Source organism: Rosa rugosa, chromosome 4 (assembly GCF_958449725.1).
Source record: "Rosa rugosa chromosome 4, drRosRugo1.1, whole genome shotgun sequence".
NCBI lineage: Eukaryota > Viridiplantae > Streptophyta > Magnoliopsida > Rosales > Rosaceae > Rosa > Rosa rugosa.
The window spans coordinates 40924358-40995246 of NC_084823.1; the positions used below are offsets into that span (position 1 = coordinate 40924358).

The 70889-nt window shown below is 39.4% G+C and overlaps 7 protein-coding genes, 2 non-coding genes and 1 pseudogene across 12 annotated transcripts; 8 read left to right on the forward strand and 2 right to left on the reverse strand.

Annotated features, from left to right (window-relative positions):
- The first annotated feature begins 3556 nt into the window (after positions 1-3556).
- LOC133745426 (uncharacterized) lies at positions 3557-5210 on the forward strand. Its single transcript, XM_062173489.1, has 4 exons — positions 3557-3875; positions 4068-4236; positions 4471-4535; positions 4824-5210. The coding sequence occupies exons 1-4, from the start codon at positions 3741-3743 to the stop codon at positions 5001-5003; spliced, it is 549 nt and encodes a 182-aa protein (XP_062029473.1). The 5' UTR covers positions 3557-3740; the 3' UTR covers positions 5004-5210.
- Positions 5211-5732: 522 nt separating this feature from the next.
- Positions 5733-10018, reverse strand: LOC133745425 (uncharacterized). Of its 4 annotated transcripts, none has more exons than XR_009863608.1 (6): positions 9642-10018; positions 9482-9559; positions 9296-9380; positions 7064-7173; positions 6615-6775; positions 5927-6066 (listed from the first exon to the last, which is right to left on the reverse strand). XR_009863608.1 is itself a non-coding variant. In XM_062173486.1 (5 exons), exons 1-5 carry the CDS (start codon positions 9930-9932, stop codon positions 5920-5922), a joined length of 711 nt encoding a protein of 236 aa, XP_062029470.1. In that variant the 5' UTR covers positions 9933-10010; the 3' UTR covers positions 5733-5919. The 4 variants fall into 4 exon arrangements, 2 of the variants coding, with proteins under 2 accessions (XP_062029470.1, XP_062029471.1); XR_009863609.1 differs by having other exon boundaries at positions 7064-7152; positions 9642-10013; XM_062173486.1 differs by lacking the exon at positions 6615-6775 and having other exon boundaries at positions 5733-6066; positions 9642-10010.
- Positions 10019-10051: 33 nt separating this feature from the next.
- On the forward strand, positions 10052-10123 carry TRNAD-GUC (transfer RNA aspartic acid (anticodon GUC)). Its single transcript has one exon. It is a non-coding gene; the product is annotated as a tRNA-Asp (tRNA).
- A 6512-nt stretch (positions 10124-16635) lies between these two features.
- Positions 16636-18235, forward strand: LOC133745332 (L-lactate dehydrogenase A-like). The gene is made up of 2 exons (XM_062173389.1): positions 16636-17342; positions 17598-18235. Exons 1-2 carry the CDS (start codon positions 16734-16736, stop codon positions 18039-18041), a joined length of 1053 nt encoding a protein of 350 aa, XP_062029373.1. The 5' UTR covers positions 16636-16733; the 3' UTR covers positions 18042-18235.
- Positions 18236-22859: 4624 nt separating this feature from the next.
- LOC133745334 (14 kDa proline-rich protein DC2.15-like) lies at positions 22860-23642 on the forward strand. Its single transcript, XM_062173390.1, has one exon. The coding sequence runs from the start codon at positions 22969-22971 to the stop codon at positions 23383-23385; it is 417 nt and encodes a 138-aa protein (XP_062029374.1). The 5' UTR covers positions 22860-22968; the 3' UTR covers positions 23386-23642.
- Positions 23643-31752: 8110 nt separating this feature from the next.
- Positions 31753-32936, forward strand: LOC133744153 (36.4 kDa proline-rich protein). Its single transcript, XM_062172297.1, has one exon. The coding sequence runs from the start codon at positions 31944-31946 to the stop codon at positions 32685-32687; it is 744 nt and encodes a 247-aa protein (XP_062028281.1). The 5' UTR covers positions 31753-31943; the 3' UTR covers positions 32688-32936.
- A 325-nt stretch (positions 32937-33261) lies between these two features.
- TRNAT-AGU (transfer RNA threonine (anticodon AGU)) lies at positions 33262-33335 on the forward strand. The gene has a single exon. It is a non-coding gene; the product is annotated as a tRNA-Thr (tRNA).
- Positions 33336-36878: 3543 nt separating this feature from the next.
- On the reverse strand, positions 36879-37773 carry LOC133746040 (lipid transfer protein EARLI 1-like). Its single transcript, XM_062174196.1, has one exon. It carries the CDS (start codon positions 37625-37627, stop codon positions 37142-37144), a length of 486 nt encoding a protein of 161 aa, XP_062030180.1. The 5' UTR covers positions 37628-37773; the 3' UTR covers positions 36879-37141.
- Positions 37774-54298: 16525 nt separating this feature from the next.
- Positions 54299-55602, forward strand: LOC133744828 (aspartic proteinase 36-like; annotated as a pseudogene).
- Positions 55603-63707: 8105 nt separating this feature from the next.
- On the forward strand, positions 63708-64483 carry LOC133746104 (14 kDa proline-rich protein DC2.15-like). The gene has a single exon (XM_062174269.1). It carries the CDS (start codon positions 63772-63774, stop codon positions 64189-64191), a length of 420 nt encoding a protein of 139 aa, XP_062030253.1. The 5' UTR covers positions 63708-63771; the 3' UTR covers positions 64192-64483.
- The last annotated feature ends 6406 nt before the right edge of the window (positions 64484-70889 follow it).

Genomic DNA, 70889 nt, shown 5'->3' on the forward strand with positions numbered 1-70889 from the left:
ATGGTGTTGGTGGGAAATTGAACACCAATTTGAAGCAAATAAGGATTACTTAAGGATGATAGGAAGCAAATAAGGTTAATTGAAGAAAACTTACCAGCGTGCTGTGACATATCCTTCCTTGATCAAGCTCTTCCTCCTTCCTCTCGTCTTCTCCTCTTCAAATTAGGGTTTTCTCTTAGAACAAAATTAGACAAAAACTAAATGACTGTTGTAAAAAATGGACGAGTAATCTAGACCGGGGCAATATTCTTCCTCTAATCTTCTTCTTCTCCTTTTCAATTTAGGGTTTTCTAAATTTTATTTTTGATATGTAATTGGGAATCTTGAAAAAAAAAAAATTGATACAGGTTAACGGGTAAGCAGGTTACCACTATTGAATATTCTAGACCATCAGATATATTCAACTTTTAATTAAATCCAGCGGTCTAAATTATTCAAAAAACTTGATGTATGGCATACGTCAACATATACTAGAATTTACCTCAAGGTATAATATGAATTTATTTAGTCTGTATCCTTTTTGAGGCCATTCTTATGAAATTATAGATCATATTTTCATGCATTGCTCTTTTTTTTTTTGAAAGGGGGCTAGTGCGGCTGCCCTCAAGCCTTGATTAATGAAACTGTAGAATACAAGGGGGGGGGAACATAGAGCCTGAACCCCATATTACAATAAGCATCGAGAGAACATCCTGAAATAATACCAGGAGTCTCCATTAAATCTATGTATTCTAACAAGCACCAATTAGCAAAGAGTACACGATAGGCAACTCCATTTGCTTTGACATAGCGGTGACATACCGGAAAGATAACTCTACCACGGAGAAGCATCATTCAAATAGCACAGCTTTCTCAAATTGCCTTACTCTGATAAATTGGAACGAAAGCTTTGTTGAGTTGTTAGAAGCTTTACAAAAGAACTCTATCCAAAATCGTTTCTCTGAGTTTTTTTGTAAGATTTTATTGTTCGGTTGGAAAATTTGGCATGCTAGGAATAAATCGCACTTTCAACAACTTGACCCCTCTCCAGACCAAATTATTTATGGCGTTGTCTCTCTAAGGTTAAGCTATTGAAAGGTGATCCTATGCATGTTAAATCAAAGGCTTCTAAATCCGAGTTGTATGTAGTGGCCTCTTTTCTTTTGAGTTTGGTGGTGGGCATAATGCCCCAAATTGGTTGTCACAGAGGAGCTAATATTGCTTAATCCTCTAATTATTTAAAAGAAAAAAAAATCAAAAAGGGCTTCTAAATCTTGTCATATAAATTAATTTCAAAAAAAAAAAAAAAATCTTGTCATATAAAATGGAGTTTATGTCTTTAAGATAACTTTCTGAAGTTAATTTTGATGGTTCAAGTATTTTTTTTGGGATAAATTTGACTCTTCTGCTACTATTAGTTTTGTCATAAGGGACTCATTTTGGAAACCTGTATTTGCTGCTTCAAAAAGGCTCCTTCTGATGTTCTTACTGCTGAATCAACAAGTCTTCGAGATGGTTTGAACGCTACACTTCATTACGGACATTCCAAAGTTTTGGTTGAATGAGACTCTAAAATCCTCGTCGATGATGTGAATGGTCGTGGATCTATTCCTTGGTGTATCAAGATGTTGATTCAGGACATTAAAACTCTTGCTACTAGATTCTCCTCTATTAGTTTTCCTTATATTTATCGAGAGACAAATTTTGTTGTCAATAAAGTGTCCCTCACAGTCCCTTAAAAACTGTCTCTTAGATGAGCAGACTTTTATAAATCTAATAGTGTATATGTTTTGTTGCCAAGAAATCGTTACTATAAATTCAAGGTTCACTCAAGAAAAGTAAATAATCTATCTATACATAGTGGTGGCAGACTAATGGTGGATCGAATGAACACGCTATTTCTCTCATTTGGCCAAATTAGGTTGATGTGGCGAAAACCAAGTGTGTAGCACATGGAGGACATCCCAAGTAGGCTGCATACTGAATACCGACGACGGTGGGGAACGGGGGACCTCTCCATGTCCAGAAAGGAGCTGCAGGTGACGGTTTGGCCATGCTCCTTTGTCGACTGCTCATCCCATCCATGTCCCTACTTCCCATTCCACTCTAATTTAATTTCTTCCAAGTAATTCATTAACAGATTCAAACATCACAAAATCACTAATTTAATGTGATTAGTTCATTTTCTGATATTATTCGACTCAATTATTCACCCTCTTGGAGAATGGAGAAAAAGAGTGGGAATTAACATGTATATGCTGCTATATAGCAGGTAATGCAAGCCATACATGCAAAAGATTTTTTTTGCTCAAAGACATGGTATGGGGATTCACCAAGAACACATGGGCAGGACCAAATGCCTATATTCCTTGAGTTCTTATACCTTCCCAAGTTCCGATTTCCATTAAAGTCTACTCAATTGGCCCCAAACAAAAGAAAAATTCAGCAAAATACTTCATGTGATGCATCTACCCATAATCAATTGTGGGATTTACTTATCCAAATGCATGATTGAAGTACTAGCTACTAGGCTTGTTCATTTTTTCACCAACCAAAGTGATCTGATCACCAAATAATAAAGTGATTGACTATTGAAAAGAGGGACATTTTATATTTATTCGTTTTGCACTAAATTCCTTTTCTCAACAACTAGCTCTTTTTATGCATAAAGAGTGTTATCTCGGTCATTAAGTGACCCTGAAATTTTCGGTCATTCACCCGTTGATTATCAATACATGATGTTTTCATATAACAATTTGTGTTCTTGTCGTGTCAACATTGATTCATTATAATATAAATGACATGTCATATCAATGTGTTGAACGAATTGCTTCTGAAACTCAAATACAAACACAACCTGTTTAATTATACGGGTGACACAACTCGACCTTGACTGTTTATCTTTTTTAACTCTTAACTCGTATCGTAACAGCATTTACTGAAACTCAAGCATGAAATTAAGATATATATTAATACCAAACTACATCATAAGATACCAAATGACACGAAATGACAAACAAAGACATAAATTTACAACAGATAGTACAACTTGTCGTCTTAAACTAACCAACTTTAGTGTTTAGTTGGATCAAGGGAGTGAATCCGAACATGATGATGACATGCTATTAATTTAGCGAGTCAATTTTGAATTGACACGAATTGACATGCAGCGCAATTATCCCTAATCCAAGTCTGCTAACTTCTTATCATGTCGGGGCAATCAGAAATTGCCACCCCTAATTTCTTTGTTAAACTACTATATATGTTGAATAAAATGAATATTTGATTTTTATAGTTTATTTAGTTTTCTTCTCGTTGATGGCTACTTATTATGCTACATATATGATCATTTACACATAACTATGTGTCTCTATATATAATGGCTTTGTGCTTGTTAGGGACCCCAAAACATTGAATAAGAGGCTAGAGAGATAAAGAAAGGAAGGGGACAAGGGAGACCCTCAAAAAATTGATCGAGTTTGGTAAATTGATAAGCCAAACACCTGCATGTTCTCTTTAAGAACGTCTATCGTCCCATACACAACCCTGCATTTATTGCTCCTCCCTTCCCCCCTTACTACAAATACCACCTTGATCATCACCTACAAACCTAACACTCATCGCAAACAGAAATAGCTAGCAGAATATCAGTTATTTCCACTCTCAATATCGTCATACATTTGGCTTCAAAACACAAATATTGTAACCTCGATCAGTATCCTTTCGTATATATCGATCTTTCATACATAGATAGATATATCATGTCTTCCAAAATCGTTGTTCTCCTTGTTCTGGTATCATGTCTCTATATGCATATGTATGCATGCAATGCCGGCCGAGTTCTAGGCTTCTCTGTTAAGGAAAGTGGCAGTCAAATCCACGATTCTGTTAATGAGGTCTGCAAAATTTTCCACATGCAAAAAGATCTGAATTAAAATTATTTCTATCTAGGTAGTTGAGTGAAACTGAAACGTTGACGTACTCTTCATGAATATTTGATAGAACGTTGCATGTATGTAAATTTGAGCAACTAGTTAGTTGCGAATGCATTTTTAAGAGGGCTAATTAATTTTAGGGTTTTGGTGCAGGGCGTAGAGAAAGTATTGATCCAACTTTCGGAGACCACGTCAATGCCATCATCAACTCGGAGGCCTTCCATGTCAGTAGAAGTGAAAAACCCTGAAACAGTAGTCACCCACGAGAAGGCTGACTTTTCGAGGAAACAAGGAGAATCTGCCACTAAACCAACTTCATCAGGTACTTAATTCTTATATATCTTCGATCGAGTTAAGTAAGTAGATCTCTTTGAATTTCATAAGAAAATGAGAATATATCCATATAAATGACGATGCGCTTAACCGCCAGTTAGTTTTGTGCCTTCTAGCTATTTCAGATATTTTAATTATCACATTCTTATTGTGAGTATATATATAATGTATGTTAATATTCTTGACGATGATGATTGATGAATGGTGGTGGTGGGATGTGCAGGACATGATATTCTTACATTATCTACTTCTTCTCAGATTGACCTGCAATATCAAGTTGAACTGAAGGTACATAATCTACTCAATCATTATTCCATTAAGAAGTATTTTTAGGTTTTATGGAAATTTACACATGATGGATTGTTTTAGCTAGCTTATAGATTGATGGTGCAAGTGGCCATCTATATACTTGACAGTGTCCCCTGTGAGGAAATCAGAACACGTGATCCGCTCATGCATGCACAGCTGCACTGTTCTATCCATTAATTAGCGAAACTCAACCTTCATAATACATTGTTCTATATGATAATGATTTACAGTCTTAGATATCTGATAGTTATGATATGAATTTTTCAGGGATTGAAGAGGCAGGCACGATCGGTACTGGGATCTGCAATACAAGACGATGATATTGAGGAGGATCATAATACAGATTCTGAGGGAAGTTCAAATGAAGCAGCTATCGATGAGGATGTCGGTGTCATGGACTATGCAAACCCTCACAGGAAACCACCCATTCACAATCAAAAGCCCTAGAAATTCATGCACACTTTCATATCATACCAACCAGCTTCCTAGTTACTTGTGATGAGTTTGTATACTTTGTTCTATAGCTAGTTCTTGAAAAAATACAGTAATTTCCTTGGTGGGTTGGTATCACATTTGTAATTTATGAAAATTCTATGATAAAAATAATAAAATTGCTTAGAAAAGAACAAAAAAATAAAGATTCTGTCTTCTTCATTGATGGGTCAGAATCAGATCATCGAAGTAGTGTTTTTGTTTTTGGTAGCAGAGAGAGCAGAGACAAAATGGTGATTTGATGGATGATGGCTTCTCTTATTGTATTTGTTTGTATGTAGGGGATGAATGATTGTGATCATCATCATCTTCGCTGAGACATATTACATGGGATGTCTAGAGCACCCCTTGTAAATTGGTTTGGTTGGTATTCTTAAATAAAAACTAGGATGCTTTGTATCTGTTAACATGTTTCTTCCAAATTAATCGTATCCAGTCCAATTAGCAACTAAAACATATTGCTTTTGTCCAGTACCATTTAATTTGGTGATATTAGTTCATTCTTTGTAAGCAGAAGGTCGCCATATTTTTCCTGGTCATGCTATACATGACTACATTGCAGAAAGTAAACTTTTAGAAATTACTATCAACAATATGTCAATATCCAAGTTTTCACGAAGGAAGTAGAAGCACCTGAGTTGCTAACTAGATATTTGAATGCAGTTTAGCACAACCATTCTAATATTCATGAAAAGTGATCTGTCTACTATTCAAGAGTGGCTGCATCAGTCTTTCAACGGAAAATAAAAGAAAAATGGATCATCTCTTCATTGCAAGATCACTCTGATAATGACAGTTCTTCGGTCTCTGCTCTCTAACATGTGCTCTGATGTACTGTTCCTATAGAAATTTGGAATCTACTTTGTGTCAATCAAGTGCTACTACTACAGCTCACAATAAAAGGTTTAACAACATTTATGAACTCCGAGGTTTTGATGCCCAGCTTCAGATCAACCTCTCCGCCACCCAACCAGAAGAAATCGGGATTAAGTTTTTGAATTGCTTCATCCAAAATCACCTGAAATCAACTCGCATATCAAATCAAAAACACAAGACTATTACAATACATCTTCATACGCACAGATGTGCATTTGTCTTATCTTATGCTTACCAATAATTATGACGCGATAATGTGTTAGGTTGTGCTCAGTGATCACAGACAATCAGTACAAAGTCATTTCCCAATGTTCAGTCATTTCTATCTTTTCTAGTATACGACAACGTTATATGACACATGAAAGGAATGTGAAAATCCGTTGTTCCAAGCTTTTCTATGTAATTCAAACATTACATAACACTCCCTATATCAATGCATGTGCAAACACACACTAGAGGTTGTTTGATGTCTAGGAAACCCAGCTATAGATTTCTAACTCTCACTGTCAATCAGCTTTTTGTCAATGTGGCAAACTGGTGGAAAATCATTGATCAAGACAACTAATACAATGCAGGCCAAAGAAAAAAAAAGACAGCCAATATCATGGACCACCATATGGCAAACCAAAACTTGACACTCAGGGATATAATATCGACAGAGTTGATTTCAGGAGCAGTGGACCAGCTTACCAGCTCAATGGCTGGGTTGAAGGTTGGAAGGATTTCAAGTGGTAAAGAGGGTTCCCAAACCTCGGGGGCCTGTCTGCTAGAGCTTAGAGTAGCATGAAAGGACACTGAAGTAGTTTGTTTCCAAAACACAGGATGGTTGCAGATGTGTTGTAAAAATGTGTCTGTGCATAGTGCAGTAAAAGTGCAAAGTTAGAGGAAGTTTAAAAGAACAAAATCAATGGTTCAGTAGAACTTCTATCCTAGTATCACTCTCATAAATCAGATCTGATTTCTGAATCAGTCAGTACCAAGTGTTATAATTATCAAGACATAAAAGCCAATATAAAGCAGGGAATCTTCAATGTCATATCAAGCAAAAATGATTCTGGTTCGATGAGATTATCAAAAGTAATTCCAGGAGCAAAGCATATCAAATATAAAGTAAATAACAACAAGAAACAAGTCTTCACCGGAATTTCTGTTTTCATGCCAACACATGTAACTGCATTGTGCTCAAACCCAGTCAATTGTGTTGAAGTCTCCTCAGGTGCAAGCCTCACTGCATAATCAGACACAGCCACTATCATTCTTGAAACAACAAGTAAAAAAGTAAGTAAAAATTGAAGATCTCAACATATTAAGAAACCTGACAACAGAGAACAAAGAGAAAAGGTCAACAGTGCAGCAAACTATGGAACACTTGTACAGTAGTTGTTAGAAAAGAGTTCTAGAAATCATTCGGGATAAAAAAAAAAATAATAATAATAAAGATCAAAGTTGGACCAGTTATTATTATTATTTTTTTCTATCAGCAAGCAAAAAAGAATAAAAAAAAAGTTGCTATCAAGTAACATTAATACATTTGTTTGGGAGTCAGAAAAAGGTTCAAAGAGAGATTTTTCATTTCATGTCCCCACAGATAAAATCCTGGAAACCATTTTCTTGGATAATAGGATCCCAATAACAACTTTGCGCAAAGAGGTGAAACAACTTTTTTTGGGAGACTGAAGAAAGATGTGGGAGGCTACATATTGGATCTGAAAAGATTGTGCATAAAACTATCTCAAAAACACTTGGATCTGAAAGAAAATGTCCAACATATTTCAGAGTGCTTCTATAGTAAATAGAAAAGACAAGGAAAAAAAAAAAGATGGTCAAATTGACAAAACAAGACTTTAAAAAGACAAAAGATGGTGAAAAAAAAAAGTATGGCATCCATTAACATTGCAACACATTTCCATATGATTTTAAAATGAAAAGGTTCAAGCAGAAGCATTTTTTTTATGTCTGCACACATAAAATTCTGCAAGCATTTCTTGTACAATAGATACTGACTATGTACCAAGTGTTGGGCCAATTTATGAGGGAGTGAAGAAAGAAATGGGATGAGTCTGAGAAGATCATGCATATTGCAGGTAATTTGGAACACCACAGCAGTAGACATGGAAAAAGGGGATGGCTATAGAAATAACACAGGATTAATACACAACAAATATAGAATGGTGTTGGACCAATTTTCTTTGCTTTCTAATCAGCTGTCTAAGCGAGGCAAAAAAGGGTAAAGAAAAATGTCATCCAATAACATTTGAGCACATCTCCATGACTTTAAGAGAGGGCTCAAAAAGTACAGTTCCTTATTTTGAATCTTTGATGTACGCACAGATAAAATCCTGGGTACCATATTTTTTAGATGAAAGGTTCCCAAGAAGAACTATGTGCAAGGAGTTGGACCAACCTTTTTTGAGAGTGAACAAAGAAATAGGAGAATCCGAGAAGATCTTACATAAAGCCATCTAAAAAAAAAGAACTGTTGTGAAAAGTTCTACGATACGCATAGCAAAAAGGTGATCGTACACTTAAAGCAGGTGTGTATACAAAAAACATAACTGGAGTTGAACTGTCTTTTAAAAAAGAAAAATGTCCATATAGTTAAGAAAGGATTAAGAAAAAATGTTATCCTATAACATTGGAAGACATCTACATACTTGTTCAAGCAGAAAGGATTTTGATATATGCACAGATAAAATCGTTCAAACCATTTTCTTGGATGATAGGTCCGCAAGAAGATCTATGTGCAAAGAGTTGGACCAACTTCTACTGAGAAAGTGACCAAAGAAATGTGAACTATCTGAGAAAATCATGCATAAAAGTAATAACAAGTTTTGGAACATTAGATGTCTAAAGTCATCCCTACACCCAACCAAAAAATCAGACTGCTACCTATACCTTACATACCAGAATTGTCATAAAACCCCATATTTGCCGTATCTTTTAAAGAGCGTGTGTGAGTGCGCGCGCGTGTATATTAGTACATTTACCACAAAGACATAATATTGGCATCACTACCGTCTAAATCACACTGCATCCTATAACTTGCAAAATATTGCATTGCAAAATCCCATCTTTGCAGCATTTTTATAGTGCTTATTAATGCATTCACCATAAAGACATATTGTTACCACCACCAACTTCTAAATACAACACCCACTACAAACTCACACTCTGCACCTAAAGCGAACAGTAGTTAAGGGCATTCTCCAAAATAAAAAGTCGATCCTCTCCCCAGCATTTCAATTTCAAGCAAAGTGATGTAATCACCTCAAACTCACCGAACATTGAGAAAAACAAAGAAAGACATAAAATTTTGATACGCAAACAGCACTCATTAGTCATTGATCATTAAGATGGTGTAAAGAACTCACAGTTGAACTTCTTTTTGGCGATTTTGCCTTCGTTGAGGGTATACAAGAAGTTCTTAACAGCTTCGGCATTAAACCGAGCCGTATACTGCACCCGAAAACAATAAAGTTCCACAATTCAGGTAATTCATACACCAGCATTGTCAATACTCTTGCTTTAAAACACAATCCACTAGAAAAATGAAGTACCTGAACTACCACAAGATAATACTTTGAGTTGTTGCGGTCGCTACAATCAACCACACTAGGTGGAGCTTGAGTGTTGACCTAAGCAAAACTTCCAGAATCAGATAATCAAAAGCGAAAATGCGAGCGGAAATGAGGAGGGATTAGGGATTTGATTTGGTACCAGAACAATGGTTTTGCAGAGATGGTGGACGGAGGCGGCTCCGACGGCGTCGCGTCGGGCTTCGAGAGGCCAATCGTAGTAATCGGGGGCGACTGTCTTGAACGAGAAGCCGTTGACGCCTTTGGATTTGAGAATCGCGGAGAGGCGAGCTTCGGTGCCGGCGTCGTTTTGAGTTGGGGTGGGGGTGGGTTGGGGAAGAAGAGAGGCGGAGGAGATCTCGAGGCTTGAAATGCGTTGGAGGATTTGGGTTTGGATTCGCTCCAGCTCTGCTAGGGAGCGCGAGTCTCCCATTCTGTGCCTGCTCTCTCTTCGTCAACTGATTGTCTTCTGTGATATCCCTCTAACACAAGGCAACTCCAACAATTTACATGTTGAAATGAGGAGTGAATAATTGTCACCTGCATCAATGGGTCGTTGTAGTATAGTGGTAAGTATTCCCGCCTGTCACGCGGGTGACCCGGGTTCGATCCCCGGCAACGGCGCATGTTTTTTTTATCATTTAAAGAGAAGAGAAACCAAAGACAAAGGCATCGAATTCATTGATATGTTCAGTTGGTAGAAAAGAAAATAGAGAAAAATGGGTTTGATCTGTGGTAACTTCGGTTATATTTTTGGTTTAGTTACAAAGAAAACTACACTTGCAACAAAGACATTGATTTCATTGAGATATGTCACCAAAATATCTACAGTTGGTAGAAAAGACAATGGACAAAAATATAAAGAGAAGGTGATGGTGGCAGTTGGATCGTCAGAGCAAGAGGGATGGATTTGTCGATCATTATATTTGGATTTTGAGTTTTTTTTTTAAATTAAAAATATCAACTCATTTAGAGTTCAACCAAGATTACATAAAATGACCCACTCCTGTGGGGGCGGGGGCGAGGGCGGGGGCAGTGGGGCTGACAAAAGAGTCATCTCATAAGTAAAATCAACCTTTCTAGGGACAATGAAGCACTTCCAACACTATTTTGCATACACCCACGAGAATTAATGGAACAGATGCTGCAATTACTCCTGGCGAAATCTCAATCGTGAGAAACTTCTTACTCGTTACCCACAAGATAAAGAGTCGATCACAAGCATCTTAGTCTTTCAAGTTCCAAGTTTGAAAATCTACTAACTTCTCTCTAAAAGAAAAGAGATTCTAACAAATAAAAATAGAAATGAAAACCTAAACTTGTAGCCCTAGCCGAAAACAAGGAACCCAAGCCCAATAGACCCCAACCCATGAACTTGGACACCCCCAGCCCAAGTTGTTTATGTATAGTTCCACGGGATGAAGGGATCTCAAGAATCAACGTTATTCTGCTCCGATACTTGTCCAAAGAGAAAATGTCATGGGGGAGACCGGGGGTGCTGGTCTCAAACCTTTTGATGCGTAAGTCAATATTGGTGCTAAATAAGTAAATATAGACAAAGTAACGGTACAGAATGAAGAGTTTTTGAACTTACCTCATTGGAAGTATATGGTGCCTTTTATAGAAAGAAGTGAAAATTTCGTTCCCTTAATGTCTAATATGGGATAGCTCCAGTGGATCGATAATCAACTTATGGGAAGAACTTAGTGAGAATTCTAGAGAAAGAGGATCCCTCTTCTCTCTAGAGTTTTCAACACACCCATTCACATTGAGAGTCCATCGTCCACCTCCATCTTCATCCTCCCTCTTCACCTCTCCACAGTCACCCATCAATATCAACCCTTTAAACACCCTAGCTCTGTGGTGATTTACACCCTTTGTGGTGATTACACACCCTTTGTGGTGTTTTTGTACTGACTATGTTCAGATCTAAAGGATCTTATTCCTCCTTGCTTGTTTTCTCATCTTTTCTTAATCAATCTATCCCAAATTTTTCCAGATCTGACTTTATCCTCCATAAACTCTTCCACCCAGCACCTCATATCATCACTCCTCCCTTTACCCGTGAGTTCTTCCATGAAAGTTTTCATGGCTGCTGCTCAAAAGTGAAAATCACTTACCTAGGTGAGTATGGGTGCTCACGCACAAGTTTCATTACCACCATTCTCCATTGTTACAGTCCTTTGCTTTTCGATCTTGTCCTACTTCGGTGGCCTCGGCTCTTTCACGGATGGCGCATCACTAGTGGAGAAGAGGAAGGTGCGTCCAGGTGTGGTTTCAGACTATCCAACCCATGTCTCAGATCTGCTCTTTGGGGTTTTTTTATTATGGAGTTACTCGGCTGCTTTGGGCAGCTTAGTGCGGCTTGTATCTGCTTCGTGCGGCTTCTGTCAGTTACGAACGGCTTCGTGCGACTTCTGTCGGTTACGTGCGATTTTGTTTTTTTATAGGTGTTATCTTCAGGTTTAATTCCCTCTTACTAGCTCTATGTAGCTCAGTTTGGAAATTAAATTTCCTATGTTATTTTTGTTTTGTATGGCTGTGTCCATCAGAATCAGTTTCCTGTTAGTTTTTATCATGCCTACTGGGCTAGCCTTAGGGTGGCTAATTAATCCCTTATGTTATAAAAAAATATGGGATAGCTCCAAGACCTTCTTTTGCAAGGAGGTAGCTATATGTTCATGCCATGCTGACCATTGTGAGTGGTTTCGGATGCCATAGCCGCCGGGCTCTGCCTCCCACGATGACTCTAGTAAGCCGTGTGAGAGCCCTTGACTGGTCGGGTAGTCTTATTTCTCTGGTGACGGTGCTCATGATATGTTAGGTATAAACAAAAGCCAAGCTCTAATCTGTTACAACCACCATCCAAGCCCTCCAACAGGCCACTGTCGTTGGAGCCATAACACCTCCACCAGTTTTGCCGCCCCGATCCATGGTCCACCAAACATTCTGATTAGAAGTTGTGCGTTGTCGGACCACCTCCAGCCTCCACTATCATCAACAGACCTGACACCATCATGATCGGACTGTGCGCCCCAGCCTCCAAGGCCATGCCACCAAATCCCCAGATGAGCAACCGGTTCCGCAGCCAAGTCAATCATCGCGCCACCCGTCAGCATCGCCACTGAACGATTTGGTCCATCACCACGAACCCTAGCACCTAGAATCTGACAACCGACCTTTGAATCTCGCAGAACACCACCACGGTTGAAGTACTCTAAAGGCGCGCTGCCAGATTGAAAGCCAAAACTTAGACAACCTCTCCTGCCTAGATTCATTGTCTCATTAAGAACCAAAACTCATTTCCTCCGCCATTAGACCTGGCAAGGCCAAGGAAAAGTAGGCCGAAGCCCAAAAATATTAAAATATCTCTATTAACAAGGAGAAGGTGCAGGCAGTGCCGACCCCACGTGGGGTGGTGGTTCCCAACTCTAGTAGAACGCTAGGTATTTTCATCTTTGAATTATCTATTACTTGAATTTTGAGTTTGTTTTTCTTTTAAATTTTTAATTCTTTTTATTTGTGAGTAATTTTAAAATTTCAAGTCACAAAATGTTATGTTTGGGTAAAATAAGCATCAAATAGGATAGAGATCGGTGTATTAAAGATTTGAATCACCAACTTGAAACCAATTTATAAAGATTTGGTTTGGCTTTAAATATTTAGTGAAAATTAAAATTGAAAGAAATCTGACAATAATGAGTTTGGTGTGATTTAGTTTTAAAGAGTCAGTATATGAAAGTTAATATAAATTTTTTCGTGTCATGCACGTTATATATCTGGTGAATTTAACAACAATGGATTTACAATTTAGTTGAATTAAAGTCATTTATGTATATAATTTCCAAGCAATGAAAAGTACTACACTCCAAACCCCTTTCAAAAAAAAAAAAAAAAGTACTACACTCCATTACACAAAAACTCGTTACTCAACTTATTTATTAGAGTCAGATTAAGCCAATCCTTGAGATTATGAAAATACCTAGCAGAACGCTAGGGTTGGGGAGCGTCGCCCCGCTCAGGGCCGGCGTCGCCTGTGCCTTCTCCATTTGGGAGATCCTTTTAGGTTTCGGCCTACTCTTTCTTGGCCTTGCCAGGTTTATTGGTGGAGCCGTGGAGGTGAGGTTTTGGTTTTCGATGCAACGGCGATGGTTGGTGTTGTTTGTGATGTCTCGGTTTGTTGGCCGGGAAAGCTCGAGGAGGAGGGGCGATCTCGGGGTGAGAGGGTGTGTGGTGCTGGGCCAGGTCATTCGGTGGTGGTGCTGAGAGATGATCCGTCTGCGGGTCAGATTTCTGAGGCAGTGGCGGGGTGGCGTGGTCTAGGAAGCTTGGTAAGGATGCGTTTGATGGGTTGGAGGCTGGGCCTTTGGAATCTTCCTCTAGAGATGGTGTTGGGTGGCAAAGATCCAGGTGACAATGGTCATGCAGGTGGCGGTGGTGCTCAGGTACAATCAGAGGTTTTTTCAGCTTTGGTTCTGGATGATACGGCCGCCGCCTGGTGGTGGGTTTGCTGGTATGGCGACGGAGATGCTTTCATCTCCGGCGACGGAAATTGGAGGACAGTGGTGGAGGCTTTCTTCTCAAAGTCGACATCAGTTGCGGCCAGCAAAGGTGGAAGCGTAGTCGTCATCCTCCGGCGAGCGGCAAATGGTGGCGGCGGCAGAACTGCCTTCTCACTTAGGGTTTGTCCTAGGTGGTTGGGTTGGTTATGGAATTGGGCTGTTAGGGTTCTGTTTTGGGCCTGGGCAGTTGCTTTATTTTTGTTTGTTATTTTAATTTTGATTCTTCATCTTTTTCTTTTAAAAGATGATAGGTCTGTTTATTTCTTGCTTTGAGTGGGAAAGATCTCAAAGAAAAGAGATACTCGTTGAGCCCTTAGAGGCGTTATTTTTATTCCTTGGGATTCTACTTTTCTTTGTTTGGGCTTAATCCTAGAAGGTGGGTGTGCTAGGAGATTACTAGTTTAGTTTGCTCTGGTTAGGGGCGGATTTGTAGTAGTTTCTACGGAACGGTAATTTCTGTCACCCCTATAGGGGGGATCATTTTTGTACTGCTTGCTGAGCTGCATAATGGATGACATTTTCAACTAAAAAAAAAGTCATTTATGTATGAAAATTAAAATAAATTTTGCCCTGTCTTGCACCTATGTATCTCTCGTAAGTCATAATTATATATTTGAACAATTATATGAAAAATCACAATTATATAAAGGGTTATAATGGGGGAGAAGATCCTCTCCTGAGCTCAGTTTTTACCTGAGCTTCCTTAGCTTTCATTTAGATTAAGACACGTGGATATACTGGGATCTAATGCAAACTTGGAATTTCTTTCTCTCTCCTGTTCTTCTCTTCTTTCCCCTAGTCTATTCTCTCTCGATCTCTCAGTTTTTCTTCTCTCCCTTTCTTCCACGATCTATTCTCTCTCTCTCCCTCTGTCCCCCCCCCCCCCCCCCCCCCCCCCCAGTTTTTCTTCTCTTCATTTATTTTGCACCAACAAGTTGGTTAATACACTTTATATCAAATAAATGGAACATTCTTCCTTCTTTTGCCTGCTGGATTGAACAAGATCTCAATGATCAAGAACACTAGAACAGAGCCACGCGATCAGTAGAAGCTCTCAGTTCAAAACCCAGAGCTCCGATTCGCAACCTCCCCGAGGACCACTGAGGCCAATGAGAAAGAACAACACCACGAGCCACACTTCCACTATCCGAGCTTGAGCATCGAAGTGGTCGCCGGAAAGCTTTACTTTGCAGCAGTTAAACGACAGGGCCTCGTTCAAAATGCTCAGATTTTTATTAAATTGCATCTATTCATGGAAGCTAACAGAACTTGTCCTCGACTATCAATTGCATCCTCTGCAGCCTTGGATTGTAACGAAAATGCAGCAGTATAGAAAGGAGAAAGAGGGGTAAAGATAAGATTCATTATCTCATCTAATTGTGATAAAGATAAAGATGAAACAAAAAGAGAGCAGATCCAATCAAAGAGATATACTGATATACATTATCTCATCTAAAAGGCTAGTTCTTCAAATCCATAAAACCCAATTCAACCCTCTTGAATTAATCCAATTCTCCACCAGATCTCAAACAGACACGAACCCAGAAAATGATTCTACTTTTTGACGACAAGAGCTCAAAGAGCTAGACCAAAAAAGAGAGAGTGATCCTATTGACTGAATGAAGCAGATCGACAATGTCAATCCCTCTCGAAGAAGAAGAAGAAGAAGAATGGGAGAAAGAAAAATAGAAAAGGATAAACTAACATTGTAGACCATTGGATTCATGAGAACCACGTGTCATTATCTAGAGAAAAGCTCAGAAAGCTCAGGTAAAAACTGAGCTCAGGAGAGGATCCACTCCCATATAAATGCGTCACCCCATATTTCAAAAAAAAATATATATATAGAGGCCGGTTCTGAAGCGGACGTCCGCACTTCGCTAAAGTGCGGATGTCGATGCAGCAGGCGGCTTCCAGGTGGCGGCGGCGGCGCGGGGCTGGCCGGAGGGAGGCCGGAGGCGTCCCAGACCTCTTCTGGGCGGCGTTCGAGGTCGGAGGAGGTCGGGCTTGCCGCTTTCTGGGCAGCCACCTCACCTGTAGTTGCAGGTTCTGTGCAGCACAGCAGAACCGTCGCCAGCGACTCCACCGGACCGCAGACCCCTCCGCACGACCCCCAGTGTCCCTCCGGCAAGCCACGCCGCGCCGTCGCCGCTCGATCGAGGCCGGAAGAGCGACGTCCGCACTTTTTCTGGGTTGCGGACGTCCTCTTCAGAACATTTTCGTATATATATATACCCATGTATATATATATATATAAATGTGTCACCCCTTACCTCTTTTTCTTTGACAATTACACCTTACTCAACGTACAAACATTTCCATTGACTTGATGAAAATGCCGCCGAATATTGAATGAGATTAAAGATTGAAGATTCAACCCCCGATGGTGACCGAGAATAAACTCTTTTTATTTTTTTGGCAAGAGACCGAGAATAAACTTTTTCTTCGGCCACGAAGTGCAAAACCGTACAACTCCCCCTGTAATCTTGCTTCGGCCCCCGGTATTGGTCATCAAACCTCTTCCCTTTGCTTCTTCTTCCAAGACTTTGACCTTTGAAAAAGCGCCAAACCTTGGTCCCCACTCACCAACTCTCCAACTTTCTCTCCTCCACAAAACCCCACTCCCATCCTCGGCAACAAACCCACAAATCCTAAAACCCAACAAACCAGCCATGCACAAAAGCACTTCAGCTTCTTCCCTCGGCCCCGGAGGCCTCGACCTAACCCAGGCCTTCTTCAAGCCCATCCACGGCGCCGCCACTCCCTCCTCCTCCAACGGCCAGACCAAGATCTCCGTCATCGGCGCCGGCAACGTCGGCATGGCCATCGCCCAGACCATCCTCACCCAGGACCTCACCGACGAGCTCGTCCTCGTCGACGCCATCCCCGACAAGCTCCGCGGCGAGATGCTCGACCTCCAGCACGCCGCCGCCTTCCTCCCCCGCACCAAGATCAGCGCCTCCGTCGACTACGCCGTCACCGCCGGCTCCAACCTCTGCATTGTCACCGCCGGTGCCCGCCAGATCCACGGCGAGTCCAGGCTGAACCTGCTGCAGAGGAACGTCGCTCTCTTCCGCAAGATCATCCCCCCGCTCGCCAAGTACTCGCCGGAGACCATTTTGCTGATCGTGTCGAACCCGGTCGATGTGTTGACCTATGTGGCCTGGAAGCTGTCCGGGTTCCCCAGCAACCGGGTTGTCGGGTCGGGTACCAATCTGGACTCCTCCCGCTTTCGGTTCCTCATTGCCGATCATCTTGACGTTAACGCTCAGGATGTGCAGGTCAGTGACTTCATTTCATTTAGATCAATTTCGTTTCAAATATATAAAGCTAGGCTTCAAATTTAAACAAAAAACTTGGGTACAATGGTGATGGGGTTTTAGCATTGTTATTACTTGATTGGAACTCCATGGGGTTTAAGACTATTCGTTGGCTATAAGACTTTGAGTGGTGAAAAAATTGGTACTTTAGCTTGTTTGATCTAGATCAATTTTAGTGAATTCAAATGCTTGATTGTTTACTTATGGATGGTTTAGGCCTACATTGTGGGGGAGCATGGTGATAGCTCAGTGGCACTATGGTCGAGCATTAGTGTTGGGGGAGTTCCGGTGTTGAGTTTCTTAGAGAAGCAGCAGATAGCATACGAGAAAGAAACCCTTGAGAGCATTCACAAAGCTGTAGTGGACAGTGCTTATGAGGTGATAAGTCTCAAAGGTTATACTTCTTGGGCAATAGGGTACTCAGCGGCCGGGTTAGCTCGGAGCATATTGAGAGACCAGAGGAGTATCCACCCGGTTTCAGTGCTTGCAAAGGGGTTCTATGGTGTTGATGGTGGGGATGTGTTCTTGAGCTTGCCGGCTCAGCTCGGAAGGAGTGGAGTTTTGGGGGTGACCAATGTGCATTTGACAGATGAAGAGGAACAGAAGCTCAGGGACTCGGCTAAGACCATTTTGGAGGTGCAGAGTCAGTTGGGACTGTGAAGAATGAAGACTAATTGACACATGAATGTTACAACTAACAAACTGGTCACTTGCTCCACTTGAGGGATCCGTTATCTATTATCATGCTGTTTTTGTTTGTAATGTTTGTTAAAAAGAGGTCCGACCCCATGCTTACATGGGATCGGAGACTCCTCTCGGTTCGAATAATAGTAACTTTTGATTGATTTCCTGAATGACACAGCAATGGCATGCAAAATCAAATCATTGATCTTGCATCTTTTACTTACAATCGTCGTTATCGATCCATTATCTTCAGTCAATATATACATGCTCTGTGACTCTGTGTAGCCCTACTCTCTTTACAAGCATTTGTAGTTGTAACATTGGAGTAAGCGGCTGATGTTATCATGCCAAATGCGCACCCATACTGCATCTTAGACTCTTAGTCCTGCGTTCAAAACTTGTTTTGCATTCTCTAGTTCGACCCATGCTTGTGTATAAATCCACCACGGACACTGGTGTTTCCATGTTGTCGTCATTTTCAAAGTCTTGCATTTCACCGCAAAGCTAACATGGCTGAGGATTTGGAAAAGAGTGAACTAGTGTGGAACCTACTGTTGCAATTGTAAAAAGCATTTCTCCGTTAAATGTGGGACTGAAGTTGGTTCTTATTTAGACAATTGACTCTTGGATGGGCATGCGACACATGTTCTGTCTTCATAACTTTTTTTTTTTTCTTTCACATATGGAGTCTATGTTTATCCGATAAGACACACTACTACTAAATGTATCCAACATTAGTAATTTTCGCAAACACCCTCATATTTAATAGACTTTATATATCGGACAACAAAACTTAATTTTCTTTTTTCTTCGAATAAAAGAAAAAGTAAAATTTTATTCACACACCTCTAAATATTAAATACACATCCTTTTTTAATTACACTCAATATGCGATTTTATAGATGGACACAATGACCAAAAGAGTCATTCATATTAAAAATAGAGAATATATCTGAGATTGGATCTAAGCTTGCAAACTTAGAATCCCATCAACAAACATTCATCATTTGAGCGGGAATTGACAAAAGCATTAATAGATTCTCAAATTGGAGTTTTGGAAGCCTCAATTGAGGTATTGGTTCTCCATCTTTGATTGAACTTTAACACTACAAATTTAGATTTTCAATCTTAGCTGTTGTTCAATACAAGATACACACCCATGGAAGTAGTAGCTTAATATCAATTAGAGTCTTTAACCTATTCTAATTGGGGTTATTCACGTCTCTAAACTGCTTAGAACCCAAGTATTTTTCTTGACCCAAGTTATGAACTACTATGAATCGATATTATTAACGTCAATGCACAAGTCTTTAATCTACTCACGATGATATTAATTGAGTTAGGTCTAGAAAAACTTTCTACACCAGAGACTAGTTCTTATAAACTAGTTAAAGATTGAGATAAATGGTTGTCAAAAAAAAAAAAAGAAAAAAGATTGATATGTTTGTGAAATTAACGACAGTTTAGGAAGCTTGGTGTGATGCATTAAGTAAAACTAGTTTTCTGCTCACGTAAAATTTTTATAATTATTATATTGAGAAAAAAAATAGAAGTTATTTGAGAAAAAAGAAAGTGAGAAGTTATCTGAATTGTGGGTGGTTATTGCAGACATGGGTAGTTAATTATCTGAAAGTTATTTATTTTATTTTTTAATATGATTTTTAATTTTGCTATTTACCATACTACCACTCAATTATTAAAAATAATTTAAAATTAATATAAGGTCTAATGATTTTATTGTCTTTTCACACCTACTTTGACTAACAAAGCCTATTTTCTTAATAATAGTATAGATAAGTTAAAAAATTAATGGGTGTTTGTATTTTTTTTTTTTTTTTGAAAAGGGGTGTTTGTATCTAGTATTGTAGGAATGTGTGAATAAAATCTTTGGAAGAAAAATAGCAATGCTTTTTCATTCTCAACCTCAACTAGCATAGTGATTGAAGTCGAACCTACCAAATCCGAAAAGACCAAGCATTGGGCCTATATGTCTACTACATTTGTAGTCATAGCAACTAAGCCCATCCCCCATTTACATTTTTTCTTTCGACGCAAGAACTCCCATTACGCCCGATGGTAAAGAAGCAAAAAAATCAGGCCCAATCGAGAAAAACCCAAGGGAGCAAAGCCCCTCTTAGTCAGAAGCCGAGAGGCAGGACTAAACGCAAACCAAAGATACTAGGAAAGAAAACTTAAAATCCGACGAGGCCAGAAAAAAAACTGAAATTTACAGCCAAAAATGCAAGAAGACGTAGAGGCATTAGGAGCTCTCAGAATCTCAGATCACCGGAGGACGACCGGAGATTTGGGGTTGTGTTACTTGTAGGCTTGTAGCTTTCTCTGTCGTTTCACTCAACCGATCAGTTGCTCCATTTGTTATAGTTTTGGTGTTTCCTCTCCAGAAAGAATCTGTTCAAGTGATCATGGAAATTAAATTATTTTGTTGTTTAAAATAACCACATAATAAAAACTCGGAGTTGTCAAGGCGTTTAACCATATCAAAACCCAAGAGTAAACTCAGTACTAAAGGCTAGAGCTTACTACCTTAGTGTAGAACGACCATGCGTCCATGCATAGATCTAATGACTACTGCATAGTAATTGTGTGGTCATTGCTGCAATTGTTGGAGTTATGCGGCTCAATATTATCGATCTCATGAGTAATCTTAAGTAATTGTTCCACATTTGATAAAGTATAAACGAAACGCGAACGATCTCCACTTCATAGAATGTGTGCATAAGAGTATAAGGGGGTCTATGGGGGATTGGCTAAAACCCTACTCAGATTAGGTGGTCAGGTTAGAATGTTAGATACTCTTGTTATTTCTTCATAATTACTACTGGTCCACCAATTAATACATGCATGATTCTCTAGGGAACGATAAGTTATTGTTGGGGTTATATATATAGCTCCACGCAAGTGAAGAAGTGATAACTAATTGAGATTACTGCCACATCGGAATGAATTCAACAATGAACAAATACAGAACACGGTAATCGTGACCCCAACTATTTCCATGTTTTTGTTGATATTTGATAACATGCAATATATCGATGTACATGTGCTTGATGTCTTGATTCATATTTTAATCGTTCTCTCTGTTAGTCGGTAGGCAAAACAGAGTTTGTGCACACAGAGACATAAGTGAATCGATGCTGGTGATACAAAACGGTGGCTTACATGCGTGATTGTTAAGGGAATTCACGAGAGTTAGATAACAAACTTAACTTTAGCGCTGTATTAGGCGTCCTATTCATCAACTTATCATTAGTTTAACGCTGCATATATGGCATTAGCTCTTTGTGTTTTGAGGACTATTCTGCAGCAGACTATATATAATTTTGTTCTCAGTGAAACCGATCCGATCAATTATACGAGGTCGAGGTCACGGACTGAGATTGTACTGGAAAGTCAAAGTTGACGGTTATGCTGTTCATATTGATCACAGTTGAATAAAAGTTTATTCCAACTTCTAAGCCACACAATTACAATACGTATAGCTTCATTTGCTAACATACATGAACTAAATCCAATTTTTGTAGCCAATATGCTTAGAAGCATCCAAACTAGGCCTTGTCCTATCATCCCATATATGGACCTCCTCCTATTATTAGGATCATGGACTTTGGTTTGATGCATTTCATGAAAGAATATTATGAGGAGGTGGTTCCCAGTTGCCACTTGCCAGTACATATATATTAATTTGAAAATGATCATCATCATGTAAAATATCAATTAATCTCCATCACTGATTCACTGGATACACTTGGAAATTGGGAATGCAGATTCTGATAAGAAAAGGTTCAATTAACATTTTCCTTTACTAATGATCCCACCTGGATTTGCTGGTATACTGGTGTTGTGGATGTCTCTGAAATGGAGTCGTTATGGAGTGCAAGAGTAGTTGAGTGTTTCTAAGTTAAGGTTTAGTGTTAATTCTTGTATACCCTAGATATTTCCGATCCCAAAATTCATAGTTGCTATGTCCAATAATGAAATGGCAGCCTAAATTGATATAATTTCAGAAAATTAATTAAGTAAAAGTGAGGAAAATATCTGTACGTAGGCCGCGCCGGTAGTATAGAGCGTTGATTATTTTCCATATATAGAACTGTTTAATCGTGGAAAATTCATTCATCCGTAATCTCACCACGAGACTGTCGCGCCCATGAGGTTTCGTGTATAACTACAACCTGGCAACTAGTACTAGATTCTATATTCCTAAATTGTGTGAAAAGACAGCCATCAAGCTCGAAATTTCCGGTTCACTTTCAAGCTAAATGACAATTAGGGTTGCAGTCCAATGCAGAGTATCACATGTCGGTCGATTCGGACCTTTACACTCTCACGCAGTAGTCTTAATCTCAAGATAGGGACAATAAGATCATGTTCTGCTTAATTAATCTCACAAATATGTCTATTGTTTCAAACTCTATATGATTGCTTATGGGATCAGTCATACAATTAATTCTACTCAAGAGCAAGTTTTGCTCCTTAATTTATATAGAGATTTACCAGATATATGAAGCGAATCATCAGTCAAGAGTACTGGTGCTGAATATTAGATACAGAACATGTTGTTTTAGTGAGGGACATAAGTACATGAAATTGACAACTAACCCACACAAAAATCCAAACTCGGTAATCCCTAAACCTTATCATGTCCTCCATGTTACACTGCCAGGTTGTATATATGCTACTATAGGGCATCATTTCCAATCCAATGTGCCATATGGGTCATAGATCAATATTATTTAATTAATCAGTTTAAAGTTAAACCCAACCTCACCTTCCACACTATAAAAACCCTAGCTAGATACTTACTTCAAACACATCCCATCAGTACTCAATTCAATCTTCCTAAACCCTTAAAAGCCTCCGATCTTTAATTTCTCGAGATCAAATGGCTTCCAAGGCTTTAGCTACCACTGCTCTTCTCCTCTCCCTTAACCTCCTCTTCTTCACTTTGGTCACCTCCACAAGCACTCCTTGCCCACCACCGCCTAAGAAGCACCACCACCACCCAAAAAACGCAAGCCCTGCACCGCCCAAGCCCTCTAAGGCCGTGTGCCCCAAGGACACCTTGAAGTTGGGAGCTTGCGCTGACGTGTTGAACGGCTTGGTGCACCTTGTGGTTGGTCCACCAAAGTTCCCTTGCTGCAGCCTCATTCAGGGTCTCGTTGATCTTGATGCCGCTGTGTGCCTTTGCACTGCTATTAAGGCTAATGTTCTGGGCATCAACCTTAACGTCCCCGTTTCTTTGAGCTTGCTCTTGAACTACTGTGGCAAAAAGGTTCCATCCGGCTACGAATGTGCTTGAATGAAGTAACTTGGACTTGATCAGTACTTGCTTTTTAGTTTCCTTGATTTGACCTTACTGTTTCATGGTGTGTGTTTCTCCTGAGAGGTCTGGGATGTTAATTTATTGGTAAAGTCCAATATTACACATTCGTACTTTGTAATTCTCTATATGTATTGTTTTGATGGATTGAAGCTAGGCTCCTTGCCTGCATCCTCGTCATGTATTCTAGTGAAAAATATTGCAATATTAATTAATAAAATGTGATTTTACAGAAAGCGACTGAATTTGAGTTCTACTACTGTGATGATTATTGCGCGCTGAACTAAATATAAGAAGGTTCTTCTTCAATATTGTTTGTTTTCTTTTCTCGATACAAGAAGGAAAAAGCTACAAAGAAGAACCCTTTTTACAGCCTAATGGCTTACAGTCAAACAAACCTTCAATATTGTTTGTTATGGTGAAGCAAAAATAACGTTTTGGTCTCCAAAATATATAATAGTTATCAAATAAGCCTATAAGACCCTTTCAAAAAAGAAGAAGCCTACGAGATCTATCCCAAAAACCGGACATGAATGATGGATCGATACAGGGGTGACCTACAAGTAGGCCGGGGGTAACCAGATTGCAGCACATTTGCTCCCAACAGGTATTCGATATATCACACCCATATTACAAATAATGAGTTATTATTATTTTTTTTTACAAGTAGCGTGGGGTAACCAAATTCCAGTACATTTGCTTAGATATTTTTCATCGTGCTAGTTCGTGTAGGGTCTGTTTCATGGGCTACTACAGGAAGGATCAGATAAGCACCATAAAAAAAAAAAAAAAAAGCCACAAAGAGACGAAGCTAGAGAGAAAACCAGAGCGGCCGTCGTCAGCATTGGCCCTTTAGTTCTTGGGAGAAGCTTGTTTGGGTTTTTGACAGAGTTGGAAGTAACCTAGGTTTACGAGCAATAAACCCTAAAACAAGAATTCTGGAGCCCACCAGATATAGATGAGAAAAACTCTCAATTTGATTGATAACATGATAAAAGATAGTTTCTGCAGCCATTTAAGGTTGCTTATATATGAGAAAAGAAACCCTAGGGCGACTAATAATGAAACCCTAAAGCCCACGGGTTAAAATAAAATTACAAATCCAAATCAAAACCTAAAATGCTGAAAAATAGTAAATTGCAGTTTTGAGGCTGAAATGATCTGGAAAGCCTGTGGCAAAGCAACGAGTTTTTTTCCTGGCTCCGTTCCCTTCTCGGAAATGTATAGCAATCACAATTTTGGAACCTAACGCCAAATTTGCAGCAAACTGGGTTTTCCTTTTTCACGATCAAGTTGCTCTTCAATTCTCGTTGTCATCTGTTTTACATAAGCTTTGACAATGGGTGGGCGGCCTTGACGTTTGGTTTGAAGCATCTCTGTGGCAAGGGGGTTATGAGCATCATTTCAAGGGACAACGGCGATGTTGGTGGCATCGAGGGATCAGACGGCAGCTTGATGCGCATGAGGTTCAAATCTAGTCGGGTTTAGGACTGTTGCACTGGTTTGTTGTGTTTTGGGTGGTGGCGTTGAAGTGGCGTGGTGGTGTTCCTTGAGTTGTGACAGTGATGGGTGTGCTCAAGGTGGTCATTGATTACCGGCATTTTCATGCGCGTAATTATATCTTCAATACTAGAATTAAGCTAATCCTCGAGTTAATTAATATGTAATTAATCATTTTTTATTTATTTATAGAAAATAAGCGGAGTCACGGACATCGAAATAAATTAGCGCGAAATTGGAGCAAATAATGAAGAAATGAAGAAAAGAAGAATTTCTGTTAATTAATTATTCTTTTCATTAATTAATCATTGGATAATGATTAATTAATAGAGATTTAATCATCACAAGCATCATCACGTGCAGAGGCATGTTGCAATCAAGCAATTATTTGTTTAATTGAATTCAGCCACTCAGAAGATGACATATGGCAGCTGTACAATTAATCACTATTGTTTAATCATGTAAAGAAGGAGCAGCATTTCTTTCTTTCTTTTGCTGCCAAAACGCATAGCACCACGTTGTTAGCATTGAAGTCACCCTCAAGTGTAAGAGGTACAAGTTATAGAATAAGGAATTAAGTAAGGATGTCGAACTCACGAGGATTGGTAAATCATTTCCTACCTAGGGAAAACCTAAGGAAAAACTAGAAGAATATGCAAATGTACAATCACAAACAAAGGCTCACAAGTGAACCAAAGTTCATGGTGAGTATGTGCAAGATGGTGTGTAGAGATTTGATTTTGATTTTGTGATTGGTTTCTATTCAAATTGAAACAATGATAGCAAGTAATATAAACTAAGCTAAACTAAACAAGTTGTTATCAAATGGATGGGAGTTAGGGCATCGGGTTTCACCTTTTGCCTCCCTTGCAAGCATTAAAGCAATTGAATATGAATGATGCAAGGCTAATTGTCCAACTACCCTCTTAGCATCCGGATAGGACTACTAAGGCTTAAACTCCTTTCATTTTATTAACTCTAACCGGATAAGTCTAGAGCTAACTACATAGAGACAAATTCAATTACCGGATAGATCTCAATCCTTTGCCCCTAAATGCATAAAGTTTAGAGTTTAGGTAACCAAGCAAGCAAACCAATCCTATCTCTAGGTGATTTTAGCTCACTACCCTCACATGCACACATGGTGTGCTTTCATGCTCCCTTTTTGCCTAAAGGTAATCAATCTCTAGGAAAAACTTCATGTCATGGCAAACACATAACTCAAATTGATTAGGTCTAAGTAATGCATTCAACTATTGACTTAGCATGTGAGAATGACAACATGAATTTGCATCAATTTATAAACAAAAGCATCAATACAAACAAGTTTGGTTAGGGCTTTCAACCTTAGCCTCAACTAGTTCACTACTCACACATAGCTAGATACACAAGCTTCAACATTCTATAAAACATCAAATACATAAAGAGATAGGGAGTAAAGGGTGACTATTGATGATGCCGGAAGAGGTGGTGGAGATGGGTTTCTAAGAACATGATGTGGTGGTGTCACCTCCTTCTCCTTGATCCAAGCTCTTAATATTGGTAAGAATAGTGAAATTTGGAATCTCTAAGTGAGTTGTGGTGTTGAGTGGTGGAGGAAATGGAGGTTGTAGTGGTGGAAATAGTAGTTTTAGTGGTGGAAATGGTGGTGTCTTTTCTAGAGAGAAAATGGATCTTGGATAGGATGAAGATGATTGAATGGAGTCAAGAATGCTGAAGAATGAGTCTTTGGCCTCTCTTTTATCAGCTATATATGTCCTCTTTGGTCCCAAAGTGTGCAAGAGATGCTCTTACACCATTGTCCCCCAAATGGTCCCAAATTGGCAAGGTGACAAAATGATAAGGTGTAGGGAGATATTTGAATTTCAAGTGATGGGAGATTCTCACAACCATGGTCCTCCTTTGCTGGAGAAAGGACCCTCCATGAGTGGTGGCCCGCCGGAAAAGTTTGCCGGAAAAATCGTCGGAAAAGTCGATCTGAAATTTTCTTCCAATCTCCGTGTCTTCTTCCCCTGGCTTCAAATCTCCACATTTCAAGCCTCGAATAGTCATTTTATTCTCAATGCAAGGTTTCCTACAAATAAAGAAAATAGATTTAAAAGGGTAAAATAGCATGGAAGACAAATCAATTTTCATAATTATGGGGCATAATTGCATAAGTAATTTGTGACTCAACACACGTGCTCTTCCTCTTTCATTTTCTGACATCACTCTCCACCCCTCAACCATTGCACCCTTGCCACGTGTCCTTTATCCTTCCTCTTTCTCACGAAACCATTCCAGCCACACTCATTAATTGGAGACCTATTCACCCTATTCTGACACCCTCTCTCTTCTCAAACGGCCGCACTCCCCATTTATTCCTTTACCCTTCCCCTAACACCGAACCACCCATCACCATTTTTCATTATTTTCCTCCTTCTTTTCTCACTTACTCCACCGCTAATTCTCATCAATTTCACAAATTTCAAAGAGGAAGCCCAAGCATCAAGAGCTTCACAAACATCAAATTTGGGTAAAAGTGGGAGCTATAAATCAAGGCTAGCCATATAGCTCTATAACAATTTGTGGCTTGTTCTTGTTACTCTGACTTCTCTTCACTTTGTTCCTCTTTAAATTATGTATATTGATGTTTGTTTAATGATGGGTAGTGAGTAGTTTTGTTGTTGGGGGCTGGGGTTGTGTGCCCTAGTCCAAATCTTGTGTAAAAGATGCTTATTTTAATGTAATGATGCAATTTTCATATAATAGATGCTTATATATATTTTTGTTGGGTTAAAATTCATATCTAGGAGCCTAGTCAACTCTAGGGTGTGTATTTTGAGCATGTCTAGGATGGAGTTAGAGGCTTGACCCCTCTAATTTCTAAGCTAGAAACCTTCAATTTCGTATTCGAGGGGTTATAAGCATGGTGATTTACACTCGTTCTGTGAATGCGCGGGCGGGTCACTTAGTAGTTTAATTCCTTGATCTTTAGGTCTCTTGATGTGAATTAGAGACCCTTGAACCGGCTCTAATTCATGTCAAGTGAGTTCCTACGACCCTTGAACTGGAGTAGGAATACCATGAAAGGGATTTCGGTCATTGAGCCTTGAACCGCCTTGGATACGACTACCGCCAAAGTAGGAAATTTGCATCTACATTAGATTAGCTTCCGACACATAAGATTTGGGTGAAGGAACCTCCCTAGCACCCGACATTCTCATTCATCTTGTTTATACTTTTATTAATTAATTTCTTTGCATTTTATTACTTTTTGTTAAGTTCAAATCAACTCTCAAACATTGAATCCATCGACTCATTTGTGTATACCCATCTTGAGGCTACAAGTTAGTGGCTTTGAATAGGTTTGGTGTGAGTTAAGCCGAGCATTGCCAAGGCTTGGTGCCTTAATTGTTTATAGTTTTTTTGGACTAAATACTCGTTACTCCTCATACTTTTCCTTGAAAAACAGTTTGGTCTCTCGCTTTTAAATTAAACTGAATAGTCTTTATTCTCTCTAATTCTCATATAACAAGTCCAAAATGATCCGAATTGACTATTATGCCACTCATTTTCTCTTTTTATTATTATTTTTATTTTTTTTCTCTATTTTTTTAGTTTTTCTCCCCTTTTTTATACTCTCTCTCTCTCTCTCTCTCTCTACCCCAAGCAGCGGCAATCCAATCCCTCACCGCCATCCTCCCCTCACTCTCCTCCACCTCCCACACCACCGCCCGTTCCTTCCTCCATGACCCCGACACATCCTCCCAAATTTCCTCCCTCCTCAAACAACCCGGCTCTGGCGCCAGCAACCAAAGCCACCGCGGCTCTCTCTCTCTCTCCAATCTCGACAAGCTGCTCCTGAAATCGGCTCCACTCCAACCTCCCCAACTCGACTGGCAACCCGGGATTTCTCTCCCTCTCTCCTGGCCGCACGGTCTCTCTCTCTCCCTCGACCTCTCTTCTTCTTCTTCTTCTCTTCCTCTGCCATCACCAGAGACCACCACTTCCGGTCACCATCTCACAGCGCCACCATCACCAGTCGAATCCAGACCAAAACCCGAGCCAATCACGGCCATACCTCGATCCCGGTCCCTACACGCACACCGCAAGCTCCAGCGCCACTGCTCTTCACTTTCCTTCAATTTCCGGCAATCTCCTTGCTTCACCACCACCTTAATTGGCTCAACTCAGTAAACAAGAAGGAGAAAAACCCAGCAGCCCCGTCACCCACCACCGCCGGACGACACCACCAGCGCCATTGCCGGTGCTCTCGCCTCTGCATTTTGGTATTCTCCAATCTCCGGTAAAAATCGAGCCATACCACCACCATATAAGTTCATGGCATAATCCTTTCGGCTCGCGTTCTTGAATTCTGGACTTGGAGGAAACGATGAGTGGCTCCGGCGAGAGAGAAAGCTGATAGAGTTTTAGTGATTTTGTTTTTAGGAAGGGGGGAGAGGGGGCGGGGGGGGGAGAGAGAGAGTATAAAAAAAGGGGAGACAAATTAAAAAAATAGAGAAAAAAATAAAAATAATAATAAAAAGAGAAAATGAGGGGCATAATAGTCATTTCGGATCATTTTGGACCTGTTATATGAGAATTAGAGAGAATAAGGACTATTCAGTTTAATTTAAAAGACGAGGGACCAAACTGTTTGTCAGGGAAAAGTATGAGGTGTAACGAGTATTTAGTCCTAGTTTTTTATTTTACTTTATATTTTTCGTGTGTGTTTTTAGTATCCCACCGCCAATTATCTCGGTTAGGTCCAACACCTAATCCCTGAGGTATGATAAACTAAGGTCCAAATACTTTCCTTATTTGACACGATTCGTACACTTACGAGATATATGCATCAAGTCAGTCATAGCGTCGGAGGTCGCGATGTGCGTGGTGACGTTCTTGCTCAAAGATGTGGCGACTAGAGTTGGGCTTGGGCAGCCTTGTAGAGCCTTGGGCTCTGCCTCTTCCTTTGGGCCTTGGGTTGCTGTTTTTAGCTTTAGTTGATAGGCCTAAAGTACTTTTTACATTTTTAGTTTAGCTTTATTTCTAATAATTTCCAATTTTTTTAGGAAGTTATGCACTTTTTGTGCACCTTAAGTGTTTTGTTCTAGGCTTACTAGTTTTAGTGAGTGTAAATGAGCGTCGAATGTTCAATGAGTAAATCTATCTCCATGTAAGTATCTTAATAACTAGACTCAAGCATATCTAATGAAATCAATTCCTATTTAAAAAAAAAAAAAGTATAAAAGGTAACTTTTCCACATATCAAGAGGCTAGTTATTATAATGAGTTTTTCTATTGGAACCTCCAAATTTACTCACTTGACCTCCTTGCTTTTTACACCTCTTATTAAATTTTCAAATACTAAATTTACTCACTAAACCTCACTCAAGTTCTTGAAATAACCTCACTCATATAATTTGCAAACAAACCATCATTAATTACATACTCATTCCTTAACTAGATTACATAAATCTCTTATCTAATAAAAAAGAAAAACACAAGGTATTGGGCTTTAAAAATTAATTTTTAATAAAAAAAGAATTGTTTTTTTTTTTACTTTTTTTTTTTCTCTTGTAGATGTGCAAAAAAAAAAAAATGAAGAATAATTTTTTTTAATGTTTAATTATTTTCTCTATTTTCTGTACCTCATGATTAATTATTTAATAGTTTTTTAGATGTTCTTTTCACGGCTAGATCTTTTTTTTTTTTTTTTTCAAATATAATAGATAGACTAGGATTTAGGTCATAATATGATTTCTTTTGTTATCCCTCACCAATATGAGTTCAACCTATATGATGATAGGAACTTTTATTTCACATGATCTTGATTATAGTTTTAATTCTTATTAAATATATATAAATGCGTTAATGAGTATGTAGTGAAATTGGAAAATAAAAATAGATAAGGAAAATAATAAAGAATGTAATATAATATTATTGAATTGGAAAGTATAGAGAAATTAAATATAATTTTTTTTGGGTATAATTATTGTCCTTAATAGTCATTTTATAAGAGGTTATATATGTCATTTAATAATTCATAATAGAGTGAGGTCAACTGAGCAGATTTGGAGGTCTCAATAGAAACGCTCTATTATAATGGAACAAGAAAATTTTGCAACATTGAAAAAAGATATGCCACTAAACACAGGAGTTGATAACTAGCATCAATTACTATAATGCCCCTCATTTATTAAATTGTATTATTGTATAGAAATGAAAAAATAATTTTCTTCTTTAAATAATAATATAGATAAATTTTTTACTGTATAGATTGGCTTTTTGAAAGGTAGAGATATATTTCGGTTCATGTTACCATTGCGGGTGAGGGTGATGTTCGGATCAAACTACCAAACGGTGCAACCCTAGAAGTGATCATGGATCATGTTGGTACATGCATTTTGTAGCATCTACCCAATTCACATGTTGACATCGTGAAATGTACCTCAAATAATCTTCTGTATACACCAAAACCATCTGGTTGATACCACCCGCCGCTTCATGAAACCCGCCAACGAAAATAAATGGAGCATGGACATATTAATTAAAATATGATTTCTCATACCTATGCATAGTCATTGTTAAGCAGAATGACATGGGAGAGCAAGGAGAAAAAGACAGAAAACATCAACAATGTGGAAAACCTACAAATCAATAATTAAGAGATCATATCATGGATCTTAGCTAGCTAGCCTCAGAACTCTCAGTGAGAAAACTGAACTGGTTTCTGAAATCGAACACATGGTATCACGGATTGCACTGCAGTAGGTCACGGATTGTATATTGAAGTTTGCGAAAGGACCAAGAACACTCCAAACTCTGCAATTATTTTCGTTTTCGAACTCTTGGAATTCTACAATACCCCTCATGTTTTTTCACAACTTCTTGATTGTTCTAAGTACGTACTCGAAAAATCAGTCACGGGTGCGACATCAAATTCATCAGCTATATAATTCTAGGATCAATCCATTTGCACATTCATACCCATCAAAACCCAAGAAGAATATATAACTAGGTGCTAGTAGTAGTGAGCTTTGAGGACCCAGAAAATGATGGGTTCAAAGTCTACTGCCGTGTTCTTCATCTTCTTGATTTGCATGGTAATTGCGTTGCCACCAATTCAAGCTTGTGCTCCTTGTACTCAGCCTCATCCACCAAAACCGCCTAAACATCATCCAGGCCATTCCAAAATTCCTCCCCACCCCAAACACCCACCACACCACGGAGGTGGAGGAGGCGGCGGCGGCGGCGGTGGTGGAGGCGGAAAAGGAGGCGGCGGAGGCAAAGGAGGTGGAGGTGGAATTGGTGGTCACCCAAAAGTTCCCCCCCCATCCAAAAACCCGCCAGTTGTATCTCCACCAATAATAACACCCCCTATTACTAAACCTCCTGTGACAATCCCACCTCCTTCCCCCTCGTACCCACCTTACATCCCTCCTCCAACGCCTCCTTGTGCTGGATGCGGTGGAGGAGGAGGCGGAGGAGGAGGTGGTGGCTCGGGTAAACATCCTCCGCCTTCTACTACACCAGCTACTTGTCCTATTGATGCGCTGAAGTTAGGGCTTTGTGTGGATGTACTGGGTGGTTTGGTGCATATCGGGTTGGGGAATCCAGTTGAGAATGCTTGCTGTCCCGTGCTCCAAGGGTTGCTTGAGCTTGAAGCAGCGATTTGTCTTTGCACGACCATAAGGCTTAAGCTGCTAAACCTAAACATCTTCATTCCTCTTGCTCTTCAAGCTTTGATCACTTGCGGCATAACTCCTCCTCCTGGTTTTGTATGTCCGCCTCTTTAAGTGTAGTGGGTACAAGTACTACTTCAATATGTGGTGTTAACTTGGGTTAACATTTCTAGCTAGCTAGATTAGTTAGATGGTCTTTGTAGACATGCAACTCGATCTTGAATTTGCTATGTACCTTTCTTGGGCTGACAATAAGCTACATTTCAAGTTGTATTCTGTTTATGGATAATTTTCTCTATTTTATCTCTAAAGATGTTTGATCGCCGGGGGGTTGATCGAAGAGCTCTCTGTTTCTCTCTTAAATTGTTTTACTAGCAATGTCTTCTAAACAGTTTGGTGGTCTAACAGCTAAGTAACAAGTTCATGAAATTGAAAAAGTAGGCATGCTGAGTATGACTTTTATCAAATTCCCAATGCCCCTCAAGAGAATTGATTCTAAAAGGCAAGATCATTGGTACTTTATGGAGTAACATATGTGGATGGAATGCCGCTATTTCTAAACTGTGAGAGCAAGGCATGCCGAAGAAGTGACAGTTTTTAGTGACTTTTGTTGTCGAAGATTCCTTATTAGCAGTTGACTTACGAGATCTGTGGCTATAAAGAAATCATCATATCGGTCAACAACCAAGCTCTCGTAGCTCAGTTGGTTAGAGCACCCGTTTAGTAAGCGGGAGGTCTTGAGTTCAACTCTCAACGAGAGCATTTTGCGGTTTCAAGTTTTTTTTTTTTACTAGTTGTTTTTGCTTTTCACTGTATTACCATTGTAAGAGATACCAATTTGATTTTGTCTTAGATGATTTTGCTAGTATTCAAACTTAAATTAAAGTGAAGAGAAAGTTGGATTCAAAGCTTTACCATTGTAAGACATACCAATTTTGATTTTGTGTTAGATGATTTTGCTAGTATTCAAACTTAAATTAAAGTGAAGCGAAAGTTGGATTCAATCTTTCCCACCAGAGGGATAATTTTCATCATTGCAAATTTTTTTTTTTTTGACTGCTTTACTTTTTGCAAGTAATTGATTAGACTAGGGGAGTGAAATTCACACTTCATGTTTTCTTTTTTAGTATTTTAAATTTTTTCTTTTTATAAAGACATAAACTTGAGAGTGTGAATATCATTTTAAAAGATAAACGAGTGCGGATTGCAAGTTTGGAAGTATAGATTTCATTTTCGTTAGACTATTTGTAAATTTGTAATAGAGAGCACTTTTGATTTTGTGGCAAATGATTTTGCCAGTCTCGAATCTCGATCGGTCATATTCAAACTAACTTAAATTAAAGTGACGAGAAAGTTTGGATACATTCAATCTTTCCCTTCTTCAACTACGCACGTCTGCTTTAGTCTCGATCATGTAAAACTAAAAGTGTCTCATGCAATTGTAATTGTTTTCTGGCACAAAAGTGAAAACAAGAACAAAAAGTTTGTGAAGAGTGTTCTGCTGTTTGATTCCTCGCGGATACTACATTATTGACATGTTGATTGACTTGAGCCCTGCTGGATAGATCGGAAAGACGTTAAGAGAGATCAGAGATTGGATCATAGACATATGCAGCCATCTCAGTACTTTTAGAAACTGTACGTGTATCTATATAATCACATATATATGCCCTTGCCTCTGTGTCTTATTCTTTGTAATTATCAGTGCCTAACCCTCTACGTTGCAGGGATAATATTTTCTTCTACTCATAAACAAATATTTGCTCATAATCATCCAAGTAATGGAACCATCCAAGAAACTTGTTTCTGTGTTTGATATTATAAAGAAGATGGATGTGCCAAAACTTGTTCACGGGACTGAGACGGTGGTTAATTCAGGGGGACCAACTATCTTATTTTTATTTCTATATAACTATTTTGGAGATTAAGCCAAGATTATGACACTTTTCTCCACCAGTCAAATCAAGAAGAAATTATAAGATGTATTGGACGTACCAGCTGTAAAATGTCAAGCAGTGTATCTAATTTGGTTCTGGAAATATTGAAATTTAGAGTCCATTATTGTAGGGAATATTGATGATAGAGCATGGGACTATACCTAACCTCTAAATCCTAATTGATGAATGAGGTACAAAAGAAAAATTAAAGACAACTTGTTAGCAAGTTGTGGCATACATAGATCATTAAACTTGTCAATTAGTATATCCGATCTAACCAATGTTTCATCGAAGTTATGAAGCCTTCTTGGTTATTATATGGGTAAGCCGCCAGGGCCAAAAAACTTGATCAATATATTAACCACTCAACATTACTTTTTTTTTTTTTATCCAAATCATTCATTTCATTCAACTCAAGCCAGAATGGCACGGATACATACATTCCCTTGCCATTCCTAAACAAGTTTAGGACGTGGTATGCTAGCACCACCCATTAGACAACCAGTGCTCACTTATTCAAAAGCGAGCCTAATAACTATGAAAACTAAACATAGGAATTAGGCAGAATTTAGAAAGAAAAAACAAAAACTTTAAATTTTTCCTTGCCCCAAACAGTTGGGCCAGGAGGAATGGAAAGACTGGAATGTGATGTTCTGAGTCGATCCTCCTAGATTCCAAAGACGAAACCATGAAGAACCTGAGCCCATTAGTGAAGTACCAGAATTCGCCGGGGTGCCAAATACGAAAAACCAAAGGACCCAAACTCTTTAAATTGGGCCACACCTGGGTCCAAAACGAGCAGTTTGATTTAGGCCACCCACATAAAATGGGCCACCTAAATGATTTGGACACCCCACCGGCGACCATGTTGCCCTTTGCCACCATCGACCTCGCCATCTTATGCTCTGCTCGGAGATCAGTGTCGGCTACCACCGCTCCCAGGGAACGGAAGCCTTCTATCACAGTCACAATACGATGGAACACGCGATCACGTCCTCTCGAAGGCAACCCACCCCGATTGGGAGCAACAACTTTTGCGGCCTCCATCTCTGTCACAACCATAATCGCCGCCGCACAAATGAGATGCAGTCGATCTCGTCTCCAGCCCGAGTGCTGAGACATGTCTCCCCATACCACTCAACATTACTTGACTAGCTGATGTAGTATTTAATTATTGTTCCTTAATTATTTACTCTAGGTGTCATAAGTTAGTTGAATTTGAATTTACCCTTGCATAACAAATTGATCTGAAGATTTTCTTGTTTAACCAACTTTATCAGATGTGTTTGAGAATGAATCCCTAATTTATACCGATTCTAATATACCATATTAAAAGACCTTTAGAAAAGTCACACTAATCAGATAAATTAAAAGTCAAGAAATAACATGTGAAATACTAGTCTTTATTCATAACGGCAAACATATATATAATATGATAATAATGAAAGCGTCGAACGTAATTACATCGAACTTTGCCCAAACTTACATCTTTATTTGTTTTCTTTTACAAATTATCATTAATGCCTACAGCAGTACGTAGTGTTCATTCAAGATTCCAAGAACCAGAAAGATCAACTGTGTTTGGGATGGTCATCGTGATTATTTTGTTGAAATCAATTAAGCATGATTATTTGGTAACGTAAAATAGCAAACAATATGGGATGGAATCTTTCCTTTTTTACAAGTCTAGTCAAATGACTAGAAAGGTATTTCTTCTTGCTTACATGTTTACAGATATAACGAGTCACGGGGTGAACAATGCAAATAATTGTGGTAGACGTGCTTTGCAATTCTGAACCCTAAGGACCATTAATCATGGATGGACTGAGAAAAGTTGGATGGGTACGGTATCTCTTTCAGTCTCTAGTGATCCACGAGAGAAACGACATCTTAGATGAGCTTTGGTATGTCTTGAATCTGTTGATGCATATGATCTAATCTTTTCCTAAGGGAATATTATGCTGGGAATAGGTTGAGTCGACCATACCAACTTTGAAGCTCACTTTCTTTGAGTGTGTGATTGCAATGCATGTGAATCACTTGCCATGTTTCTGAGATTGAAGTTGACGTGTATATTCATATATGTATACAATAATACAAAGAGACACAGAATGTAAAAAGTGAAGTTCACTATTTTTCACGATTCAACTGTTTGTTTCGTTATTTAGGAAGAGTTTTTTTTTGTTGTTATGGAAAGTGAAATTTGAACTAATTGAAAAGCTTTCATTAAAGTCTTAGGAGAAATAAAGTTTGCTTATGTTGTCTCAGTCTCAGAGATCTAATTTACAAAATTAAGCCTGAAAGGTACTACTGATAATGAAGAAGCTAGTTGAGACCAAGCGACTTAAATACTAATATTAGCACTAAATTAAATAAATGATAACTTTTATATTTCATCCCTGATATGATTACATAGTAGTAAACAATAGCAACTGAAACTTATTTACTAAACACTTCTCATAATCAAGAAAACCCACCAATCCAGGGAAACGAGAATTAATTATCCCACATACTACTCACAGTCTCACACCTTACAGAACAGTAGCACACTCTGTTTAACAAGAAATCAAGCGAAACAATATATAGAGAGGAGATTTAATTAAGAAAATGATACTTATTTTTCCTTTAATTCTAGGCACATTGGAACCCTCTTGGGACCTGGTTTCCACAGACATTAAGTAGCAAGCTGAGAGAAATCGGAATGTTGAGGTTGATGCCCAGAATGTTGGCTCTGATGGCAGTGCAGAGGCATACAGCAGCTTCAAGGTCAGCAAGGCCTTGGATGAGAGCGCAGCAAGGTCTAACTGGAGGTCTGCCAATGGTGAGGTTAAGCAACCCGTTGAGGACATTAGCACAAACCCCCAATTTTAGGGTATCCCTAGGGCAAGTAGCCCTGGATGGGGTGGGGTTTGGATTCGGATTCGGATTGGGATTCGGATTGGGATTGGGATTGGGATTGGGATTGGGATTGGGATTGGGATTGGGATTTGGATTCGGCCTTGGATTCGGCCTTGGCTTCGGCTGAGGGCATGTGTTGCAGGCATTAGCAACCATGGTGAAGAAGAGGAGATTGAGTGCCAGGAAGAGAGCAAGTGAGGCAGTGCTTCTGGAAGCCATTTTCTCTGAAACCCTAGAAGTAAGAGAAACCTCTAATTTTCTAGTATTTATTGTACTTGGAGTCAATAAGTACTAGAACAATTGTGAGGGTGGTGAGGCTTAAGGCGTAGAGATGGTGTGCTTTTATAGGGTTTCAAGAACGGTGAGGTGATCAAATTGATGGGTTCATAAAATTAAAGAACCAATTTTTATTTATTTAAAAGAAGAAAAAATTAATCTGAGCGATGATATCCCATGTGTGCTCTTGGGATTTTAGCTGGCAAAGCAAGCAGATTAAAGACAAACTTTTGTAATTTTGTGATGTGGGGACTGGCAAATTGCCAGGTTTATTTGGTTTGTCCTGGCATTAATCTGCGGATTGATGTATATCACTGTTATCACATACTGCACTGTTATTGATACCTCAATTCCAGGGAATTTACGGCACATCAAAGATTTTGTGTTTGGACGTCCTCTAATTTTGATCGAGTGGACAATGATGGGGCTGAAAAAATCACATGTTTTGGTCATATTGGAAAGTTTGTTGACACAGTTATCAGATTTTGTGAAAGTGTGATCTCTCTTGCTAGCTGTACGCTGATCCTAGGATCTACGTCTTCAACCCTACATACTTTTAATATAAGTCATTTATACATTATGAAATCTCAAAGAAGTGGAGACAAACTATGGTACTGTGATGTTTATCATACACTCATTTTACATCTATTTGAGCGAAAATTACAATTATTTAAATCAAAATTACAACATTGAGAACAAAGTTACCACATTCATTTATACTATTTACATATAATTAAACAAAAATTACAACATCAACAACAAATTTGTTCAAAAACTTGTAACAATGTCGTAAATTGTGTAATTACTATTATTAGAACTAACATTACACAAAATATGACTCAACATTACCACTTTGACAACAAATTTGTTGTCAGACTTATAAATGTGTGTATGAGATACAGATATGTATTATAGAATTTTCTAAAGAAGTGATGAAATTGTAAATTGCAAAAGCGTTATTATGTGTACTAAACCTTATCACACATGAAAATTACAAGAAAATGGCGTAGCAGAGAGATGCTCCAAAAGAATTTTACCCTGAAAAAAAAGTTGACATGTTCTACTCACAATTTATATTGTAACTAGGTTCTAATACGCATGTTAAGGTCTCAAACACACACACACACATAATTTATATAGTGTATGTTAGACTAACTCTATACAGTGATGGATCAGTCTTGTTATCATTACACATATTTTAGTCGGTATATCATTGCATGTAGTTAATATGTATTGGTCTATTGATAAGTGTCAAAATTTAACTCGATCTTGAAACGATTTGTTTTTAGACACTGATAAATATTAATACGAAAGCATTAGCCGAGAGATGAAGTCACCATGCTCGTAGCGTGTCAAATGGAGATAAGACCGCCAAGATATAGAAGAATTATCAGCATTAAAAGATTGCCAAAGAATGAAGGACCCAACAGAAAAATTATTTGAATAAGTCTTTAACTAGAGAAAAAACAAAACAAGTGAGATTGTAATTCATTTTGTTTCTCACGCATTACACCATATCAACTTCAAATTTTCACATCCACTTGTATGCATTATTCATAGCCAAACTCAATGAGAAACTAAAGAAATTAGGTTATCAATTCATAATTTGTAGGTTAGGCTAGGCCCATTGGTATCCTTTCGGAACCCTTGTCCCCACAAACATTAAGAAGCAGGCTTCTTATAAAAAGACATTAAGAAGCAGGCTGAGAGCAGCCGGAATGTTGAGATTGACACCCAACACGTTGGCTTTGATGGCAGTGCAAAGGCAAACTCGAGGCTGGTCAACAAGGCCATACAGGAGAGAGCAACAAGGTTTCACCAGAGGGTTACCAACTTCAAGATTAAGCAACCTTCGGAGCACGTTACCGCAAACCCCTAACTTTAGGGTATCCCTGGGGCATGCGGCTGTGGAGCTGAAGCGTGGTACCGGTTTTCGGTTTGGAGTTGGGTGATGTTGGGAAATAGGAGCAGGACATGAAGCACAAGCATTGACCAGGGCAAAAATAAGGAGATTAAGTGCTGAGATAAACAGAGCAACTGAGGCAGTGTTTTTGGAACCAATCTTGATCTCAAACCGTACATACTTTTTTATTTATTTTTAAGATAAACTGATATCATTAGATTAATAGCCAAGGGCTATAGTTTACAAACACTTACATAAGAAATCTGGCAAGAAAATTTAGGATGATCTATCTAAGCAAATGCAAACCATTAAGTCCTAAGTGACACTCGCTTTAAGCAAGCCTATACTAGAAAGAAAAACCTCGCCCTCTAAGGAAAAGAAATCATTCAACTAGCCATCACCTACCAAACATGCAATTGTGGTATAGGCAAGTAACTAGACACGTCTTAGCAGACTCATAGAAGGTTCCAAACTCACACAGGCTTAATACCCTAGGAAAATAAAATTAAACAACAACTAACTCCTTCCCCTTGGAGTTGGAGCTTGTATCATCACCTAAACTATCCAGCTTTGCCAACGGATTTTGCTTCACTGTTCTCTTTTTCTCAATTGTATCTTCAGGCTTCATAGCCTTTTTCTTATCACCAATACAATATGGGAGCTTGTTCTTGCTCCCCAATGGTCTTCCTCTCTTCCACTTTGAAGCATCTTCAACAACCTGCACCACCGGCACTAGGCCCATGTCAGCAAGCTCTAAGTTCTTCTTTCCCACAGCCAAACTCAGCTTAAGCTTTTTCGGAGATATAATGACCTCTGCCTCAACCCTAGATTGCTGCTTACCAGTCACCGTTTCTGCCATCATATCTGCTATATTAAGTTCCCGGATTGTAACTTTCTAGCTGAATGAGATAAGTTGGATTGTTCAACAATGTCTCCGGCATTGGGTTAGGAATCTAAGTTCTAAAATCTAGGGTTTGGCCATGACTGAAATTCTAGTATGCAGAGCTGCGTTGGCCCTACGGCAGCTTGCAGATACTTATGGTCCAGCTCCTAATTTCACCAACCCTGTCCTTGGCATCTGCATCGCCGTCTGACCGCCCAATACCGTACGCTCTGCCTCTGCAACTTCTTCCTCTAGAGCCGACCCCGAACAAGGTAAGCCAATGTGTGTGACTAATCCACACACCCCACAACGCCAAAAAAGTTTATCATACTTGAACCTGCACAAAAAGTCCACCGAATCTTCAACCCAATACCATCATTGCAATGATAGAGGCCAAGACAAAGGAATTTCTACCCTAATACGCTACTTGCCGGCACATTTTCTAGGCTTACCAATCTCCTGAAAATTCCCAAGCGTATAGCCAATCATCATCATAATCCTTTCAGATCGGAATGTCGACAGTATTCCGATCAAGGTGATCTAGTACGTTGCATTTCTAAGCAGCCAACTCAGGAGGAGCTCAATTAAAGCCCCATGGCGCCCCTTTCCATACCTGATCCCTGTCAGCCGAATCTGAAAAAGGTAAACAGAACCCTTAGTCCCTTCGCCTCTTCTACCTGCAAAGTTCCATTAACCCATCATGCATTGCGAAACATACTCAGGAAAGACCATAGGTAAACTCCCTGGCAGTGAGCAGTTTCCCCACCATGAACACCTCCAACTGCCTCAAATCATTACTACAAGTATATAGGGTTCATGTCAAACCCTATATACTTGTCATAAGTACTAGTAGTACTAGTTTTAATGGAAATGTGAGTTTTTTTTTTCTTTTTCTTTCTTTTAAAGAGGATCAAAGGATTTCACTTCTATCCCCATGATGACTCGAACCCAGGACCTGGATCCTAGGTTTAATGGAAATGTGAGGTTTGATTTTATAGAGTTCAAGAATGGTTAGGCGTTCTAGTTGATCGTACGTATAAGTTAATTAATTGAAAGCAAGTTACGTATTGACTGAGTTTTGTTGTGGTGGGAGACTAGGAAATTGCTTAAGATATATTAATCTTGCATTCATTTGTGCGGAAGTTCATTGCACACTACACTTCTCTTGCTCCCACGTACAATTCTTGTGAATTTATGACATGAAAATCGTTTGCGTATTTGTTTGAGCTGCGTTTTGTGACATGACTATATACCATAAATTAGCCATATAATTTTATTGAGTATCAATGATCATGTGGTTTAATTGGCTACATAATGTTGAGAGTATGAATACTACATGGGAAAATAGAGACATTGCAAATGAAAGCAAGTTACGTATTAACTGAGTTTTGTTGCAGTGGGAGAATAGGAAATTGCTTAAGATATATTAATCTTGCATTCATTTGTGCGGAAGTTCATTGCACACTGCAATTCTCTTGCTCCCATGTACAATTCCTGTGAATTTATGACATGAAAATCGTTTGTGTATTTGTTTGAGCTGTGTTTTGTGACATGACTATATATCGTAAATTAGCCATATAATTTTATTGAGTATCGATCAATGATCATGTGGTTTAATTGGCTACATAATGTTGAGAGTATGAATACCACATGGGAAAATAGAGACATTGCAAATGAGTTTATAACATTTTGGATCATTCCATTTACTGCCGATTGTTTTGAATGTGAATCTCAAATTACTTTATCACATATATATTAGTCAACTTTATGTATTTTTGATGGCTAGCTATGTAGACTTATCATTGGTTGGTGTCTGGTAAAGATTGGCTGGATGATTTAATTTAGTGGCACAACACTTAATCTCCAGCTAGCTTCCGGATTAACGTTATTAGCTATGTACTTGTGCTTTTACTTTCAGTAAATCGTATAAATTAAAAGTTTCACCAAATGGAGAAAGAGAAGTTGTGAGAATAGTGATATATGCTTAAACAGTTTAATTTATTGTCTATCACAGTAATAAGAATTTCCGTTCTAAACTGATTTTGTTAACGTTCACGCAGAAAAAAGAAAGGGACTGCAACTTTTTGAGTAGGGACTTGAGGGTGGAGCCAGAGTTGTTGCCTGAAGGGCCACAAAGGAGAGTGACGCACCGAAAGCGCCGGAAGGAACCACCAAACTTGTCTTAATGTTAATGGATCGTGTCTCTTTTCTTTTCTTTTCATTCTTTTTCAAGTTTTCAGTTGCAATTCAAGTCTTGTGCTGGGTTTTGAAGTCTTACTTTTTGTCGATGGGTGCATTAACAAAGTTGGAGTACATATGTACTTTCTCAATCCTTATATCAAAATCGATTCTGTCATTAGAACCATCAAAATCTTTTTTCACTTGCAAACCATGAGAGAAATAAATTATAATATGTAAATAAATTATGATAATTAATAGAGCATATACGTGATAAAGTATATGAGGTTCACATCCAAAACCAATTGGCAATGGATGGAGTGGCCCAAACCCTTATAAACTCATATGCAAAGTCTCATTTTTCCCATGTGGGATGTATATACTCTCAAATCACATGTGGCGAATTTTCAAGCCATACACATGGACAACTTTGGATGACGTGGAGCTCGTGTGGCCGTGAGGCATTCACACATGGGATAACCCGCTCTGATATCATGAAAAAGTAATCTGGGGTTCACATCCAAAATCAATTGGCAACAGATGGAGTGACTCAAACTCTTATAAACCCATATGCAATGTTTCATTTTTTCCATGTGGCCTGTATATACTCTGAAGTCTCAAAACGCATGATGAAGTAATTTAGAGTTCACATCCAAAACCAATTGGCTATAGATGGAGTGACCCAAGCCCTTATAAACTCATATGCAAGGTCTCATTTTTCCCATGTGAGATATATATACTCTCAAGTCTCAACAATACGTACCCGAGAAGTATTTTTAATAAATTTTTTAATTGATAAGACTTACTGTCCTCAAATTTATAATTTTAATTGATATTATAAATTACCATCATACAACTCATTCAATGAAATGCTTACTGATAGAGTTTTTAGTATAACATTTTAATTAGTTTTTGTCATAAATTTCTTATTAGAGAGTCCCTACGATGCTTAATTGGACTCTGGATTTGCTATGTATGTTGAGCAGTACGTCCTCCATCTTCATGATTTGTCATGTTCTGTTCTCAGTGGAAGCTGGTGGCTGGAAGGAAGTGTCACGAGAAAGTATACAACCACCCACATAAACTAAAGCTAGGAGCCTATCTATATATAAAACAACACCTACAACGGGGCACCACCGAAACATGATTAAAAAATCTGAGCGTCAAGTCGAAAATCTCATGTCATCCTAATCCTACTACCTCTCCATTTTGTCAGGACTATGATGTTTTTCTTCAAGTTCACACCGTGTGGAGAATTTTGGTGATTCCTGATTCGACCGGTATCAGAAGCATCCATTCATCATTCATGCTTCTGCTCAACGATAAAAGTTGACAATCCATTCATGCTTCTGAGCTTAGCGATAAAAGTTGAAGATGTAACTTGGAATTCAGGTTATTGAGCGGTACTTTGTTTGATTTTGGAAGTCTCCAGAAGCTTGTTAGTTTACGTGTCCAAGAGCGCATTGGACGACTTCATGCACATCTAGCTTCTGTCCCTCACCAAGGTTCGAACTACGAAGAGCTGCCTCGTCTGGATTCTGCTGCAGGCTACAGAAACTGAGCAATTTTTTAGGGTTCCAGCTGTGGGCCGAATTTTAATATTCAGCCCAAACCCGATTGTCTTGTCTATAACTTACAGGAGTTTGAATTTTAATAGCACCTTTTATTGCAGAACCCTCAGAATTGGGTTCAGATTGCTCCGAGTAAATAGTGAACTGTTGATTTCTCGGCCTTGTCCACCGGCGATTGCATTTGATGGAGAAGGAGATTTTTGAATTATTGTCTTACTGATGTGCTTTGAAAGGTCAACATTACAAAATGATCGAGATCGATCATATGAACCCGCATATTCCGGGTCAGTTAATTGTTTGACTAGATGACCGAAGTATATACGAACTTGCCCCAAAATCTCCCAATTAGTGAAGCAAAACCAAAACAGTGGAAAGAAGCAATTTGATCTCTATTTAGCGAAGTCTGGGTCCCGTAGTCTCGTACGCTTCGGATTACAGTTGCTAATGCGTAAAATTTTATACCATTGTTGTTGCTAAACCAATAGACTTTTTAATTCAAAGACCACAACTAGTGTGCCTAGATCTACCAAGCTAGGAAACATAGACTTCTCAATTCTAACTAGCAGAAGCTTTAGCCACATCTATCAAGTTTGGCCTTAATTGCTTCTCTGTCTTCTTGGGCGCAAGGCAATGCCAATGCTATCATTGCTATGAAACTATACAACTATTATTGTGCATGCTCATCTCCAACCGCTACATGTAACGAGTAAAATCATGACTTCGATGACTTTGTAGACAATGACTGAATCTAACTATTGTCAACTTTTTGTGCTACCTCAGTACCTCCTTGATTTCTGTGGGTATGCGATAATCTATCTGTTTTACTTTTTTTTTTTTTCATTCTTTCTTTGATATATAAATCTTCTGTTTTACTGTTTAAATCCCATACAGCCCACAGCCGTAGCCCATAGATCCAGTGAAGAATTAATGAAGCGTTAATGAATCAGAAGCTAACACAAATATTGTAGGGAAGTTTTACGGTATGTAAACTTAATTCGCTACATACATAGACTAATTAGATACAGAAACAGAATAGTTTCAAATTAGTATAAACTAATTTGGAGGCAATTTACATTTAAATCAAACTAATTTACTTAATGTATCAGTACATTAAGAGAAAGGGAGGTTCTATTTATACCTCCAAAATCGGTAGTTGGACCTCATTCAATTTTTGAACATTTCATAATCCTATTTTACCCTTGCTACAGTTAAGCTGAAAAAAATTGAAAAAAAAAATAAAACTCTAATTGGTAATCCTCTCTCTCTCTCTCTCTCTCTCTCTCTCATTCATTACTATAGTATCCTTATATAATTCTGATAGGATTAAATACTGTTTAGTCCTTGAGCTTTTGACCAAAAAACACTTCAGTCCCTGACATTCTAATTTCACATGTTTAGTCCTTGTATTTCAAAATTTCGGACCAATAGGTCCTTTCTATCCGTCTCCGTTAATAGCTGACGTGGCAATCATTTTCCAGCTAAAATGTATGTTATACCCTCATTTTATTTTTTAAAATTTATATTTATATACATATATTTTTTTTCTCTGTTTATCTTTTCTTCTTCGTCCTCTCTCTCCTCCTTCACCTACTCAATGTCGTGCCCTCTTCTTCCTCCTCTCTCTTCTTGTTGCCCTCTACGCCCAGATCGAAACCCTCGCTCCGCCTCACACCCGTATCTCCAATCTCAAGCTTCCTCTACTTGTTTGATCTCTATTTTCTCTCTCCCAATGATACTCTATTTTCTCTCTCCCAATGATACTCTGTTGATCTTCTCTAGCTTTGATAACCAGTTCTCGAATTTGACCAGTATGATCAGCGACGAATCGAAGGTGGAGGATGACCGATTCGAGGATGAGGAGAGGGTGATTTTCCGATGGGAAGCTAATCACGACGCAATGAGGAGCGCCGTACCTTGAGAGGAGTTGCCAAACGAGTCGCCGGAGTATTTGTTGGCCATGGATGAGATCCTCAGACCACTGTGGCCGTGGTGCTCATTTCACTGTTCTGATTTGATTTTAAAATTGGGATTGTGAAATTGTGATTGTGTAGATTCATAAGGACGAGGAGATGGGGAGATGTAAATGGTTCGTTTCATCAGCAAAAGAAAAGAAATTCTCTTTCCAACAGAAACACTAATTCCAGGTATGCCGCTTCTCTGACTGCTACTGCTGATTTTTCTCTTCTTTTTTGCTTCCTCATTTTTGTTTTTGTGGTTAATTAACTGATCTTAAATTGTTTTGAACAAATCAGATGTGGTAATAAAATCATACTGGGATTTTATGATCAGTTTTTAATCGTAACAATTTGGGTTTTTTGTTTTTGTGTGAACAAGGAACAATTTTGGGTTTTAGATCTGTTAAAAGATACAAGCTTGTGCAATTGATCATTATGAATTTTATGTGGTTGTTAGCTCAAGTAAGTGTGAAGTGAGTTTAGTCGAGATTTCATTTTCGTTACTTTACATGTTATGTGAAAGTAATTCCCAGTTTGGAATATCATTCTTAACCTGGCCTCAATAAGTGGAATCCAAACAACATTGGTTGATATTTTTCTATTTTTGTTTTGTTTTTGGTTATACTATATTTTCTAGCAACAAAATGGTTTCATAACCTTGGCTTGATGCGCTAATGTGTAGTTTCTATTGTATGTCTAATTTTTAGGTTGCATTATGCAGGAAACTATCTGCCAGAGAATGCTTGGTGTTTGTTTGGGCCGATGAGGGCTTCGAGTTGAAGGGGGATGTTCCGGCTACTTTCAAAGCCGGCCTCATGGCGGTGGAGTATTTGGTGGGCTAGGGGATTGGAGAACGAGTAGCGAATGGTGAAGTCGGAGAACGAGTAGTGTAGGGGCAGGGGCGGAGGCGGAGGCGGCCTCATGGCGGCAAAATTGAAGAAGTAGCAGTAAATATAGTTTTTGAAAGTGAGGGTGATCATTTGAGAGAAGAGGGAGATAAACAGAAAGAGAGTGGAGGGATAAGCAGGAGGAGGAGAGAGATGGGGAAGAAGAAGAGATAAACAGAAAATAAATAAAAATAAAATAAATAAATAATAAATAAAAAAAGAAAGTGAGGGTAGAATAGACATTTTGGTGCAGAAGAATTGCCACGTCATTAGTTTAACAGAGTTTTTGAAAGGAGACTGACGGACAGGACCTATTGGTTCGAAATTTTGAAGTACAAGGACTAAACGTGTGAAATTAGAAGGTCAGGGACTGAAGTGTTTTTTGGTCAAAAGCTCAAGGACTAAACTATATTTAATCCATTCTGATAATTAGAATTACAGTTGTTCCTGAAGCCAACAAAGGGATTGGACTTGAGATAAGTAGGCAACAATTGCTTCTAAACGAGTTGGGGGTGGTAATAACAGCAAGAGATGAGAAAAAGAGCCACAGAAGCTGCTGAAAAACATTAGGCTTCTGGGTTCTCCGATATGGTCCAAAACAATTGAAATAAAAATATAAAATAGACAAATTGATGTTGCATAGATTGTTCTGTTTCATGTTCTCGTTTGAATAACATAGGATGTTGTTGATGCTCCTGAGATCGTTTCTATAGATGTAGGGGAGTCAACTTGAGTAATGAAACTATCGTTTGGAGTGGGGAGAAAAATCTCTTCGATTGAAGACGTTGATGCGGCAGATCGTAGTGGAGGTACAAAGGGAGCAGGGAGGTGTAGAGAGAAACCAATAAGGGCAAAACTGAAAAAAAAGTGGTAAAAATATCATTGGAGGTCCAAATATAAATAATGGAGGTATGAATAGAAGCACTCTAAGAGAAATTTTATTCACACACCTTAAAATACTAAATACACATTCATTTTTTTACACACCATTAGATTTTATAGGTACGTGAAATTACCAACATAGATATTTATATAAAAAATAAAAAAAACATAGTTGGACTATATTATCCCTCTTTAAAGTTTTCTTCTCCTCTACGTGAATGAATGAGGATGCAAACTTAAAAGCCTAGTTAGAAACAATTAACAACATTGCAGAGTTTGCAGTTCTCATCAGTATACCAATCACTTAGAATTGGACATGCGTCGTTTCTTTGACTGAAAAATTTTCCAACTCTTACTTTCAATTTTGAAAATCCATCCTTTTATCTTCATCAATCTTTTATTTTTACCTTTATATATGATTGTTTCTCCTTTGATTCTATTTATTTCCCCTTCATTTTCTCTCTCACCTAACACCATCTATGATTTGTTCCCTTTATCGTTTTCCCTAGGCTCTTCCCTTGTAAAAATCACAATCCACCAGCTCTGCTCTACAACCTTATAGCCCCACCCACCATGTCCCAGAAGCTTAATAATCCCTCTTTTTCTCTGAAAATCACTTATTTTTTTTGTTAGAAAATAACTTCCAACATTAAATTGCAACAAAACTCTTGTCACTAAGGATGCATTTTACTAGATATTCTTCTGTTAGGGTTTAGAGCCATCTTATTGTTCTTATCGAGATTTTTTTTTTCAAGTTCAGATGGTAAATATAAAAAATAAAAAAAGTTGTGTATTTAGTGAATAGGTGTGGTGTATTGTGAATGAGAATAGTTTAGAAAGTTTGATGCTGTGTTTTTAGTAAAATGTTAAAATAAAAAAGTTAATAGGTAAAAACCATTGTGCTATACAAAATATAACCAATACCCATCCAGTGACGAGTGGTTGATACAACAGAGAGAGAGCTGATTCCTTATCCGGTGGCGAGCCCTTTTTTCGTCATCGGACGGGCTTTGTGTTAACTCCTTGTGGGTCTGGTGTGAGGCCGGACTCCTTGATCGACGTTTTGTACAGATCAGGGAGATCGCGGTAATCATGATAATCTACAATTTTGGCCAAAAATCGTGTGATAATCTACAATTTTGGGAGAAATCATGATTTTTGATTTTTTTTTTTTATATACTTTTAAAGAAAATTGAGGTCTAGTTTCCACAAAGGTTGAGCATGAATTTTAATTAGTTTGTGATTTTTAAATTTTTATTTTTATTTGGGTTTTTGTTCATTTACCCCATTTTTAGAGATTTTTTTCCCACTTACCCCATTAAGTTTTTTTAATTCCCTCTTACCCAAAGCACTCTAAGGAGGTCTTCCCTAATACCCCATTAAGATTTTTTTTTTGTTTCTTAATTTTTTTTAATACCATTTTACCCTCACCCCTTTGTTAATGAGAGAGAGAAACCATGGGAGACTTCGCCGGAGCCCGGTCACCGGCCGCCAGAATCCGGTCATAGGCCGCCGGAATCCGGTCAACTTTCGCCGGATTCCGGTCACCGGCTGCCGCCCACCGGAATTTGCTGAAAATCTCACCGGAAAGTTTTTTTTGCCCCCAATAGACGTCTACTGCCCCAATAGTCTATTGACTCCTAATAGACGTCTATTGCCCCCCAATAGACGACTTTCAACCATGTATTGCTCCCCAATAGACGTCTATTGCCTCCCAATAGGACTTTCAGTTGCCAGAATGGGAACTAATCTCCCTAAATTTAGACAAATAAAACTTTGATTACAGAAAAAAGAACAAGGAGATTACATCAATTCAAAACGTCTATTGCCCTCCAATAGAGGGGTAATAAACCTCTATTGCCCCCCAATAGAACTGCAAGCATCGATGTTTAATGAATCAAAGTTTGCCCCTCAATAGCCTTGTATTGCCCTCCAATATTATTTTTTTTCCCTTCCTTCTACCTCCATTTTCCCAAAAAAAAAAAAAAAAAAAAAAATAGGGACGTCGCTTGTTCCCTTTCTTTTCATGATTAGTTCCACTGGGTATGCCCTTCACATGTGAGCCTGTGAGGCATGCATTGATGATATTGGAATTGAATCAATGCTTGCAAAAATTAAAGAAGACAAATAGTGTCTCGATACCAATAGCCCAAAGCATGATTGCTAAAAGTCTAAAACCGTACATTTGATATGCGAAATTTGGAACTGCAGACATCGATGTTTAATGAACTTTAATTCCTCTCAGTTCATACCAAACTTCAAAATCAGATTGATCCCGGCGCTAGCATTAGAAGACGACACGACGCCAGCGACCCAACCGATCCAATGAGACAAACTCTTGAACCTTCATAACCCGTACCGGAATCCTCCGAGAAGCTCCTGCGCTCGACATCGACGAGGTGGACTTGAAACGAGCACCGGAGGAGGAAGGAAGGCTTCGACGTTGGCGAGCTTGAAGGAGGCTTGTGAAGCGCGACCTCGTCCTCCTCCCCAGTTGGAGATTTAGCCGGCCACGTCGCCGGGAAACTTTCTCCGGCGAAGGGGGGGATAGAGAGAGAGAGAGACCGGTAGAGATCGTGCCGGAGAGAGAGAGTTTGTCGTGCTGCAGAGAGAGATGGAGAGTGACATAAAAACTAATTTATTAATTAGGTTAAGGTTAGAATCGTCATTTTACTTCAAATTGGGTTAGTGGGAATAAAAATTTGTTGCTGGGGTATATGAGATAATTTTAGCTGATTTTGGTGCATTGAGTCAAGGACCCTTTTTATTTTTCACATTGACAATTCACAATAGATAAACATTTTTGGTTTATGAATTTTGTGAGCCAAATATATCTTAAACATGTTTAAGATTGACTCAATTCTTATTGAGCTTAAGAAAAAAAAACCCTAAGAGATCTCTCTTTAACGCACCTAAATGGCCAAATCCTAGGAACCCTAGCGCCTATCTTGATCTTGTTGTGTCGCAGATTACACCTTTCATGATCTATTTTTTTTGCCGGCTTCAATACCCTCTCATACTACCCCATCTCCATCAGGTCGAACATTGATTTAGTGATGAAAAACTTCGCCACCTCGTTGGCCGTTGCTAGCAATGAGATAATTGATATCTCAAGGATGTCTAGACGAAGTGCGCAGAGGAACTCACAGTCCTATCTCCTGGCGAGACCTTTGACAGCAAGGTGGTGACATTACCTGATTTGAAGCGTCACTTTGGTCGAATTTGGGTTCTTGATAGGGGCTTCAATGTGCAATAGCGTGCCTCCAATCCATTCTTGTTCTCTTTTGACCTTCGTAAGGATTACAATAAAGTTTTAATGGGTGGCCCGTGGAGTTTTAATCGAGCTCTGGTGGTTCTACAACCCTTTGATGGTGTTTCACTGCTGCAATCGATTCAATTGGATAACCTATTCTTCTAGGTGTGTATATCAAACATGCTGTCGGCATTTGAGAAAAAAGAGACCATTATCAACGTTGCTTCAGTTGCAGGCAAGTATCTTGGCATTGATCATAAACTTTTTGATTAATTGGTGAAATTAGGGTTAGCACATGACATTTCACAAACTTTTTTTTTTTTTTGAAAAAAAATCTCTCAAGTTTGTTCAAAGAGTTGAACAAGAGGTTCATTTCTTTTTTGAGAATCTTGTTGGGAGATGCAAGAGCTGCAATCTTGTATTTCATGACAATGAAGTTTGCCCTGTAGGCCTTGTGTAAAAGAGTATGTTGGGTTTTTTACTTCAACACTGTCTGAACTCTTCGAGGACTTTTAAAATGATACATGTACTTTCAAAGTGATCAAGGTGATACCTGGACGAGTTGTCAACGTCATACCTACATCAAAATTCTGTCACAGTGCCGTTAATTCTGACCACGTGTGACGTACGTGAGTCGCAAAAGAGAGCTAAATGACTTATGTGCCCTCAAATTACTTTTTTATCTGAACTATGATTTAATATTAATAAAATAATTAATTTAAATGAATTTTATAATTAATTATAGAAAAATAAATTTTATATTTAAGAGAGAGAAATAAAGGAAGAAATAATCCCTTCTTTTTTTTTTTTTTTTGGTGAACAACAGCTCGTTGAACTTTACTAGTTTGTTTGCCTGTTTGCTAAAAAAAAATTAAATCAAATCTTATATGCAAGTGCTTCTTCTCCTACCCAAGCATTTGACTTTGTTGTGGACTTGATTTTTCCCCTTTAGTTTAATAGTTTAATTTCTGTTTCGATCTGTTTTTGTTTCTGTTTGTTGTGTAAAATTTTGGAGATTGCTTTCGAGGCCCAGGAGCAGCAGCAATCTTTATTTGATGCTTCAAGGCAGGTTAATCTCCTAAACTCTGAAATTGAAATTGGGATCTTGATCCGCCGGATTACTGCACCCCATCCTCCCTCCCTGCCTCGAAGACTGCGCGCTGCCACCGGATTCAATCAAAGATGCCTTCCTCAAAGCCGCTACCGTCGTGAAGTCATGCACCACCTTGATCTTTACCGCGGATGAGGACGATGACGAGGAAGACTGCATGAGGTTGTGCAAAAAGAAGCCGAAGATCGATAGCTTGTAATCTCATCTAAAATCCGGAAGACACCACCTGATTCACAGAGGTCGATCTCATAAAGAAGAAGATACAAACAAAACCCAAAAGCTTCTTTAATATCCCAAAACCGTCATCACAGTACTCCATGACAATCCCCACCTTTCATCACTCTCACTCCAATTTAATGCCTTCAAGTTTTCCTCTTCAAACCTATCTCACTTCAATTTCAAACCCATTAAACCCATTCAACTTTTCTCTACATATGTTCTTCTTCAACCTCCAACACCATCTGTTGATCAAATTTTCTTGTTTGTTTAAGTATGTATGGTTGATCAAATTTTCTTTTTTTGTTGTTGTTTAAGTTCCTATCAATCGATGGGAACTCTAGAGAGAGAAAGATGGCATCATAACGGTTTGCTGGGTTAAAGAAGATGAACATGAATGGGTTCAAGAACATGAACAATTGCTGGGATTTTTTTTTTCTTTTTTTGCTGGGTTAATTAAGAAGATGAATATGAAGAATTGCTAGGTTCAAATACTTATCTTGCTGTCACTGAGGTGGGAGTGGTGGTGGAGGAGAGCCGAGAGCCGGTTGGATTTGGAGATGGAGTTTCGGGAGGAGAGAGATTACCAATTTTTCTTTTGGGATCTTGGTTAAATACTTAATAGAACAAAGCAAAAAAATTCGTTCAACTTTTATTTTCAATATAATAATTTTCTAAGTGTGGTTAGTTGGGAGGGAATTCAGTTTTTAATCGACTTTAGGGTGGAATCGAACGAAAAGGTCATTTTTGCCCTAACTTTTTGACTCACGTGCCCCCCACGTGCCTCGGACTAGCGGAGCCGTAACGGAATTTTGACGTAGGTATGACATTGACAAGAAAACTTGAGTCCAGGTATCATCTTGATCACTTTAAAAGGGAAAATTCTACAAAATGTTAACGTATGACATGCATACAATTGCCTTAAAAGTGGTAATTTGAGTCCTCAAAATAGTAATATTAGTCCTCAAAGTGGTAACATGAGTCCTTAAAGTGGTAAATTTTCTTAGTTACCACATGAGTTCTCAAAATAGTAATATTAGTCCTCAAAGTGGTAACACGAGTCCTTAAAGTGGTAAATTTTCTTAGTTTACCATATGAGTCCTCAAAATAGTAATATTAGTCCTCAAAGTGGTAACATGAGTCCTTAAAGTGGTAAAAATAGTTGATGTATGAGAAATGTTAACATACCATAGCTTTACCCCTTTAAAAGTACATGTATCATTTTAAAAGTCCTCGAAGAGTTCAGATACTGTTGAAGTAAAAAACCCTGTGGAAAATGCTACTGAAAAACCAATGGCAAGGCTGGAATTACCAAGTCCTTTTCTAAGGCTACAAGGAAATCAGTTGTGGGATGGCACATTTTGGTTCCAAGGTGTAGCTACTCCCATTTTGCCGCCAGTGGGAAGATCGTTGTTTGGTGGACCTGAATCAAGCAAAGTAAGAAAGCCTATTGTGATTAAGAGTGCAGTTCTAAAGCCACATTGGCTTTAATGCCTGTTGAGGTTGAGCAGCAATCAAAGAGGGAACGTTCCTACTCCTTCCTAAAAAGCTACAATTTCTTATGTCTGACTTGCTTGAAGAAAAGACTAGTCCAGTTTCTTCTACAAAGAAAGTAAAAGTGCTGGAATTCACGTCTAAATTCACAGTCAAATCTCTGAGACTGATTAGAGAAATCGTAATTCTATGAAAATTAGACTGATTAAAGACTAGTCCCTACCACGCCTCCTCCTCAACACACCCCTATTTGGTCTCAAACTTTCCTCCAATATCTTCTCCAATCCAAGTTAGGTATTGTTTCCCATCTGGGTTTTTCTCCCAAAACCAAGAAAAGTCTCCTTCTTGCTTCTGGGTCCTATACTCCAATCCCAAACAGATATTACCACCCTCAACTTTTCAAAAAAAAAAACCCATCTTTCTATTCCCCCAAAAGCTTCAATCCACCCTTCAAAATCGAATCTTGGCATCGAATTCCATCAGGGTTCTGTGTATGGATCCTGGACCAACATCAAGATCGGTTCTTTTCAGATTTCTTCTACTTGTCTCTTTGATTCTACATGTTTCCGGCAACTTGGTCTTCCTGTCGAGTCACAAGTTCCAGGGCCGCAGTCGGCAGTGGTCACTTAGTGAGTTAAAAGCCCACGACGCTCGGCGCCACGGCCGGAACCTCCTCTCTGTTTCTTCATCAGCTGTGGATCTGGAGTTGGGCGGCAACGGCCACCCTTCCGAGACCGATCTCTACTTCGCCAAGCTCGGAATCGGATCCCCGTCGAAGGACTACTATGTGCAAGTCGACACCGGCAGCAACATTTTGTGGGTCAATTGCATTGAGTGCGCCAATTGCCCCAAGAAAAGCGACATTGGAGTCAAGCTCACATTGTATGATCCAAAGGACTCTTTCACTTCCCAATCCATCACTTGTGATCAGGACTTTTGCACTTCGCAATATGATGGTCAGTTGCCGGGTTGTAAACCGGAGTTGCTGTGTCAATATAATGTGGTCTATGGGGATGGGAGCTCGACTGCAGGGTACTTTGTGAAGGATGTGATTGAGTTTGATAAGGTTAGTGGGAGTCATCAGACTTCGGTGACGAATGGGAGCATAGTTTTCGGGTGTGGAGCTGAGCAGTCAGGGCAGCTAGGGAAGTCGTCTGAGGGGCTTGATGGGATTCTTGGTTTCGGGTAAGCGAATTCGTCCATGATTTCGCAGTTGGCTGCAGCTGGGAAGGTGAAGAAGCAATTTGCACATTGTTTGGACAATGTGAATGGGGGTGGCATTTTCATAATTGGGGAAGTTGTGGAGACGAAATTGAAGCTGAACATGACTCCATTAGTGGCCAAAAGTGCGCATTACAATGTGGTCATGGAGGCGATTGAGGTGGGTGGTGATGTTGTAGACCTGCCTTCGGATACATTTGACAGTGGAGACAAGGCAGTGGTGGTGGTTATGAGCAGAAGGGCTTGGGATTTAAGACGCAAAACCAACGAAGTGAAGAGAGAGATAGAGAGAGACCGTTTTACCCCTCAAACTAACGACGTCATTGACGTCGTGTACATATACTGGGTCGGGTTTACAATTTGATGTACCAAAGTTTATATTTTAGAACTTCATGTACAAAAATTAATAGTGGGCCAAACTTCATGTACTATTTCTGAAATTTTCCCTTATTTTTTTTTTTTTTGCATAGTTCAACTGAGTCTGGGTATGTCTTGTTGAAGAATGTTGACTATTGTTGTGCCTGTCAAACTAGGATTAGTTATATAGTTGTAATAGGAGAGAATTCCCAATTCAAGTTAGAATAAGAATCCTTGTACTCCAAGAATTTGTGCTTTGTAATTCCTATATATAGGGCTCCTATTATTAATAAATACACACAACTATTCTCTCTACAATCTTCTCTTGCATCCAATTTCCTTAAACACGTTATCAGCACGAGCCCTAGCCCTAAAAATCAAAACCTAAAAACTGAAAAAATTCCTCACTAGCCTGGCTTGCCCCCAGCCCTGCCCACACGCACGCACCCCTACATTTGTTCCCGCTAGCCTCGCTAGCATCTCGCACGTGCGCGTTGTCGCCCCTGCAGCACCCCAGCGACCTGCTATCCTTGCTAGCCATTCGCTGCGCACCAAGGAGCCATCCTCGACCCCTTATCTTCCGATAGCCCCTCTAGCCTCGCCACGCATACCTACAGCGCACCACCGAACCCTCCAAGGCCCCTCATCGACGCCAATCAACTCCAAAGTTCAAGACTCAAGGTTTCAAGCTTCGATTTTCAAACAAGTAAGTTTTCATATTAAAGTTCTTGCTTTCTGTCCTTTAAATTTATTTTCTTTTTCCTCGGGGACTTGCAACCTCCCTTCTTCTACATCCCACCATTCTGTAACGTGGGTTCGGTTATATAAAAGTGGAATATTGGGGATTCACGCTATATATGAGCTAAGAGCGTTCGTAATCTTCAGACTAAGAGTGTTCGTAAGCATCGATTTTGACCATACAAATATCATTGTTTCGGTCTATTCCAAATATTCTTGGAAATCGATTTCTTGGTAGCATAGCTCGAAAATCTTATTATTATTAGTTGTCGTGGAAGCTTTAACTCCGAAACTAATCTATTTTCTCCTTCTTCTTTTTCAGGATGTCGAAACCGAAGCTCGACTTTCCTATGCTTGATTCAGCTGGCTCGGAATACCATAGTTAGGTCACCGATGTTGAGAACCATCTCACTTCGAAAGGGATCTTGCCCATAATTCAAGCACCAAACCTGGACCTCGATCTTATTTGAGCCGACGCCTATAAAAAATTCAATTGCACTCATCTTGATGCAACGCCACATGGATAAATGGCTCCGGATAGAGTACATGTTGATCAAGGACTCGATAGAATTATGGGTGGCGTTACAAGAGCGTTTTGGCGATGTCCAAGATTCCCTCCTTCCTGACTTGAAGGTTTAATGGAACAATCTGCGATTCGCCGACTTCAAGTTCGTCTCTGAATATAATTCAGAAGCTCTACGCCTCAAATCCATGTTGGGGTTCTGTGGAATGAACATCACAGATCAAGAGATAATTGAGAAAACTCTCTCCACCTTCCCCGTCTCAACACTCTTGGTATCAAAGCAATACAGAGGTGAATACAATGCTGGACGAATCACGAGGTTTCATCAGCTAATAAATGTTATGTATATAGCTGAGAAACATGATAACATCCTTATGAAGAACTATAATTCTAAGCCCGTTGGAACAAAGATATGATGATCCGTATATTAAAGACTTCACATGGACATCTATTCTTCAAAATAAAGAGAAGTAAGAATCAAAAATTGATTCGAGGATAAGCATCTGCGCCTCACGACGCTGTCACTATTCAAGTCCAGCCATCCAAGGCCAGCGCCGCCGTCCCCCTGCGGCCCCATAGTGGCTTTGACTCCAACAGTGCACCCTTGGCTCCTCTTTTTACTTCTAAAGTCAATTGTGACTTCATGGCTCAACCAAATTCCTCATTGGTTGCTTCTAAAGCCCATCTTTTGTTCTGCAAAGCTTGCTCTTTAGCAAAATTAGGATCGAGACCATCCTATGCAAAGGACGCTAAAAAAATTATTCCATTCTTGTAAAGAATCCAAGGTGATATTTGTGGACCTGTTCAACCACCATGCAGACCATTTAGATATTTTATGGTGTTGGTTGATGTATCGACGCGCTGGTCACATATCATGCTATTATCCACCAGGAACGTTGCATTTGCTAAACTCATAGGACAAATCATTAAGTTAAGAGCTCACTACCCTGATCATGCTATTAAGTCAATACGTCTTGATAATGCTGGAGAGTTTACATAAATTTTTTTTGATGATTATTGCATGTCCATTAGGATTGATGTTGAACATCCAGTTTCTCTTGTTCACACCCAAAATGGTCTGGCAGAAGCTGCTATTAAAAAACTACAAAAGGTTGCTAGAGCATTGGTTATGCACACTAATCTCTCTATTTCTGCTTGGGGCTATGCAATATTGCATGCAGCTGTGCTTATTCGTTTGAGGCCCACTGTCGCTCAACCCTTCTCTGCGTCCCAGATGGAGACTAGATATGAGCCTGATGTCTCACACTTACGCATATTTGGGTGTGCAGTTTATGTGCCAATTACGCCGTCACAACGCATCAAAATGGGTCCTCAAAGACGTTTAGACATTTATGTTGAATATGACTCTAACAATTATCCGCTATTTATAACCCTTGACAGGCGATCTCTTCACTGCTAGATTTGCGGATTGTCACTTTGATGAGACAGTTTTCCCGTCATTAAGGGGAGATAAGGACAAAAATGTTCAACATGAACAACATGAATTGTCGTGGTCTGTCCCCAATTTGTCTCATCTTGATCCCCGAACCACGCAGTCCGACATTAAAGTGCGGAGAATTCTCGATCTTCAAAACGTAGCAAATTCAATGCCTGATGCATTTTCTAATATCGCTAAAGTGACGATATCACACATACTTGCTGCAAACGTGCCTGCAAGGATTGATGTCCCTAAAAATAATGGACATAACGTCGCCGTCCTTAATGATGGTGATGGCATTATGGCTCAAGCCGAGCTCCCTGCGAGGAAGCGCGGGAGGACCAAAGGTTTGATGGATTCTCTCCTAAGAAAGAAAGCGAGTTTGACATAAAATGATCCATTAATCATCGACATAAATAATCCGCCTCATGAAAATATTCCTGATTATGGTTATGTCCAAGAGACATCATTGGGGGACGCTCTAATGTCAGAATCAATTCCAAAGAATAGAGAGATCTCCATGAATTACACTAGTGTACATGAGACGTTGAATAGAGATTCTACTACCCTTGATGTTACCTTTGCATATTCTATTGCTCAATGAATTATAGAACATGATGATATCGAACCTCGCTCGTTTGAAGAATGTCAACGAATAGCGGATTGACCTAAATGGAAAGAAGTAATCCTGGCTGAATTGGATTCACTAGCAAAGAGACAGGTATTTGGGCCTATAACGCCAACACCCCCAAATATAAAGCTTGTTGACCATAAATGGGTCTTTGTTAGAAAGTGTAAAGAAAAAAATGAGGTTGTTAGATATAAAGCCCGCTTTATGGCGCAAGGTTTCTCACAACGCCCTGAAATCGACTACGAGCAGACATATTCTTCCGTAATGGACGTTATAACATTCTGCTACCTTGTCAGTTTGGTAGTTTATGAGAAACTTGACATGCAGATTATGGATGTGGCTACAGCATATCTCTATGGGGATATATATATATATATATATATATATATATATATATATATATATATATATATATATATATATATATATATATAGGTCCGTTCCAAAGCGGACGTCTGCACTTTTGCTAAAGTGCGGACGTCGATATTCTGCAGCGTTTCAGACTACGACGGCGGCGCGAATCAGGTCGGACGGAGGCCAGAGGCATCCCAGACAGCTTCTGGGCAGCGATCAAGGTTGCAGGTTTCTGGGCAACGACCTCACCTGCAACTGCAGGTTTCTGGGCAGCGTTGCAACCACATCGCCGGCGACTCCACTGACTGCAGACTGGTCCCTCCGACCCTTGGCCTCCGTCCGGCAAGCCCCGCCGCTCCGTCGCGCCCCTAGCCGAGCTGCAGCGTCGACGTCCGCACTTTAGCGAAAGTGCGGACGTCCTCTTTGGAATAGCTCTGTGTGTGTGTGTGTGTATATATATATATATATATATATATATATATATATATATATATATATGAAGTTTCCAGATGGACTTCAATTACCCAAATCAAGTGGCTTTAAACCATGGAGCGCGTTTTCAATAAGATTAAAACGATATGGATTGAAACAATCCGGACGGATGTGGTATAACCGTCTAAGTGACTACTTGATTGGGAAAGGATATGTCAATAATGAAATATGCCCATGCATGTTTATTAAAAGGACAAGTTTCGGATTTGCAATTATAGCAGTTTATGTTGATGACATGAACCTAATTAGAACTCTAGATGAGTCAAAGAAAACTGCTAAGTATTTGAAATTCGAATTTGAGATGAAAGATCTTGGGAAAACACGGTTTTGTCTCGGATTAGAACTCGAGCACCGTAGTGATGGGATTTTGATCCATCAGTCAGCATATACTCAGAAAATACTAAGGCGCTTTAATGAAGATAAAGTGAAGCCTGTGAGTACTCCTATGATTGGTCGTAGTCTTGAGTCTGGAAAAGATCCATTTAGTCCAAAGGATGAGGATGAAGACGTTTTAGAGGCTGAAGTGTCCTATCTAAGTGCAATAGGTGCATTATTGTACTTAGCTCAATGCATAAGACCGGACATCTCATTCGCAGTGAACTTGTTAGCTAGACATAGCTCTGCACCAACACGCCACCACTGGAGTTGTGTGAAGACAATCTTTCGATACTTGAAAGGTACGATTGATATGGGCTTGTTTTATCCCTAGAGAGAGAAAATGAGTGACGAAAAAATGAGATCGGACCTTATTGGCCCAAGTGGCGCCGTCCAAGACACCGAGACCAGCCAAGTCGCCGGTGCCGGCGCCACCGTCGTCCCTAGTTTCCGGCGTCACCCTCCTCCCCTCCATAAAAACAATGGTGATGTTTCAATGGGTTTTGCTGATGCAGGGTATCTCTCTGACCCTCACAAAGGTCGCTCCCAAACAAGTTATGTCTATACCATGGGAAACACTGCGATATCTTAAAGGTCTACAAAACAGACCATTGTTGCTACTTCCTCAAACCATGCAGAGATTATTGCTCTACATGAAGCTGTGCGCAAATGCATATGGTTAAGGTCTGTAATTAGACATATTCGAGGAACTTGTGGTTTGAAGTCTACCACAAATGAACCTACATGCATTTATGAGAATAATGCAACTTGTATTGAACAAATGAAGTTAGGTTTCATCAAAGGCAACAACACCAAGCATATATCGCCTAAGTTCTTTTATAATTAGCAACAACAAGCACTTCTAAAGATTTAAGTGAATCAAATCCGATCAGAGGATAATGTAGCGGACTTGTTCATTAAGTCGTTACCTAAATCCACCTTTGAGAAACATGTTCAAAGCATCGGATTGAGGAAATTATCCGAACTCCCACGATTGTAGCAATTAAGGGGATATGTCGACATCAGGGGAGGTATGATGTCCACATGTTCGATCTCGAAGAGTGAATGACGTGTTGTACCCTTTTTCTCCTCCTTGAGGTTTTTTTTGTCCCACAGGGTTTTTATTACTCGAGCAAGGTTTTTAACGAGGCAACGATCAAAGCGTCATCACCAAGTTTGAGCGGCACAAGGGGGAGTATTGAAGAATGTTGACTATTGGTGTGCCTGTCAAATTAGGATTAGTTCTATAGTTGTAATATGATAGAATTCCCAATTCAAGTTAGAATAGGAATCCTTGTACTCCAAGAATTTATACTTTGTAATTCCTATATATAGGGCTCCTATTATCAATGAATACACACAACAATTCTCTCTACAATCTTCTCTTGCATCCAATTTCCTTAAACATGTTTGATTTTTTTAGTATGGCCGTGTTCAGCCTCGCCCTGGCTTAATTCTTCTATGTACTTGAGCTCTATGCTTTGAAGTGTAAGGTTACTACTCAGGGACTTGATTCCAATCCGTGTCTGGCTTCTTATAATGTTTACTTCAATGATCAATGAAATTTTGTTCTCGTTTCTCCTCAAAAAAGAAAAAAAGTGAAACAAATGAACTTTTCAAAAACCCTTGCTATTCTAAAAATGAGCTCTTGAGAGCCAACTTCTAAGTAGGGCTGTCAATGGGTCGTGTCGGGTCAAGGTATATGTCGTGTCACAAGAGACAAACCCAAACCCAAACCCAACCTATTTATTAATCGTGTCGAAAATTTAAACTCAAACCCAACCTATTTATTAAACGAGTTACCCGTTTCCAACCCGCTTAACTCATTTAATAAATAAGTCGTGTCGTGTTAGACAAAATGACCCATTTAAGGGTTAACACTGTGACTCATTTAACTAAAAAAATGCATAAATTGATTAAATTCACCAAAAACTCCATAAGACGAAGAATATAAATAATTATATATAATTCATAAATAATTAAATCTAATAATGATGAAGCAAAATATTTCAAATTGTCCAATCTTACGATTAAATACTCCAAACGTCCAAAATTTCAAGAAAAAGTATAGCATAATCGGGTTATACGGGTTCACTCCGTGTTGGCGGGTTGACCCGCGGCCGACCCGTTTATTAAATGGATCATGACGGGTTGACCCGCTGTCAACCCGCTTTTTAATCGTGCGGGTTTAACCCGCTTTATTTCGTGCGAGTTTCGAGTCGTGTTATTGGATCGTGTCGGAATTGACAGCCCTACTTCTAAGGCGACCCAAAATAAAGTGTAGCACACAGTTGTTTGACACAAAAACCAGTTGGCTTGCAAACTGTCTCTTTTGAGCGTGTGCGCAGGCGTGCCAGCACCGTGGGGTGCAGTCGTCGGGGGAGTCCCTTGACCTGACTTCTTCTTCAAGCGTTGTGGACGAGGAGAGCACCAACCTCGCCACAAGGTTCTTCTCTATGCCTTCCGAGAAAGGACTTCTTGCCTTACGGATAAGGACTTTGGGTGTGATCTCTTCGCGTCACCGAATCGATACTTAGTATTGTAGACTAAGCAGAGCAATCACTGGGAAGTTTGGGAGAAAGCACGGGCTTGTGCTAAAGCGTGACTTTAGCTTCGCTGGGTTGCGAGGGCGTTACCCTTGCTTCGCTGGTAGTATCGGTGGCAGTGGTACTAGCAGTCGGCTCTTGGAGAGACTGGGACTGGAAGTACGGTCACCGGGTTGATCTGGTGATGCTGACAGTCGGCTCTTGGAGAGACTGGGACTGGCACGCGGTCACCGGGTTTCAATGAGGTTGAAGGTTTGCTCCGGGGAGGCTTTGTAATCGCTAGGATTGATTGATTTGAGAGAGGTCCTTTACTCGTCCTTGAAACCTGGTATATATACCTAGGATTATTGGTTGAAGTTTCCTATTCAATCCCCGCTACCCGACTCCAATAAGGTTTCGTTTTCCTTATGGATCATGGAATGGGTGAAGCTGTAACACAAACCCGAGTAGGCTTATTTTTGGGCCGCAGGTATCGGCCCTCTGCGCTAAATCCACTAAAGGATCTTGCCAAAATTACTTTTGGGCTCAAACAACAGCAACTCAATTGAATGAATTATTCAAGTTGATTAGTGGATTCTCGGCGAGCCCCAACACTGTGTCCTTTTAACAAATTGACAATTAACAAGCTAAGGTAACAAATTGTATCTTGGACCAAAATAATCTCTCTTCGTATAGAATCCAAATATCATTGAACTAGCCAAGGTGGCTGATGTTCACGGGTCATGAACGAAAGAACGCCATTGTGCAAACCCGTGATCCAAATAGATTCAAAACCACATTAGGTATTAAACTAGCTAATTTTGAACATGCACACCAGGCCTTCCAAATTTAGTGTGGAATCTACAGCACTAGCAGCTAATGGTAATCCAGCCTTGCTTCACATGCTGCTCTCTCTCACGCCATGATTCTATAGTTAATTTTCTACGTACTTAATAATAATAATTTTCTATATATCTATCAATTTATCAATAGAAATTTCACTCCTACTGAACTCTATAAGTACCACTTCAATAACATTAACCATATATCACAACTCAAAGCAAATTGACACTAGCTAGTTCAATACTAGCGAAAAAGATATGGATTCCAAGAGATGTTCCACCGTTGCTCTCTTCCTCTCCATCAACCTTCTCTTTTGGGCCCTAGCAAGTGGTTGTTTCACTTGCTCTCAGCCTCATCCCATCACAACACCTAAGCCAATCAAAACCCCTATTCCCAGTGCCGGTTCTGCTGCCACAAAGAGCTGCCCTAGGGATACCCTAAAGTTGGGGGTATGTGCCAAGTTGCTGAATGGGGCGGTTGGGGCAGTTGTCGGGAGCCCTCCGGATACACCTTGCTGTGCTGTCCTTCATGGACTTCTGGATCTTGAAGTTGCTGTGTGCCTTTGCACTGCCATTAAGGCCAACATTCTGGGTATCAACCTTAACATCCCTATTTCGTTGAGCTTGCTCCTTGACGGCTGCGCAAAGAAGTTCCCTCCAGGCTTCCAATGTGCATAAGCGAGAAAGCAATTGCCACATTGATCGATCTTGATGTTATATGTCTGATTCGTATGCTTGAGGCAAATTATATTTGCTAGGTTAATTTCTTGCTGGTTTCTGTTTTTGCTCTTGGACGTTGTTTTACATGCGCCAAGTATTCCATAACTCTTTCATGCTTTGAGATTGTAATTTCCCTAATTGATGGCATGCAGTTTGAAGCGCACAGACTGCTGTGACTTTAATTAATGTGTCATTTGTTCATAATGTTGTTATTTTTCCTAAATACAGTCATAGACACATAATTCCTATATACACTCACATACATATTCATTCGTTCTAAGAAAGACTAATGTACATATAAAACTTTATAGTGACCACGGAGGAAAACTCGGAGAGGAAAACCTAGAGGATACTTTGAGAGAACAGTTGCCAACCGTGCCTGTCCGGCTGCGCCTCGGCGCTGACGATGGCTTCTGGCCTCGCCTGCGTCCGTCGAGTGCGGCCGGATGGGTTGAAGGTGTGAGTGAGCGGCGATTGGGGCTGCATGGGCTCCTCTTGCCATGGTTTTGGCTGACGGCGGTGTCGACACAGGCAGAGGTTTTGCGGCAAATGGTGGAGACTACTCGGATCCGTTCGGATCTCGCCGCAATCACCGGGTTTGTGGCTGGGCTTCGTATCTGTTCTGGTGGTTCCTATGGTTTGATCCATTCGGATCTTGCCATAAAACCATTGGAGTTTCATGGATCGATCTCAGTGCTTACAACGGAGGACGGTGAAGGGCAGGTATGAGCTGGATTCGGTGCGTGCAGTGGAGGTCGGTTTGAGGTGCTGATCGGCGACTTGACTTCGCCGACGGTCGGGATCTGCAAGCGGTGGCATGAAAGCTCGATGGTGGTGGCTGGGCTGTGTGTGCTGCACATGTCGTGGGCCGGGCTCAATGGCTGGAGCTCTTGGGCCCTAATCCGGTGGTGGGATTGGTCTGGGCCTGGGGTTTCCTCTGGGTTCAAGATGGTTTATTTTATATTTTAATGTTATTAGTGACTATTATGTTTTCTTGCTAGTTGTTGATTTAATAAGTTGCTACCATTTTTTGGTAGGACGTTGTGGGCTTGGTCTCAGTTTATGCACCTTGTGTGCTTTGTCTGCTCTAGGTAGGAGGCGAGTTCCTTGCTTGGTCAAATACTCAAATGGTCGCTGTCTCCTAGTGGCAGGATGAAACTAAGTGCCGCTGGATGTATAATCCAATGGCAACATAGTGGGAAAGCTGTGTTATTTGTAATGATGTTTCTCCATGCTAGAGTTATTTTTCCGGTATGTCACCACAATTGTGAAGCGAATAGAGTAGCCAGTAGTGCACTCTTCGCTAGTTGGTGCTTGTTAGAATACATTGTTTTAGTTGAGACTCTTGTTATTATTTCAGGAAGTTCTCTTGATGCACATTGTAATCTGGGGTATAGCCGTATAGGCACAATGCCCCCCCCCCCCCATGTATTCTGCAGTTTCATTAATCAAGGCTTGAGAGCAGCCGCACTGGCCCTTATTCAAAAAAAAAAAAAAAAAAAAGACTAATGTAGGTTTGTTTTTAAAAAGACGTCAGCAAAAAGTTTTTTCGACAAGTCTTCTTAATTTGATTCAGCCGTAATGAAATTTACTTAAACTAATATATTCACCCAAATATCGTCTCTTCAAAAACATTAATATATATAATTCAAAAATATATATACATATATATGTCAAATTAATCAAAGTCTATTTAGTCCTCTAAGTCAATACACACTTGCCATGGCATCAAGCAATTAGCAATGCATGATGAAAACAAGTGGACAGCCAACAGAAAAAGCAATAAGTGGAGAGATCTGAACTTTTATAATTAAGCTACCTTACAATCATGCACTACGTACACCTTAGATATTGCCTTAAGAACACAACAGTACTAGTGTGGTGCTATATTTTCTGGCTGTAGTGATTTAAATCAATAAGAACGTACACTGTTCCTTACAGAAAGGCACATGCATGTTCAATTTGTCCCACCATTGTCCTCAAGATCGATCATTTTCTTGTCAACTGAACGATCACTGTATGTAGTGCGGCTTGGTTGAACGATTGACAACATGAAGAGCATGCAAATAACACATTGTAGGCATGTTTATTTTCAGTCATCTGTCAAAATTATAAACAAAAGATAAAAAATGGATCAAAGTATGCGGTGGTTGATTCTCTAGTACTGGTATTAACCAACCACTGTGGGATTTCAGTAAATATACAGTATATATATGACCAAAGTTTGCAAAGAAATGCAGGGATAAATTTCCGAACGTGAGCAACCTGGGAAATGGACAGTGGAAATTATCATGAGTGCGAGGAATCCCACTAACGCAACAGCTAGCATAGGTTAGGTTAATAATTTTCTAATGGCCGGTTAACCAATAGCTGAGGTATATTCGGGTTTCATATAGAAAATGGACTACGATGTTGAATTTCCGGACGAGAGCAACCCGTGAATCCAACGCCAATCATTTCTTCATCGACCTCGATCAGGGTGTCATTTTCCTTGGTTTTATTTTAGACTTTTAGTGGTTCATAGCAGTTCCACATCTCAATCAATTAATTATGCTACTGGATTCAACATAATTGTTTGGACCAATAATCGTGCTTTAAGTAAATAAGATTCCTCCCGACAATGAAGTTGCTCAGTGCAAGTTGCGGTAAAATACTTGTCGTTTTATCTCATTTTTTCGGGAGTGTATTCCATGCACCGTCAGTGTATGGGTACTTGCAATATGAATGGATGTAATTTTTTTGATATTAAAATATATAAAAGAGTAGATTAGATGAGTGGCTATTATTTTTTTAGAGATTAAAATAACTGACAGTGCACTTGCACTGTCGGTGCATACAATCCTCTTCCCATTTTTTCTCCTGTTTCTATGAATTTTATATCCAAAAATAAAATTCATAGAAACAGGAGAAAAAATGAGATAAAACGACAAGTATTCACTGCAGATATGCATATACAGTAAATCAAGAGACAAGCTAGTGTACTGGTGGGTATGAGATACCCTCATTTACAACTATTTGAACAAAAATTTACAAGTATTTGAACCAAAATTACAACATTGAGAACAAAAGTTACCATATTCATTTACACTATTTACATATAGTTAAACAAAAATTACAACATTGACAACGAATTTGTTCAAAAGCTTGTAAAAATGTCGTAAGAGGTGTAATTACCATTATTAGAACTAAGATTACAACATTGACAACGAATTTGTTCAAAAACTTGTAAAATGTCGTAAGAGGTGTAATTACCATTATTATAACTAAAATTACACAAAGTATGACTCAAATTACAACTTTGACAACAAAATTTGTTCTCACTTTTGTAAATGTGGGTATGAGATACCCACCACTATACTAGAATTTCCCGTAAATCAACGTGATAACCAGAGAGAAAACTTTGATTTAAAGCTAGTATGGTGCAACAGTACTGCGCTTGATAATTATTATTATTATTTTTTTTTTTTTGAAATGGGTTTGGAACCCAGCCAAGCTGAGAGGCTCATCCATACGCCTGACTTATTATATTAGAATTATTATATTACGTCGAGGGGGACATAACACCTTGACCTCGAGCATCAGTACAAAAGTTCTCGTAGAGTACATCCCAAATAATAATAGGAGACTCATCTAACCAAACATCAGAAAGATAATTAAAACTAGCAAGGTGTGCCAATCTATTTGCAGCACCATTTGCTTCACGGAAGATGTGTCTAATCTGAAAAGAGTGAAAAGATGTCAAATATGACTTACAATTATCCATAATGATCCCAATTTCATATTGATCTTCCACATCATGTTGTAGAGCAGTAACCACAAGGGAGCAATCACTCTCAAAATCAAGAGTAGTCATGTTTTGGTGGATACACTACAACAAATCTGGGCTTTTACCGCCTAAAATTTACGGCGTGCGTTGACCGCGAGCCGTAAAAGACCAACGAGGCAAGTCTTTTACGGCGTGCTATGAATGTATGCCGTAAATAAGGTGTTCGTGTTGGTCTTTTACGGCGTGCTATTTATGCGCACCGTAAAAGGCTTCTCTTATAAGTCTTTCACGGCGTGCTTTTATTGCATGCCATAAATGTTATTTTACATTTACGGCATCCTTATAATGTGCGCCGTAAATAAGGTTAATAATTTTGAGATCCCACTTATTTTTTTGGGTCCTTGCCCAAAAGCACCAAAATGAGCCAAACTTTTCCCACTTACCCCAGCAACAGATTTTTATTCTCACTAACCCAATTCAGAGTATAATGACAAATATACCCTCAGTCTAATTAAACAACTTCATTTTATGCCATTCTCTCATCTCTCTCTCTCCAGCACAGCACGATTCTCTCTCTCTCTCTCTCTCCATAATCACGTACATATCACCGACCACCTTCACCGGAGAAAGTTTCACGGTGACATGGAGATCTATTCTTCCCGGACGGCGACTAATTCAACCGCGGAGGCGACGCAGAAGACCCATGGCTCTACACTGTTCGACGCCGTCTGATTTGGACCGGAGGATTTGCAGAACGGTGGCAGGGATCTGTCCGACTCGAGACATCGTTGAGGAGGTCATCACCGGCTTCGATGAGATCGATCTCCACCGCTCGACCCGAAGACCCGATCCAGCGAGGGCCTCAGCTCCGTTTTGCAGAACCACCAGCCGCCGTCATTTCAGCCTCGGGCTCCGGCGAGTTCAGATTTGTTTCAGTGACCGGCCAAATCGAATTCGATTTAGGCCTCGTCTCCAATTCGATCCTTTCAGCGCTAGAGGAGGAGTCGTGGACGAACGTCCGGTGCTTTAGAAGGTGAGGCCGAAACGAAGAGTATGGTTTTCGATAGACTGGGGGATTTGGTGCAGCAAGAAGAGAGGGTTCCGGTCAATTGGGGAAGAAGAAGATTGGGTGCCCAATCAGTTTTTTTTTTTTTTTTTGAATGTCTATTGGGGGACAATAGACGACTATTGGGGGGCAATAGACGTCTATTGCGGGGCAATAGATGTTTTAAATTGATGTAATCTTTTTTTTTTTTTCGTTAATTAAAGTTTTATTTGTCTAATTTTAGGAAGATTAATTTTCATTCCGGCAAACGAAAGTTCTATTGGGGGGCAATAGACGTCTATTGGGGGGCAATACATGGCTGATAGTCGTCTATTGGCCCCCAATAGACGTCTATTAGGGGGCAATAGACGTCTATTGCCCCTCTATTAGGGGGCAATAGATGTCTATTGGGGGCAAAAAAACTTTCCGGTGAGATTTTCAACAAATTCCGGTGGGCGGCAGCCGGTGACCGGATTCCGGCGAAAGTTGGCCGGAATCCGGCGGCCGGTGACCGGATTCCGGCGGCCGGTGACGGGCTCCGGCGAAGTTTCCTATAGTTTCTCTCTCTTCTATTTTCTCTCTCTCTCTTTCTCTCTAAGTAAATAAGGGGTGAAGGGTAAAATGGTATTAAAAAAAAATTAAAAACAAAAAAAAAATCTTAATGGGGTATTAGGGAAGACTCCCTTAGAGTGTATTGGGTAAGAGAGAATTAAAAAAACTCAATTGGGTTAGTGGGAAAAAAATCCCTAGAAATAGGGTAAATGGACAAAAACCCTATTTTTTTTTTTGGCTAAATTCTAATTTCCCACCCAACACGCCTGACAAAGTCACAAAACAGACCCAGACGCTATCAGGCTATCAGCTCTCCCTTCGTCTCTCTTCTCTCTCACCCTTCTTCTCTTAATCCTTGTTCAAACTACAAGGTGGGTGAATACCTCTGTCTCATCTTCCCAAAACTAAATTAGGGTTTCTTTCTCTCGCTTTACCATCTACCTTTCTCTTCATCTTGTCGACGACTAACCAAGTATGTGAAGGATCTCTCGTCATCGGTTGTCACTTCTGTCCGGTAAACACCTCTCCATCTTCCTCTCTTTCTATTTATGTGACTCGAGTGCTAAGGTCGTGAAGTTACAGTTACAATAGGGAGCTTTGGATAATTGATTTCTGTTGCTTTGATTCAATTATAGGGTTGAGGCTTTTGGGTAAGTGAGTATTAAGGCTTTGGAGTCGATTAATTTCTGTTTGCTTGATAGATTTATATGATTAATTAGGTTATTTGGGTATCAGCTAGTCGCAACTGTGTCTCCAATTTCCATTTATATCCCGAAATAGATTCGTTGCTAGAGTTAAAATCTTTTGCTTCTGTGCTAAGCTTGTTTACATTTCTTGATTTGGTTGAAAATTGGGTCTTGAACCCTTTATTGCTTGTTTTTATTCCGAGCCCATAAGACTGAAAAGTTTTTATTCCGAGCCCATAAGACTCAAAAAAAAAAAAAAATTCCTTTTCCTTTTTGTGTGAATTTGTGTTATTAAGTTGATTGGGTTCTTGGTTTCAACTGCTTAGGCTTGAATTTAATGGAATGAATGATTATAGAATTGTATTATCTATGTGATTGCCTCTAATGGAAAATTTATTTCTTTTAGCAATTGGATTCATATATTAGTGGATTATTGACTTGCTTTTCTTGATGATAATGTCATATTGTATTGATTACTATCTGAGAAACCAATTCGTCAATATTGACAATTGGGTGTATGTGTTTTTACTGATGATTGATTGGCTATTTTCTTTATTTGGTGATCTGCATTTTATTTTCCCTTTGTGAAAGAAATTTTGCCTGCAAG

What these genes read in the sequence shown, in the direction of transcription:
- LOC133745426 (XM_062173489.1), top strand. Translation starts at nt 3,741, where the DNA reads ATGTCTTCCAAAATCGTTGTTCTCCTTGTTCTGGTATCATGTCTCTAT. An exon ending in CACTAAACCAACTTCATCAG is followed by an intron (nt 4,237 to 4,470) that starts GTACTTAATTCT and finishes TGGGATGTGCAG; the next exon opens with GACATGATATTCTTACATTA. An exon ending in AATATCAAGTTGAACTGAAG is followed by an intron (nt 4,536 to 4,823) that starts GTACATAATCTA and finishes TGAATTTTTCAG; the next exon opens with GGATTGAAGAGGCAGGCACG.
- LOC133745425 (XM_062173486.1), bottom strand. Translation starts at nt 9,932, where the DNA reads ATGGGAGACTCGCGCTCCCTAGCAGAGCTGGAGCGAATCCAAACCCAA. An exon ending in ATTATCTTGTGGTAGTTCAG is followed by an intron (nt 9,381 to 9,481) that starts GTACTTCATTTT and finishes TTTCGGGTGCAG; the next exon opens with TATACGGCTCGGTTTAATGC. An exon ending in GCATGAAAACAGAAATTCCG is followed by an intron (nt 6,067 to 7,063) that starts GTGAAGACTTGT and finishes AGTTGATTTCAG; the next exon opens with GTGATTTTGGATGAAGCAAT.
- LOC133745334 (XM_062173390.1), top strand. Translation starts at nt 22,969, where the DNA reads ATGGCTTCCAAGGCTTTAGCTACCACTGCTCTTCTCCTCTCCCTTAAC.
- LOC133746104 (XM_062174269.1), top strand. Translation starts at nt 63,772, where the DNA reads ATGGATTCCAAGAGATGTTCCACCGTTGCTCTCTTCCTCTCCATCAAC.
- LOC133746040 (XM_062174196.1), bottom strand. Translation starts at nt 37,627, where the DNA reads ATGGCTTCCAGAAGCACTGCCTCACTTGCTCTCTTCCTGGCACTCAAT.
- LOC133745332 (XM_062173389.1), top strand. Translation starts at nt 16,734, where the DNA reads ATGCACAAAAGCACTTCAGCTTCTTCCCTCGGCCCCGGAGGCCTCGAC. An exon ending in TTAACGCTCAGGATGTGCAG is followed by an intron (nt 17,343 to 17,597) that starts GTCAGTGACTTC and finishes TGGATGGTTTAG; the next exon opens with GCCTACATTGTGGGGGAGCA.
- LOC133744153 (XM_062172297.1), top strand. Translation starts at nt 31,944, where the DNA reads ATGATGGGTTCAAAGTCTACTGCCGTGTTCTTCATCTTCTTGATTTGC.